Below are 72,089 nucleotides of genomic sequence, written 5' to 3' on the forward strand. Positions count from 1 at the left end.
CTTATGACATATATATTTATTTTTATGCCAAATTTTACGTAGTGAATCAATAGGGATGTTACTATTTGAATTCCAAATGTAATTTGATTATGAAATAGTCGTAAGGTTACCTCGGGTGAGGAATAACTTATCCTGCACCCTGGGTGATGAATAGCATCACTATATATATATATATATATATATATATATATATATATATATATATATATATGTGTGTGTGTGTGTGTGTGTGTGTGTGTGTGTGTGTGTGTGTGTCTGTGTGTGTGGGTGTGTGTCTGTGTGTGTGGGTGTGTGTGTGTGTCTGTGTGTGTGTGTGTGTGTGTGTGAACAGCGTCTTCGTCGTCGACGTCGGGGCGGGCGGCGGCGTTGGAGCGGGCGTGCGGCGGCGTCGGGGCGCGGGGAGAAGGGGGAGACGAGGGGTAATGACGCGGTGAGGCTCACAGTGCAGGCGAGCGGCGGCGAGGTCGGGGCAGGGCGATCGGCGTGCGCGACGGCGAGGTCGGGGTAGCGCGCGGCGAGGTCGGGGCAGGGGCGAAGGCGACGACGGAGACAGCGGACGGGGGCGGCAGCCTGGCGGCGTCGATGTCGTCAACATCGTCGGGGCGGCAACTGCGAGACGAGAAGTGAAAATTTTCACAAGTCCTGCTTATATACCCAGAGCATTGGTCCCAGTTCATAGCACAAACCGGGACCAACGCCCCCTTTAGTCCCGGTTGGTGCCACCAACCGGGACCAAAGGTCTCTTTTCAGCAGCCCAAAGGGCGGGAAGCAGAGGCCTTTGGTCCCGGTTGGTGGCACCAACCGGGACTAAAAGTGGTGCATTGGCCCGGTTGGTGCCACGAACCGGGACCAATGCACCCCTTTAGTCCCGGTTGGTGCTATCAACCGGGACCAAAGGCCTTGTGCTGCCCGCGTCGCGGCCAAAAGTTTAGTCCCACCTCGCTTGTTGAGAAAGCTCGAGAGTGGTTTATAAGCGCTGTTGCGCCCACCCTCTCGAGCTCCTCTCAACTGCAGGCTTTCGAGCCTAATCTGTGACTATGTGCCTGTGGGCCTACTGGGCCTGCTGCGGGCCTGAATCCTGGCCCACGGTTGGGTTTCTAGTCGTATTCTGGCCGAGGTGGCCCAGTAGCTGGCACTTTTTTTGTTTCCTTGTTGCTTTATTTATTTTATTTTGTTTCTACTTACAACAAAATACTTACAGTTGCTATTTTATTTTATTTTGTTTCTACTTATTTATTAAAGTTTATTTTGTTTCTACTTATTTATTTTATTTTGTTTCTACTTATTTATTTTATTTTCTTTTTTCTTATAATGTTTTGAACAGAAAATACTTTGATAATTGTAGTTGATTCCGTTTGCTATTAGAGTTTCATTAAAGTTTTCTAGTTCATTCTTTTTTCTATTAGAGTTTCATTAAAGTTTATTTTGTTTCTACTTATTTATTTTCTTTTCTTTTTTGCTTTTTTATTGATTTTATGTAAATTCCTTTTTGCTTTTAATGTTTTGAACAGAAAATACTTTGATAATTTTAGTTGCATAAATTTTATATAATTTTAGTTTCAATAATACTAGAGGTTTATAAAAGCTTTTTAGTTAATTCCTTTAGTACCGGTTCTAAGGATGTTACAAAGGCATTTCATTTAGTACCGGTTCTAAGGCTCCCCACGGGCACCTTTAGTACCGGTTCTGCAGCTGTTTTTTAGTCCCACCTTGTCAAGCGAGAGGCACTCGCAGCGGTTTATAAGCCCTGAGTGCAGAGACGATATGAAGGAGAGGCGCAATGCTCACCTGCACATTGCTTAGCTTCAGGCCTTGAGGAAGTGGTGTAGACTGCACGGAGCTATCAGGGTTTCAGACGAAAACTACACATAGCTCCGTGCAGTCTACACTATTTTCTCCAGGCCTGAAGCTAAGCAACGTGCAGGTGAGCATTGCGCCTCTCTTTTATTTTGAGCATTCTGTGTTCACAATGCACCATTCAAAGCCACATCATTAATTTTCAACACTTTCTGACTTCATTTGTTATTTTTCATGCATTTACTGATTTTTTGAGCTATAAGACCCTGAAATTCAAAAGCATTTCAAATGAATTCTGAAAAGGTTGAAAGTTGACATGGTATCTTCTATTATGCAGGCCCTTAATGTACTCGGAGGTGTGTCTGTCACCGTACATCCATTGTCGGTTAATCTGCGTGCATTATATATAATTATGTGTGTCAAAAACCATTACAGATTCACATGGATAGATAAGTGACCAAATTAATAGAAGTTCATCATCACATTAAAACCAAAGTACATACGTAGTTCAAATTGAACAACATATAGCTTCCCAGAGCATCTAGTTAAACCATACATTAAAACTACGTAAAACCTTTCAATGCCACAACAAATGTGATCATAATCACAACCAAGGTAACAATTGATCCAACGGCATAATGATACCAAGCCTCGGTATGAATGGCATATTTTCTAATCTTTCTAATCTTCAATCGCATTGCATCCATCTTGATCTTGTGATCATCGACGACATCCGCAACATGCAACTCCAATATCATATTCTCCTCCTCAATTTTTTTATTTTTTCCTTCAAGTAATTGTTTTCTTCTTCAACTAAATTTAACCTCTCGACAATAGGGTCGGTTGGAATTTCCGGTTCAACTACCTCCTAGATAAATAAAATCTATGTCAACTTGATGGGCATAATTGTTATAAATAATAAATGAACCAAATAGTTATAAAAGATAATATATACCACATCCGAATCATAGCCAGGACGAGGGCCGATGGGGGCGGATACCAAAACCATCGCACTATATAATAACAAGCAATAATAAAAGTAAGAAAATTAGACAAGTATCTATTTAAAGTAAGAATTTTTTCTTTGAGAAGAAGATAAGAACAAGAGGCTCATCACGGTGGTGCCGGCGACGAGATCGGCGCGGGCGATCGACGGCGGTGAAGACGGGGACACGACGTGACGGACCGGTAAACCTATGCAAATCTCGGGGAAAATGGAGTTTGGAGGTCGAGCTTCGAGAGGAGAAAGCTTAACTAGTGTGGCTCGGGCATTTCATCAAACACCTCATGTGCATAGGAGGTGAGCTAGAGCACCCAAATGCCCTCCCCTCGCCGGCCAAAAAAAAACAGAGCACTGTGGAGTGCTTTGCTCGCGGGCGAGGGGTATATATAGGCAACTCATTTGTCCCGGTTCGTGGCTGGAACCGGGACTAAAGCCCCCCCTTCTGTCCCTCGAACTGGGACAAATGTATGTGGGCCAGGAGCGAGGCCCATTGGTCCCGGTTCGTGCCAGGAACCGGGACAAAGGGGTCCAGACGAACCGGGACCAATGCCCACGAGGCCCCGGCCGGCCCCCTGGGCTCACGAACCGGGATGTATGACCCTATGGGTCTCGGTTCGTGACTGAACCGGGACTAATGGGCTGACCAGGCCCGAACCAAAGCCCTGTTTTCTACTAGTGGTGGCTCTCGCGAAAGCACACCCGTGCCTCTCGCGGAAGCAAAACCGTGACTCTCGTGAAAAAAAAACAGAATGCGCGTTTTTTTCGTTTTCGAGAGGCATGGCCGTGACTCTCGCGAAAGCAAAACCGTGACTCTCGCAAAAGGAAAAAACGCGTTTTTTCGTGCAATTTTTTTTCAAATATTTTTTGATTGAAAAGCTAAGGAAGACCGGTGGAAAACCAAAACGTCAAAAAAAAACCATTTAAAAAGCCGAAAACGCGTGCGAAAAAAAACAAAATCCGAGGGAGCGCCCAGAGCACGACACGTGACGAATGGCTGAGAACGCGCCAAATGACACTGATCGTTATGAGGCTTCCAAAAGAGCGCTCGTTAACTAGTTACTCTCGGCACACGCACGTACAGGAGGCGATGCACCGGATCGACCATCAGCGAGATCCATCAGCGAGATCGATTCCTGGAAGGGCGGTGGCTGGCTAGGTCAGGTTTGGGCTGGAGGCGTGTGGCCGAGCAAAGGCCCAAGAGCGGGGCTGGCGTGGTCAGGCGGGCCGAACGAAGGCCAGGTGCTCGCACAGGCAGCTGGTAGCAAGGTTGCGAGAGCACGTGTGGTGTTGAGCCGAAGGATGCAAGACATGAGATTTGTTGGTTAAAAAAAAGGCTACGTGACGGATTGATGCTATCCATCAAGGAAAGAGATGAAAAGCTAATTGATTTACGGCCTACAGGAGCACGAGGTGAAGTGTTGGAGTCTTTCCATTGATCTTCATGGTGAAGTGCACGGGAAGGCTTACGTGGTGCAGTTTGGCTTCATTTCTTTGTACATGGTTGTGTGCGAGGATGGTAGTGTGAGAGTCCGTGGTGTGCGTAGCAAGGATTACGACATGCGTATAAGGCTCGGAGGAGTCTGGAGCGCGTCGTGACAGGATTATGCATACACAAGGCGTCAAGCAATGCATGGAGATGTGCGGGCGGACACGATACGGGTGGAGCATGGTTGCAGTTGGATAATTTCGACTGGTTCGGACTGGATTGTCTGATAGACTGACATGGATGTTGGTCAAAGCAGAAGACGACGGTGATTTCGGCGACGACGACATAAGAACGTGATGCTGATGGTGGCCGACTTCTGGGGCGTGGAAACACGTGGTGGAGGCCAGAGGGCTTGTGCGGCTTCGACAAGACTATGGCGCAGGGTTGATTCAAGGCAGTGTACACATGAAAGAGCTTGAAGTCGACGGAGCGCTGGGTAGCACAATGCAGCTACATGGAGTCATGTTGAAGGTGGAGTTGGAGTTTGATGGACGACTTCGCTCTGTGCTGATGGAGGGGCTACGGCGTAAATGCATGGAGAGTCGAAGCCTATTTCAGCGGGATAGCGAGAGGCACGTGGGTCGGACTTGGTACGAGTGGTCTGATGGAGACGTGATACTCGGCATCGGTCGGTGATCGATGGTTCTCTGTAGTGGGGGTGGAGGCAGTGTGGGCAAGCTACCCAGGAGACTCGACCAGGACATCAAAGGCTCGACGTGGTGATAGCGGCGAGGTATGCGGTAAGCACATGACCCAACGACAGACCAGTGCACTAATGGTGAGATATGTGGTCAGACAAAGTGTGCGGGGGTGTTGAAGCAGTGTTGACGAGTATCGGATTCAAGTTGGTGACTAGGTTTATTGGTGCCGGATGATGGACGGGACTTGACCATGGTGAATCTGAGAAAGTGGCGGAGAGTCTGAAATTGTTAAAAGCTGAGAGAGTACATGGTCGTATATTCTATGGTGTTCAGTGCACATGGCAAAGTGCTGATGACAAGTTTAGAAGGAGGCGGAGTGCTATAGCTGTGGGACATGTCAGAGACTATTCGGGAAAAGGATGAGACAACTGCGAATTTGACTCAGGGTGACATAGGGCGACGGTGAAATTCCTTCAAGCTTCAGACAAGCAGTCAAGAAAGAGCGGTGACATTGAGTTTAGGTAACTCTTATATGTGGCGTCCAATATGTGAGCTGTTCACTTTCACACACATAATGGTCGGTGTGTGATGACATTGAACGGATTCTCCGGAAGTTGAGAGCACAAAGTAGAGTAATGAGGAACTTAATTTTGCTCGAGTGTTGACTGTGAAGACGAGAAGGGACTACAGTTGCAGGTGGAGTCATATGGAGTCTGGGAGTAGCAGTAGTGCTCATGGTGTATCTCAAGTCCAATATACATGGAGGTTCGACGCATGAATGAATCCAAGCTGGTGGAGAATATTCGACAAGGTGGAATTTGTTAGAGTTTTGTCGAATATTATTGTATAAGATAGGTTACAGTTGGACTCTGAGTCATACGGTGTGTAGATAGGATTACAGAGTCGTGTCCTAATAGGACACTTATATCCTAGGCCTGTTATATATGAGGGGGTAGACACACGATATAACCTATGCCAATATAATAGCAAAGACACGCGGGGGAGCAGGCGGAATTGTGCCGGCGCCCGAGGTGCGATATTGTAGCGGTGTCATGGGAAAGAGCGCCCGTAGTCAGAACCTGGGATGTACCCATGATGGTGAACCTCATTAACAAATTTTAATGGTGTGCTCGTGTGATTGTTTGGTCGCCATGGATCGATGGAGCGGCTCGGATTAATTCTAACAGGTTACACCTCCAACGGTGAAGATCAAGCACGTTGGTGAAGATCTCAATCGGTGGCCCCGAGGCCTGTGCAAGCACGTGCCGGCAGCAACGAACAAATCAAGCACGTTGGTGAAGATCAATGCAGGCTTATTAGGACCCTACTCTACTTAACTGGAGTAGTTAACTTCAGTGTTTATCAGGTGAGCCGTTACTCTCTCTCTCTCTCTCTGCTGCGGGTGGGCCACCCATGTGTGTGCACAACTGACTGGTCTGTAGGACCGGTGGTGATTTAGCTGCCCAATGTTCTGCACTTGCCTCGCGAAATGGAATTCAGATAGTTCAGCAACAGTTGGAACTCACAGCGAGATTGTACTGCAGTCCTTGCATTATGATATTATTATGGTTCTTGGGAAATAGTGTCTCCGAATAGGTTAGTTATACGACGACTACATGAACCAACATGCTCTCCTTTTCCTTTTGTCCTTTGTACTCTAGACAACTGCTGCAACTGACCACATACATGCATACACCATCAACATCATGGGCATGCGTACCAGGAATGGCCTAATGCGTGCTAGTAGTAAGAAATAGTGATCTTCAAATGCTCTCCGCTCAAATGTCCATCCATCTATCCATATCCAGAGTGCAGTATCTTTTGCGTAATCTTGAACTCCATCCATGGACACACACTCACCCACACAGGTAGGTAGGTAGCCGGTGATAGGATAGGGGAGCTTTGGAGTGGTGACTTTGCAGCGTCCACTCCATCACAGTGAAGACATCTCATGTGCCATCCCCCAAAAATGGTAGCGCCAGCCTTTGCTTTGATTGTCCACCCACGGCCATGGCTATCACTTTCTGCAACCAAGCTAACCTCAGACCCGATTTAATGCTAGGCTAGCTAGTGCACAAACAAGCATACACAAGGCCATGTCATGTCAAGACGGGATCGGCCAAGCATGCCATTCCATGATGGATTAAGAAATGCCTCAGTTTCGGGGGGCACCCATGGATGTATGGGGGCGCCATGAGGAGGGAGGACTCACTCACATCCCATCACTCATTTCTCATCGATTTCCTCCTTTCCTTGTACCAGTTGTTGTGAGTTTGTAAAAAAGACTACGTCTCTTGGAGTAACAATTCATTACTCCCAAATGATAAGGGAAGGAGTTTCCTTTTTCACATGCCCACAGTTGGCTCAGCTAGTATCTCTCTCTCTCTCTCTCTCTCTCTCTCTCTCTCTCTCTCTCTCTCTCTCTCTCTCTCTCTCTCTGTGTGTGTGTGTGTGCGCGCGCGCGCGCGCCTTGTCTTTTTCTCACCAAAACCACCAAGCCCTTGTCATCTTTTATCTTTCAAGTTCTGGCCGGCCGGGGTGCCATGTCATGCATGCATAAGATGCATTGCTAGCTCTCCCTTCACTCACATGGCCTGTGCTTGCCAACAGTAATATTTGCACTGATCCAGTAATGGGGCACCAGGGTACCCCCACCATCCCAATCTTCTCACTTTTGGCCTCCCTTCTTTGCAAGCCCACCCATCATAATCTTGAAACATGTATAGGTGGCGATTCCGACTTTCTATATGATGTAGCCTTCTGTTCCCTGGCTAGACATGGAGCACGAGTAGGTTTGCATTTTGTGCAGGGCTAGATATATCGATGGAGATGGGCATCGCATGTGGTCCATGGAGTCGCTCATTGGTTCTCTTTGCTGTAGAGATGCTCCTACTTAGTTACATGGATAATGGCAAGCATGGATGTGAGATCCTCACACAAGTTGCATAAGGCACGTGTATTCTCCATATATTACAGTCTCTAAAGACTACAAGAAAAACTCAGAAACTGAGGAACACGCACACACACAGTGAGAGAAACAAACTTTTTGGCTGATATATACATGGCGGATGGCGCTTATATATTTCTGCCATCATTTCACGGCTAGATAGATAGGTGTGAGTAAAGGAGAGCCATCTACCCATCACGGATTCTATGATGTGTTCAATCAATCCATCCACCCCTCTCATGCATGGTCTACACACACACACACACACACACACACACACACACACACACAGAACACATATACATTGTCCAATGTGCATTGAGCTTGAGCCACCTCCATTACCTTCATCCATCCATCCAACCGCATCTAATAAATTGAAAACTGAGAAAGACAGTCCAATAAACTGCAATTCACGTCGTTGTGTGTGTGTAGAGAGAGAGAGGAAAAGGAAAACAGAAGTTTCATGAGCTCATGATTGATGGACGGGACACGTGATGTTGCATGGATAAGGAGCCTGCGCGCACCTGCACTGCAGCCTCTCTTGTACTCATTGCGCCCCAAACTTGCAGCTAGCACTGAGTTTCAGAACAGGCACAGCTATCCACCCGAGAAACGAAGTGAAAACCTCAACCTCCTTGTCCGGACAGGTTAGGCTAAAACCCCGACTATGCATCGGGATTAGCTAATGAATCTGGTTCATCAATCCTTTGATGCAGTGAACCATTTAAAAAACTTGAAACCTTCCACGGCAATTAACCACCACACGTCAGACCCAGCATAAAGAGGACTAGAAGAAAAATGCGCGCTTCACCCCGCCATTTTTTGTTGGCCTCGCAATAATGTCGGGTCCTTAAGGGTAGGGTAGCATGCATCAAATCAGTTACTAATCTAGAAGTTTGCATGCATGTTCTCCAGCATGGTCACTAAGACATGCAAAAGGAGAACACCGACGCGCAGCCATATCTTGAAACAGAGATGCACATATACATACATCTTTTAAATACTTACAGAAGGATCTAAATCAAGTGTACCGCATGGTTTATATGAGTTGTAGTTGGCGTAGACTTAAATGAATATACACCCAAGTTTATTGCTTGCTGAGGATCGACTCAAAATTTCAACCAACCTCTCTGAGTCGCACACAACTCAAGCATATGTGAATATGTGTAAAATGGACAATTTCCTTGTGGCAACATCCACTAATTTCGTAGATCAACTATGGCCAAGGTCAAATATCGAAAACCATATGCACAATATATCACCCGGGCTGTCCGCCGCGCTGATTCTGCTGGCCAGGTTTTTTTATAGAAAAGGACGATTACCACCGGCCTCTTCAACTGAGCGATGCATGCAACCATTTTATTAATTATTCTCAGAGACCTTAAAATCATTACATGAGTAAGCCTGAAGCCACCATCTTGACGACACCCGTCGCTACTCCTACCCCTTGATGCAGGGGTGCCGAATGTCCGAGCTTACTACTAAACAGACATCGCACCAAAACCTAATAACTAATAACTAATGCTGGTTGCCCCATCCCAGCCAAGTACCGGGAATGGGTCACACACCGGTCCGACGCACTCACCGAGGCTACCGCAGCCGTGATCCACCTAACCATCTTCAGAGCAGGTACCGGCGCAAAGACCTTGCCAGGTCAGCTGTCGACGCCACCATGACGTCAGACAACGCCACCGCCATGCGCTCGTCTATCCAGCCGCATCTGTCGTTGATATCCAGCTGCACCATGCAGCCAATACACGTCGTCATCGACGCGGTAGAAACAACGTCGCACGTCATGGCAACCTCCACACCGTCGCCGCTGCTGGAGCTACGCGGAGTCCATCACCCACAACATCTCTCCGCTGAATAGCAGAACCCCCCAAGACGGCGCCTCCATGGAGGGTACGACGCGAAGGACACCGCCGCGGCCCAATCCAGACTGAATTTTGGACTTTCGTCCGGGAGGGATTCGGAGATGGATATGAGAAACCTTGACATCGCCTTCACGGAGGGTAACGGCGTCGAGAGACGCCGCCGATGCCGGACCGAACAAGCCGATCAAAGTTTCCTTCGGTCCCCATTCTATACCACCAAAACTCCCACTAGTAGAAAACAAGGAACTAGTCCCGGTTCCAGAGGGCCTTTAGACCCGGTTCTGGAACCGGGACAAAAGGGTCAGGACTAAAGCCCAAAACCTTTAGTCCCGGTTTGCTTACAAACCGGGACAGAAGGGGCTCCACGTGGCCGCTGCGGGACGCCCAGGTAGGAGGACCTTTAGTCTCGATTGGTAACACCAACCGGGACCAAAAGGCAGCCACACGTCAGCAGCTCGCAGGCGCTGGGATTTTTGTTTTTTGAAAGGGGGGGGGGTTAGGGATTTTGGAGGGTTAATTTAGGGGTTCCATATTGTGTTAGCTAGCTAACAGAGAGAAGTGACATCTCTTTCTCTGTGCTTGGTCGACGCTAGCTACTATACATATAGAGAGAACTCGACACGCTAGCTAGTAAGCAAATGAAGGAACCATTAATTACACAAGATCGTCATGAACATATACAGAGAGAAGTGACCTCTCTTTCTCCGAGATTGGTCGAAAAATAAGTTTTCTTATATCTATCCGACGCTACTAAATATATACAATATAACCTCTCTTACAATCCCTAACATATAAAATGCATTTCAACTTCCATATGGATTCCTCCGTCTTTATGTATGACGTGGTCAAGAAAGAATCCCCCCAATTCCTCTTGAATTGCTCGTATGCGATCATGTGGTAGGAGTTCATCCCGCATCTGCCACAACTAATTTAAAGAAGGGGGTCAATACATATATATGAATGAAACTCAACACAATTGATGGTAATAAAATAAAATTGTGAATATTGTTTACGTACTTCATATTCTTCGTCAGAGTAGCCCCGCTGAAAGATCGAGTTGTAGATAAACTCGCAAACGTAGTATCCACATAAATTATTCCCGCCTTCCTTCCGCAAGCACTTTACGGGAAATAGAGTTCAATCAAGCTAATATCAAGCATGATAAATGGTATTGATGAAACTAGAATCAATGAGAGATGTGCGGAACTAGCTAGTACTACTTACTTTGGGGTGTGTAAATCGCAGCTCCCTCTGCAGACCCAGAACCATTCCGGTGAACTTTTTCCAAACCCTCCCAGGCAAAGGAAATGATTACTTGATATCAGCAAATGAACGAAAGTTGCCGCTATGGTGCGATAATGATCGATTGAACTTACTTCTGGAGCATTGCAGTCATGTTCGCATAATCCTGGGGATCTTTACGTCTCGAGTCTAAGACATTTACTATTCCCCAGTCAAGCTTAATCTCTAGCAGAATAAAGTGGAAGCTGCGCACAAATAACTCATCAATTACATTACTATAAGCTCGAGTAAGCGAAACCGAATATGCACAAGACAATAACACTCACTTGAAGTTGTAAGGAAAGAGTATTTTAGCTTTGTTTTGATGTCAAAGTAACGATTGTAGCAAGTTGTCCTCAGTATCTTCGACTCTCTTTTTAACCGACCATTGATTTATGGTATTAGGGTTAATAAACCCAATGTCATGGATTTTTCCTTTTTTGCATTCGATAATCTTCAATCTGCATAATATAGTGAGGATAATTATATATACATGCAATGAAAGAGATGAGCTATAGAGACTTAATTACAGAAGTAATACTTACAGACAGTAGCAAGTCATGAGTTGTTTGTCGAGGGTGTCTTGATTGAATAACTGAAATAACTCCACAAATCCAACAAGCAACAACTCAACTCCAATGAGGCCGTGCTCATCTTTAATTCTCACCATCATACTATCCTTCCCAGACTTCCTGTAGGTATCCATGTACCATTCATGCAATCTTCGCATCATCGTTGTTAGAGGAGGCTGATCAGGTTTGACGAGAGGCTTCCCGTACTCGTATCTGAAGATCTCTGCTACCTCTAACGTTTCAAACTCTACATCATCGCTCAGGTAATCACCAGGATTGGTATCGGGCACTAGCCCCGGATGATTAGCGACGATATCGCTAGACACCTTGAGCGCGGGGCACGATTGCTTCGCCTATTCGCCGAGCTGGGGATTTTTTTCCCACTTCTTCGTTGTGCTAATCTTGCATCACTGGAAGTACTTCCCCCACCGCCGCACATCTTCATATTTCTTTTTAATACAGCGGACATAGTTGGAATCTGGCGGAGGCGGTGGTGGTCGCTTCAGGGCATCCAGAGTGCACTTCACTTTCACCGGATCTACGGTTTCCTTCGGAGGTGAAGGTTTCCATGCAAAATGGTCACTCACTTCAGCAGCACAGATGTCCGCATTTTCCTCGTCGGTCCTCTCATATGGTAACTTTTCTGGAGCCCGAGACATGTACCGCATTTGAATTTCTTCCCGCCTTTGCTTGTACTGCTAGCCGCCAGAGTGGCGGCATCTCTCTTTCACCGTTGCTGACGCGGCGGAGTCCGCTAACACGCCGGAGGAGGCGGAGTGCTCCGACGCGCTGTAGGAGGCGGAGTGCCCTCACGTGCCGGAGGAGGCGGAGGAGGAGTCTGAGTGCCCTGATCACAAACCGGAGGAGGAGGAGGAGGAGGAGGAGGAGTGCCCTGATTCGCCGGAGGAGGAGGCGTCCCGTTTGGAAGCTTGATGTACTCCTTCCTCCATAGACAGGTAAATCTTAAAGCATAAACCAGATGATTCTCCCCTTCACCTGTTGGGTAGTCAAGCTCCAGCTCCTCAAACCCCTCCATTATTTTATCCACCGTCAGAACAGGATAGCCATGTGGAATCGGACGGCAATGAAAATTTCCCTCAGGTTCAGGAGCTACAACAGAGCCGACCGACGCCTTCAAAGTCAGGTTCCGGCATTTCATCATTAGCTCGCAATGTTGAACCTCTGTGATACTATCCACAGGGTAGTGAGGAGCCATGAAATCAGGTTGAACGAGCTCCGTTCAAGCCACGCTGCTTCTCCGCTGAGATGGTGGGGTAGCTTCCTGGGCAGCGTCGAAGCAAGGATCTTCGTGCCGCTGAGATGGTTGGCCGGCAGCTCGTTGGATCTAAAGTTCCTCTAGCTTTGCTATTCTTGCATTGAGCTTCTGCATTTCGCTCGCTCCCACTTTCCTCTTTCTATTGCCGGGAAACCCATGCATCCACGAAACGGAGCCTGGTGTGCCTCGTGTTCGTCCAAGGTGCCCAGGATTCCCGAGGGCCTCTGCAGCTCGTTCTTCTCTCTGTCGGGAATGAACGTCCCTTCCTGCGCTGCCTTGATATATTTCTGAAGCTTCTTGATGGGTATTGCAAGTTGCTCGTCCGTCCAATGACACTCCCCTGTTTTTGGGTCCAAAGTTCCCCCAACCCCGAAGAACCAAGTCCTTGAACGATCTGGCCACTTCAATGTCGCTGGTTGGACCCCTTTAGCAAGCAGGTCTTGCTCAGCTTTGTCCCACAACGGCCGGGCTTTGTAGTAGCCACCTATCCCAGTGTGATGGTGATACTTCTTCTTTGCAGCATTTTTCTTGTTTGTCGGTGACCTTTTCATACCCTTCTCCGATTTCTTGTATGCCACAAATGCGGGCCAGTGATCTCTTATCTTCTTATATCGACCGATGAATTCTCGAGTCTTCCCTTTGTCGACAAACTTTGTGTTCAACTCTTTCTTCCAGTTCTTGAATAGATCTACCATCTTCTTAAGAGCAAACGCCTTGACCTTTGGCTCTATAACTGGGTTATTCCGATCCTCCTCTGGCGGGAGGCTGAAATTTGTCATCAGCAAGGTCCAAAGATCACCTTTCAGTCTATCCTTGACATAAGAAACTTCAGGGTTTTCGTTACTCTTATTCCATTGCTGGACGCTGATCGGGATGCTGTCCCTAACAACAGCTCCGCACTGATGTACAAACGCGTCCTTAGACCGCTTGGGAGCAACCGGTTGGCCATCGTTCTCGATTTCTGTGATCGTGAACCTTTCATCCTGGTGCAACCTTTTCTTCGGGCCTCGTCTCCTTACAGAAGTTTGGCTCGATCCGGAGGGCTATAAAGGAAGAAATAAGCGTTAATATATGTACATACCAAAACAATTAATGCATGAAGTCAGCACATGCTTAATTAATATATATACCTCGCCGGAGTTTGCAACAGCTCCCTCCTCCGTTTGGTCACCGGAACCGTCATCATGATCTCCTTCCTCTGCCATTGTTGGATTGCCGGAGCCATCATGATCTCCTTCCTCCTCCATTGTTGGATTACGGGAGCCGTCATCCTCTCCTTCCTGACCATCGGTGTCATTGAGAAATGACAAGGGATCAGCACCGGCGAGGATTATATCCCCCAACAACTGTTCTTGTTCTAAGTCTCTTTCCATAGTTTCTACAAATATTACAACATGGCAATATAGAAACATGAGAGATGGATATATTAGTGGCAAACATAGACCTAGCTAATTAATCACAACAAGGAATCATATACATATATGAGCGATGGATTAGTTGCGGACCGCCTCTCTCATGCATGTCCGACGTCCCCCCTCATGTCGAAGTTATCGGGGATATACTTTCAGGAGATGACACTTTGCAAAAAATATTTGCTATGCCTCGACAACGCTCTTTTAACTTGGTAAATTTGGGTGGCCTTGACAACGCTTCTAGGGTTTGGGGTGGCCTCAACAACGCTCTTTTAACTTGGTAAATTTGGGTGGCCTCGACAATGCTTCTAGGGTTTGGGGTTGACTCGACAAAGCTATTTTAACTTGGTAAATTTGGGTGGCATCGACAACTCTTCTAGGGTTTGGGGTGGCCTCGACAACGCTCTTTTAACTTGGTAAATTTTGGTGGTCTCGACAACTCTTCTAGGGTTTGCGGTGGCCTCGTCAACGCTCTTCTAACTCATTTAACTTGGTAAATTTGGGTGGCCTCAACAACTCTTATAGGGTTTGGGGTGGCCTCGACAACGCTGTTTTAACTCATTTAACTTGGTAAATTTGGGTGGCCTCGACAACTCTCCTAGGGTTGGGGTGGCCTCGACAACGCTTTTTCAGTCCCGGTTTGGATGGACTCAAGAGTTGGTCGGGCGAGAGGGGGTTGATCGACGTCCCTCGTCATGTCGAAGTTATCGGGGATCGTTTCGAGAGAAAATACAACACTTGATATGTTTCGAGGACTCCTCCCCCAACACGAGAACATTTTAACTTAGTAAATTTCTATGAACAAAAAAAATGATCGTCGAACAGACTTAATATGAGTTTTAACATAGAACATTCATCGAACAAACTTAATATGAGTTTTAACAGAGAACATTCATCGAACAAACTTAATATGAGTTTTTAGCAAGATCATCATGAACAAAAATATCACACTAATTTCTATGAAAAAAATTCCACAAACATCTCATATCGTCTCCACAAAACATCTCATACATCTCATCTCATCTCATTTCATCTCATATGAAAAAATAGAGCACATCTAAAAAACATCTATCTATAATCAAAAAAACATCTATCTATCATTAAAAAACAAAGCAATGGCCGGCGGCAGCAAAGGGGCTCAGGGGCACGTGGCAACGGGGAGCAGGGGACCATTGGAGAAGGGGGAAGCTTAGGGGGGGCGGTGGAGCTAGCTGGAGGCGGCCGACGCAGCAACGAGCAGGAGACCGGCGGGCTCGGGGCCACGTGCGCGACGACGGGGATGAGGGCGCGCGAGGAGGTCCAGCGCATCGGTGAGGGCGTCGGGGCAGTGCTCGGGGAGGCGACGGTGCAGTCCGGCAGCCTGACGGCGTCGAGGTGGTCCCGGCGCCGTCGAGGGAGAGGAGAGATCGAAGGAAGTGAATGAAAAACTACTAAGTGTTGTTTATATACCCAGAGCATTGGTCCCAGTTGGTGGCACCAACCGGGACCAATGCCCCCCTTTTGTCCTGGTTGGTGCCACTAACCGGGACCAAAGGTCAGTTTTCATCAGCCCAAAGGGCGGGAAGCAGAGACCTTTTGTCCCGGTTCGTGGCACCAACCGGGACTAAAGGGGGGCATTGGTCCCGGTTGGTGCCACCAAACGGGGCGAAAGGGTGGCATTGTTCCTAGTTCGTGCCACCAACCGGGACCAAAGGCCTGTGCCTGGCCCAGCCGCGGTGCGGTTGGATGTTTAGTCGCACCTCGCTAGCTGAGAGGCTTCAACACTAGTTTATAAGCGCGGGTGGGCCTACCACTTTGAGATCATCTCTAATGCAGGCCTACGGGCCTATAAACACTATCTCTGCCTATGGGCCTACTGGGTCTGCTGCGGGCCTGCATCCTAGCCCAACTAGCGTGTTGGATTTCTAGTCGTATGCACGCCGTGGTGGCCCAGTAGGCGGCATTTTTTAATTTTTTCCAATATTTTTTTGTTCTTTGCTTTTTTTTTTTAATTTTGTTTCTACTTACAGCTAAATGCTTAGAGCTTTTGAGTAGTTCTTTTTGATTTAGGTACAAAAATTATAAACTTTCTGTTAGTGCCATTAGTTTTCAAATTTGAATAGTTTAAATTTGTATTCTTTGAAATTTGTGCGAATCACTAGTTTGTGAATAACTTTACTTTAAAAATAGATTTTTGAGTGATTCTTTTTCCTGCTATTTAATATTAGTGTGTTTTATCATTATATTCAATTTGGTAATTTTTAGGTTATTTTAAATGGGTGTTTTAATAAAAACAGATTTTGGTACTTTAGTTTGCTATTAAAGTTTCCAACAAAAAATACTTTATGAAAATTCTATTTGCTATTAATGTTTTGAACAAAAAATACTTTGATAATTTTAGTTGCATAAATTTTATATAATTTTAGTTTCAAAAATACTAGAGGTTTATAAAAGATTTTTAGTTGATTCTTTTTGCTGTCGAAGAATATTATAGTTATGTTTTAGTTGATCATAACAGAATTTTTTAATTGATTCTTTTTAGTTCATTCTTTTTTGCTATTAGAGTTTTATAAAAGTTTTCTAGTTCATGTTTTTTTGCTATTAGTTCATTCTTTGAGCTAAATGACCCTGAAATTGAAAAGCACTACAAATGAACTCTGAAAAGGATGAAAGTTGGTAGAGTAAAGTCTGTTTTAAACCTTAAACTCGTAGACCTTGTCGGAATTGAACCTCCACCTCTGATGATACAGTCGAAGATGGTCCCCTGGCCAACGAGTACAGCTCATCAGAAACATTGTTATCACCCATGAGATGTGTTTGCAACCAAATGCCGGAAGTCCTGATGTGTTCACATGTAGTAATCCAGTCGTCACATTGCTCCGGGTGTTTGGAGCGCACAATATTGTTGTGTACATTGACATACGGGGTCACCAAGGTAGAATTCTGTAGAACTGTGTAGTATGCTTGAGACCAAGAATGCCCGTCCCTACATATTATTGAGTCTGCTCCTAGCGTGCCTTTTCTAGTCAGTCTTCCCTCATACCGCGATTGAGGGAGACCAATCTTGTTAAGGTCAGGAATGAAGTCAACACAAAACCCAATGACCTCCTCTGTTTGATGGCCCGTGGAGATGCTTCCTTCTGGCCTAGCACTATTACAAACATATTTCTTTAAAACTCCCATGAAACTCTCAAAGGGGAACATATTGTGTAGAAATACATGGCCCAGAATGGCAATCTCGTCGACTAGATGAACTAGGATGTGCGTCATGATATTGAAGAAGGATGGGGGGAAGACCAGCTCAAAATTGACAAGACACTGTGCCAAATCACTCCTTAGCCTTGGTAGGATTTCTGGATCGATTACCTTCTGAGAGATTGCATTGAGGAATGCACATAGATTCACAATGGCTAATCGAACGTTTTCCCGTAGAAGCCCCCTCAATGCAACCGGAAGCAGTTGCGTCATAATCATGTGGCAATCTTGAGACTTTAGGTTCTGGAACTTTTTCTCTGCCATATTTATTATTCCCTTTATGTTCGACGAGAAGCCAGACGGGACCTTCATACTGAGCAGGCATTCGAAGAAGATTTCCTTCTCTTCTTTGGTAAGAGCATAGCTTGCAGGACCGTCATACTGCTTTGGAGGCATTCCGTCTTTTTCGTGCACACGTTGCTGGTCCTCCCGTGCCTCCGGTGTGTCTTTTGTCTTCCCATACACGCCCAAGAAGCCTAGCCGGTTCACGCAAAGATTCTTGGTCACGTGCATCACGTCAATTGCATAGCGGACCTCTAGGTCTTTCCAATAGGGTAGGTCCCAAAATATGGATTTCTTCTTCCATATGGGTGCGCGTCCCTCAGCGTTATTCGGAACGGATAGTCCGCCGGGACCCTTTCCAAAGATTACATGTAAATCATTGACCATAGCAAGTATATGATCACCAGTACGGAAGGCGGGCTTCTTCCGGTGATCTGCCTCGCCTTTGAAATGCTTGCCTTTATTTTGACATTGATGGTTGGTCGGAAGAAATTGATGATGTCTCGGGTACACATTCTTCCTGCATTTGTCCAAATATATACTTTCGGTGTCATGTAAACAGTGCGTGCATGCGTGGTATCCCTTGTTTGTCTGTCCTGAAAGGTTACTGAGAGCAGGCCAATCATTGATGGTTACAAACAACAACGCATGTAGGTCAAATTTCTCCTGGTCGTGCTCATCCCACACAAGTACACCTTTTCCATTCCACAACCATTAAAGTTCTTCAACTAATGGCCTTAGGTACACATCAATGTCATTGCCGGGTTGCTTGGGGCGTTGGATGAGCACTGGCATCATAATGAACTTCCGCTTCATGCACAACCAAGGAGAAAGGTTATAGATACATAGAGTCACGGGCCAGGTGCTATGATTGCCGCTCTGCTCCCCAAAAGGATTAATGCCATCAGTGCTTAAACCAAACCACACGTTCCTTGCGTCACCTGCAAAGTCCCCCCACGTTCTCTCGATTTTTCTCCACTGCGACCCATCAGCGGGTGCTCTCAACTTCATGTCTTTCTTACGGTCCTCTTTGTGCCATCGCATCAACTTGGCATGCTCTTTGTTTCTAAACAGACGCTTCAACCGTGGTATTATAGGAGCATACCACATCACCTTGGCAGGAACCCTCTTCCTAGGGCGCTCGCCCTCAACATCACCATGGTCATCTCGTCTGATCTTATACCGCAATGCACCGCATACCGGGCATGCGTTCAAATCCTCGTACGCACCGCGGTAGAGGATGCGGTCATTAGGGCATGCATGTATCTTCTGCACCTCCAATCCTAGAGGGCATAGAACCTTCTTTGCTTCGTACATACTGTCGGGCAATTTGTTAGCCTTTGGAAGCTTCTTCTTTAATATTTTCAGTAGTTTCTCAAATCCGTTGTCAGATACACCATTGTCTGCCTTCCATTGCAGCAATTCCAGTGTGGCACCGAGCTTTGTGTTGCCATCTTCGCAATTTGGGTACAACCCTTTTTTGTGATTCTCTAACATGCGATCGAACTTCAACTTCTCCTTTTCACTTTGGCATTGTCTCTTTGCATCAACAATGACCCGATGAAGATCATCATCGGGCACATCGTCTGGTTCCTCTTGATCTTCAGCTTCCCTCGTTGTAGCATCACCGTATTCAGGGGGCGGATAGTTGTCATATCATCCTCTTCTTCTTCGTTGTCTTCCATCATAACCCCTCTTTCACCGTGCTTGGTCCAAATATTATAGTGTGGCATGAAACCCTTCTCAAGCAGGTGGATCTGAAGGGTTTTCGAGTCAGAGTAAGACTTCGTATTCCCACAAATAGGGCATGGACAACACATAAAACCATTCAGCTTGTTTGCCTCAGCCACTTCGAGAAAATTATGCACGCCCTTAAGGTACTCGGAGGTGCGTCTGTCACCGTACATCCATTGCCGGTTCATCTGCATGCATTATATATAATTAAGTGTGTCAAAAACCATTACAGAACATCATGAATAGGGAAATGACCAAATTAATAGAGGTTCATTATCACAGTAAGTTCATACATAGTTCTCATTGAACAACATATAGCTCTCTAGAGCATCTAATTAAAACATACATTGAAACTATATAAAACATTTAAATGCAACAACAAATGCGATCATAATCGCAACTAAGGTAACAATTGATCCAACGGCATAATGATACCAAGCCTCAGTATGAATATCATCTATCTATCTACCTATCTATCTATATCTATCTATCTATCTATCTATCTATACCTATACCTATACCTCCCTATACTAATCACAGACTCCCTAGAAATTACCACGTTAATTAGAAATTACCGGCCGTTAATTTGGTGGGGCCGAATTATTACGGTGTAGATCCACTCATATAATCCTTGCAATCTAAGGAAAAAAACGTAATGTATCTGTAAAAAAAACTGGGTACGTGAATAACCTATATATCGTACTTCCTAAAACTTGAGGCTTGCGATCTAAGAAAACAATAACATATAGCGTAGCTGTTAAAAAACAATCAATCGTACTTCTCCCTATATGCCTTCTTCTTTCTATCGTCATTGCATTAGTCTCCCTTGGCGGACGCCCAAACTCTTACCCTCGGGGGACGCCCAAACTCTTACGTGCGTTGTTGCATCTCTCCTGTAACACGACGATTGTTCTGAAAAAACAACGGCATAATCTAGCTTCTCGGTCGGCCCTTTGCCATCCAGCCACGGATTCTCCTCCAAGAAAAAGAGGATCCATCCAGGATACCTCACCGTCCTCTCCTCCGCTGCTTGCCCCATGTGCGGTGCCTCGGCTGCATCATTATGGCGAGCGAGGTGTTCTTCTCCTTGCCAGGTATCCGTGGTCTCCCTCAATTCATAAGAGCAGCCCCAGGCGAGCTTGACGGGAAACTGGTCGTCGCTGATGTCGAACTCTCCGTGGGATCACGGTCCAACTACCAGTCCTTCCAACCATCTCATTGTTGACTCTTCTCTCTGCAGCGTCCGTCACAGCCAAGTAAACCATCAGATAATTAATTCAATCACCTCGATCTGACGAAGGCGCCCTATTTTGTGTGATTTATTTGTCTGGAGTTCATGCATGATGATGATGATCTTGAGCTTTGACTGAAGTTGGTTGGCGTCTTGAAGCTGAGAAGATCGGGTTGTGCTGATTTTTTAAATTTCTGTTGTTTTTGCAGCCGAGTTCATGGTCACAGAGGTCATCATTGAGCAGGAGTATTGAATGCTTTTCCAATAGTACGAGCGCCCAGACTACAGGTTGCTTTAGGTTATGATTTCTTACTTTTTTCTTCAGTTTGTATAATTAGTTTATTATATGGTTAGTTGATACGTGAAGATGTTTTACTAAACAGATTGAAGTTGCCATTAGGAATCGTACCTGTCGGTTGGTTTGTACAGTGAATGCTAATTGAGTGATTAGATGCGTATGTCATTTCACCATTTAAAGATTGCTATATTGAGTGATTAAGATGCTGGAAGGTACGTACAGTTCAAGCTTCTCATAATGAGAAAGACGATACTACATTTTGTTTATACTCTAATTTGTAATTTTCTTTCAAATATCATTACAAAGATTTCCTCATTTTCTTCTAAATTGTGTGGGGCGCACATCATGGCTGCCATCATTGAGAATTAGCTCGGACTCCTCCTAATCAGTCTCACATCATTGTCGTGCTAAGAAATACAACAAGGAGGAGAGTCGGTTGGCAACATTTTATTTGAAGTGCAACCAATGACGAACATGTGAGTTGTGACAAGCTTTGTTATTGCTCACATTGGATTCATGTTGGAAATTCAGTTAATTAGTAATACCCCACTCCCACGTACTGATAGTCATGTATTTCTTGATGTCATAGGCTTGGAAACTGGTCATCTCATGACTATTCTACTGTTATGTTTTCTAATGCTTCATCCGTGTCATTGGAGGGATCATTCATTTTATAGGCATTGCCCTCCTTTTTAGGCCGTAGCTAATGGAACATAAATGTTGATGTGCTGTCCAACTAGACATCTCAAACATCATCTTGCAAGGCTGCAACGTCAAGATTATGTATGGTTTAGGCCATTGATTTTGCCATGTACAGTGGTCTGCAGCCAAGAAAACAGCGATGCCATTCTCAACTGATTGCTGTCACATTCCAACTGAGATGCATGAAGCCATGAAATCACATGATACAAATTATCATGGGATGGCGTTCAAGTGGCGTCCATGTTCTTGATTACGCTGATGGTGATTATCCTCATGGCGCTCTTCATACCCCATGGAGTCTGGAAAATGCCCAATGCCTGGAGTTCAAGATCAAGAAGGTTAGAAGGATGTTAGCATGTCTTCTTCAACAAAACAGGTAGCAGTGATTTCATAGAGACTGGCGGCTGTAATGAGGTTAGACATGCCGTGTTTGGCAAAAGTTTCCCTATATGGTTTAGAACTTTCTTAGTTTCAATCTTGGTACACTAATTAAGATTAGGACAACATAGTAAGATACACCCTCGCTTCCATCATTCCAGTAATATTTGTTTGATGTCAACCGAGGAAGAGACACTAGGGATTAGATGGTTGCTAGCTACCACCTACTGTAACATGAGACATGGACTTACCTGGAAACAAGGTATGCAAAATTCCGTTTTCCCATAATTAATCTACAAATGGATGAGTGGGCCTTTCATTCATGAGCATTTTTCAAGGTTCATGTACGAAGAAAGAAGGAACAATAATAAACATTATAGCCACATGCGTAGTTGGTGGAGCATTCTCCCCGGACATACCAGGCTAATTGACTTTCAAAAGTACTTATGGCAAATGGCTTGATGGAAGTAAACAACATGGCATCAAGGTGATTCGATTTTCCATTAATTTTGCAAAGTTCAGTTACGTCTATTTGAAATAAGTAACAAATGACATGTGAAAAAGAAGTGCAAATCTTATGTTTGCTAGCTACACACGTTTTTCATGCTTTGGTGTTTTTTTTTTCTTTTGCTTTATTGAGTGCTAGCCGTGTGTGCGTTGGGACCAGTTTGATTTCAATCTAAAAGGCAACATGTTCCAGCTTATATCATTATGAATTATGTGCTAACAAAGAAAAATCACCAAGTATATCTGTTTTTACCAGATTGAAGCCCTTCCGTAACCACCTTAGCCTAGACATATATCTTCCTGCAGATATGATGCACCCTAATCCAAGTTTCCTGTAGAGTGCTATCTTTTATTCTTTTTGCACCTTTTTTTTTGGAAGTTGTCTATATTCTCCATCACCTTATTTTTAATTCGATAGAAGAGAGGAAGAAAGGATGATGACCCAGGCGAGGTATAAAAGATTTGGAAAGCATAATAGTAGGTACTCTGGCGCAAGGTAAAATATGCTTTTGGTGTTATATGTATCAATTCCAAAGATAGCCATGTCTCAAATTTCTAATCAGATGAAATATCCATTCCAATGGTACATGTGGCAACCCCAAAAAAAATTCTAACAACTCATGTGGGATAGATGAAGCAATAACCTCCAATGAGTAATGCTTAAAATAAATAAATAGAAGACAACTCATAGATGAGACTACAAAAACAAGTTGCAATGCATACATATATCGTCCAATCCATTAACTATTGAAGCAAATATTCCATAAAAAATCTATCAGTATAACTCCACACATCGTAGACACATTTATATAGTTTCTCTCCATTTCATACTAGCCCGTGCGAATGCACGGGTGGACGACTAGTATTTTCTAATATTTCTAATCTTCAAGCGCATTGCATCTATCTTGATCTTGTGATCATCGACAACATCCGCAACATGCAACTCCAATGCCATCTTCTTCTCCTCAATTCTTTTCAATTTTTTCTTCAAGTAATTGTTTTCTTTTTCAACTAAATTTAACCTCTCGACAAGAGGGTCGGTTGGAATTTCCAGTTCACATACCTCCTAGATAAAAACATCTATGTCACGTTGGTCGGCATAATTGTCATAAACACTAAATGAAACAAATAGTTATAAAAGATAATATACCACATCGGAATCATAGACAGGACGAGGGCCGACGGGGGCGGATACCAAAACCATCGCACTGTATAATAAAAAACAATAATAAAAGTAAGAAAATTATACAAGTATCTAGCTAAATCATACAAGAATTTTTTTTCTTGTAGAAAGAAGATAAGAACAAGAGGCTCACCACGGTGGTGCCGGCGACGAGATCGGCGCGGGCGATCGACGATGGTGAGGATGGGGACGGGACAGGACGGACCGCCAAACCTAGACAAATCTTGAGGAAAATGGAGCTTGGACAAGGAGCTTCGAGAGGAGAAAGCTTAATTGTGGCTCGGGCATTTCATCGAACACCTCATGTGCATAGGAGGTGAGCTAGAGCACCACAAACCTCTCCCACGGCCGGCCAAAAAAACAGAGCAGTGGCTCTGTTCGTGGGCAGGGGCGGGGCACTACTAGGGAAAACCCTAGTAGTAGCGCTTGAAATACATATAGCAGTAGCCCTGGGTCCAGCGCTACTGCTGACGCGCTACAGCTAAGTTGTAGCAGTAGTGCTGGTCAGGGCAGCGCTACTGGTAAGTATGGTTAGCAGTAGTGCTTGACTGACCAGCGCTACTGATAACTCTTTGTAGCGCTTGAACAAATGAAGCGCTGCTGCTAGGACAGCGCTGCTAGTACATGCTTTCCAACGCTACTGCTAGTATTCTTGCTTTCACGGATTTATACCCCCTCTACATATTTGTGATGTATTTATACAGGCTCATGTGGGGAAGAAACATGGATTAGATTCATTTGGATGAATCAAAAGTTGAATTAGGACGATGATCCTACCAATTCAACTTTTGGTCACTTTTGATCCATCCACATGAATCTAATCCGCGTTCCTTCAACCAATGATATAATAACTAATCATGATCATAATAACAAATCATCATGATAATCATGATCAACATCATCGTCATATAATATAAAAATTCTTGCATCATATCATCACCAACAACACTAGCTAATAATTATCATAGTCATTACCACCAACACTATTTAATCATCATAGTCATAGTGTACTATCTAATCACCACCAACACTAGCTAATAATAATCATTATAGTCATTACCACCAACACCAGCTATTTAATCATCATAGTCATAGTGTAGCACATCATCATCTTCAAACTCATTCTAGCTAGCTAATCACTCCTGCTGCTCTCTCTCAGGTAAAATAGCATAAAACATGTGTAGCACTCCTTCATCATATTGGAGAATGCAGATGAACCTGTCTCCTAATTGTGGCCTGCGCTTCTGATTGATGCCCCCTAGTACTTCTCTGTTGTGACCCTTCACAATTTTGCTCCTGTCTTTGACTATTAAGAGTTGCTCGCTTTGAGAAATCATGAATGCACTCATGTGCAATGCAGGATATCTTGGCCATAAGCTAACCATTGTCATGCGACCTTTAGGCTCGATCCAACGAGGCACAACATTCATCGGGAGACCCTGTTGAAGAACATCGTAGTAACATACTTAGCAATGAAGTTTAGCTTAAAAAATAATGTATGCAAAAGATGCACTAAGGACAAATAGTAAAAATCTTACCATCTTTCCTAAATAGATGTGACCTTTGTTCAATACTCACACTATTGGTCGCACGTATTGAGTACTAATATTTCAAAGTCCAGGAAAATAACCTGTCTTGACAATATCAAGATTCTCAAGCCATGAAACATAATGACCTATCTCCTCGCAGTTTAGTTCAGCCCCGAGACAGTAGTAGGTGTTGTCTACCAAGCGCCGGACATGTTTGCTTGAATGGAAATAAGCTGTCAATATAAATTAGTTGTCAACTATTTTTAAACAAACAATATAAATTACTTAATAAATATTGTTGAGAAACTCACATAATGGTAGAACTGGAGGCGTCTGCACATCGACCCAGATGTCGATATTACCTTCAATTTCATTTTCCAGACGAATATCAAAGGTGATAAGCATATTAGGCTCAAATGCATAAGCCTTGCATAGTGCTCTCTAGTTTTTGCACTCAAAATAGGAGTAGGTGTCTGCATTGTATAATTTTGCGGCAAAAGTATAACCATGCTCGGTCCTCAAGTGAACTCTCTTTACCTCCATATTGTCCATAGTACTTAAACCAATCTTATCCAAGACATAAATTCTTGCATGGCAGGGGATACGCTAGTAGAATTGTAAAAAATTAAAATTATAAGTTGAAGCAAAAGAAGCAGAAGTAGCAGAAGTCATGCTTAATTACGAAAAAAAATTGTTGTTGTGACTTACTGTATCCACTTCGAAGGTCTCATCCAGCATGATGCTGAAGCGCCTACCACCAACTAGGCGAGGCATGTCGCAGTATTCGCACATAACGAATTCTCTTTCGTCGACAGACATTTCCTATGTTCATATTTGAAACATTGAAAATCAGTCAAAGGCAACTACTAGGAAACTCAACACACAAATCACTTTTACTCAATATGCAACGGGTTGACTTTAGGTCTGTCGAGTCTTCCTTCCTAAACTCTTATCTCACATATATGGTGGGCACTCCCTCTCTGATATTGCGACCGTCGGTGATGGTCGCTACTCCTCCTTCGCCTAGTGCATTACAAATATCTAGCACAAGGAAAAGAAGGAGAAGCGACCCCCATGACACCAGTCGACATTCTTCTTCTCTCATATATGGTGGACACTCCCTCACCGATTTGTTGACCGTCGATGATGGTCGCTACTCCTTCTTCCCCTAGTGCATAACAATGGTCTAGCACAAAGAGAAGAAGGAGAAGCGGTCCCCACGACAACAGTCCGCATTCTTCTTCTCTCATATATGGTGGAGACTCTCCCTCACTGATTTTTTGACTGTCATCAATGAAGCCCCGACAGACTTAAAGTCAACTCGAAATGTCGTTTAATTCTCTTTCTAGCAAATCCGGGGCACTCGATATTTCCTACATATTCTAGCACAAGTCATGCTTAAATTCACGGAAAAATCCGGCATGACCTTTGCTAAAATAGGACATACCGAGCACCTGAAATTTGCCGGAATGGAAATGAATCAACACTCCGGCAAAACATAGGCCAGTCGGATTTTCCCACATTCGCACATGAGCATAAACCGGTGCTCATTGCATTTCAATGGTTCAATATTAGCAAAAACATTTCAATATATTTCTACTCTAGTTCTACTCTATTCAACACCGATGAGTAGAGAAGGAGGAGGTGGACTTTTAGCTCACCGACTCGGGTGTCGAGGAAGTAGAGGTAGCTCGGATGACGATCACTCCAAGGAGACACGACCCTACAAAGCCTGCATATTCCACCGAGTGAAAATTTTAGATCATCAAATCTCATATAGCATTCTTTGATGACAAAGTGATAATGACATAAAAATAATTAAATTTTCCAATACATTCTATATTGAAAATAAAAATTACAAAAAATTTATATACCTATTTTTGCTTACAAAAAGTTTTTATTACTAAATTTGATACCTAAAAATTTCTCATGTAGCATTCCATTAGATTTCTATAATTGAAAATTTTCTATACCTAAAAAATTATATTACTAAAACTATTTTATATTCAAAAAACCTATTCACTAGTCTTCTATCATATTCTATTCAAAAGACCTACATTTACTTATTCTTTTCAATTTCAAATTTTATTCTATTCAAATTTACTTCTTCAAATTTTCTTAAAATTTCCTATTGTATTCAAAAGACCTACATTTACTTATTTTTTCAATTTCATATTTTATTCTATTCAAATTTACTTATTCAAATTTTCTAAAAATTTCCTATTGTATTCAAAAGACCTACATTTACTAAAAAATACCCTATGTCTAAAACAAAATATAAACAAAAACCTACATTTACTTAAAAAAATGTAAAAAATTCCTATTCTATTCATAAGACCTACATTTACTTATTCTTTTCAATTCCATATTTTATTCTATTCAAATTTACTTATTCAAATTTTCTGTTTTATTCTATTTTATTCAAATTTCATATTTTATTTACAGAAAGGAGGAGGAGGAGGTGGGAGGAGGAGGAGGGGGAGGAGGAGGGGGGAGGAGGGAGGAGGAGGAGAGAGCAGGAGGAGGGAGGGGGAGGAGGACAGGGATGGAGGAGGAGGAGGAGAGAGCAGGAGGAGGGGGCCCCCGGAGGGAGGAGGAGGAGGGGGAGGAGGAGGGGGAGGGGGAGGTGGAGGGAGGAGGAGGGGGAGGAGGAGGGAGGGACCTTGGGGGCGCTGGTGGGCGACAACGGCGACGGTGCACGGCGGAGTGAGTGGGAGTGAGGACGCGCGCGGGCCGGTTGGGTAAGGTGCCCTTAGTAGTAGCGCTAGTTCACAACCCCCGCTACTGCTATGATCAATAACAGTAGCGCTTTTACAGAACCAGTTCTACTAGTATACCTAGCCTACCGACAACGGTCTTGCAATTATAGTAGTAGCGGGTTTTATAACTACTGCGCTACTGCTATGTGCATAGTAGCAGCGCTCTTTCTTCCCAAGCGCTACTGCTATTTAGTAGCAGCGCTGCCTTCTAAACAGCGCTACTGGTAAGCTCTTGTGTATAAGGTTTTTCCTAGCAGTGGGGGTATATATAGGCCTCTCGTTAGTCCCGGTTTGTGGCTAAAACCGGGACTAAAGGACAACCTTTGGTCCCGGTTCCAGCCACCAACCGGGACTAAAGGTGCTGGGCCAGGAGCGAGGCCCATTGGTCCAGGTTCATGTCTGGAACCGGGACCAACGGGGTCAGACGAACCGGGACCAATGGCCTCGAGGCCCGGCCGGCGCCCTGACCTCACGAACCGGGACTGATGCACCCTTTGGTCCCGATTCGTGAGTGAACTAGCATTAATGCCCTTATCCTGGCCTCAACCAAAGCCATGTTTTCTACTTATATCCGTCGGCTCCGAATCCGGCAACGGACCACGAACCGGAACCTGCAGAGATGAGAGAGCCATGGGGTTCAACCCACCATGGACGAGGATCGAGAAGAACCCATCATAGATCTCCAGGCGCCGAATCCAGCGATCCGGCGTGGTCAGCGACAACCACCACCACCCCACGGCGGCTGACAGTGTTCAAGCCCAAGACCCAAATTGGATCCATCTGAACCCGGCAGCGCCCACGACCACCGATCTTGCCCACCACGCAGCCGTCACCATGCCGCGAGCAGGCCGCCGCCGCCGCCGCGCCGCGCACGATGTCACCATGAAACCCGCCCGCCGCACCACCCGACCCCACGCTAGTCCAGCGCCCCGCGCCAGCTGCAATGGACAAGGAGGAGAGACGCCCCGCCGCCGCCTAGCCGGCCATGCTTTGCCCGGCGGCGCTGCGGACATCGGCGAGGAGAGGTGGAGGCAGGAGGAGGGCCGAGAGGACGGCGACTAGGGTTCCCCCTGGGTCGCCCGCGGGGGCGACACAAGGGGGACGAGGGACACCTTCCTTATGTCTTGTCATGGTCACCTTAATTAGATCTGTAGCAACGAGACCAACAATGATAAAAGGCATTTCCAATTAATTTGACAGTGAAAAAAACAGCAGCGGCATCAGTCGCATTCTAATAAGGACGCTGATAACGCCCACATATGTGGTGGAAGCGATACCCGCCCACACGCCCTATAACACACAGACTACGCCATGTCACCGCATGCATGCATGTGGGAATGTTTTTTGGATTTTTAGTTTTTAAACTGTTTTATCTCTTTAATGAAAAATCTGATTGAAGATCCGTTTTCACCATTAAATTCATCGCGACGAGATCTTCGAAACTAGATCTCATATCAATATGTTTCAGACGATTTTTAAAAGTTGTCATGTCTATTGCACATGAATTGCCATGGTGTTTACACTGAATCTGCCATGATATGTTTCAGCTATTTTCTTCTACATTTAATAGTAAATTTTGACATATTATAAAATGGGGAATTAAGAAACTAGACTTGCCATGAACCATAAACTAAAATTTCCATGGTACATGCACTTAAAATTGCCATGGTTCGTACAAAAAATAATTTTCATAGTCAAAATACTGGAATTGCCATGGTCAAAATACTAAAATTGCCATGGTCTATAAACTAAAATTGCCACATGGCAACTTCAGTGTAACACTACGGCACCTACGGTGTAAACATCATGGCAACTTTTGGCAAAAAAAATCGTCAAAACGTATCAACATGGTATCTAATTTTGAAGATCTCGTCGAGACGGATTTAACGGTGAAAACAGATTTTCAATTGGATTTTTTAATTAGGAGATAAAATATTTTTAAGCCGAAAATCAAAAGGATTCCTGCTTATGTCATCTATTTTGGTGTGGCAAAATGAGTGGTACTGGAGGCGTTTGGGCCATGTTGGTTCGTGCCACACATGTGGGCGTTAACATTTGCGTCTAATAATTATCATCTAACCAGCAGCGGCATCATGCTAAAAAGATTTTCAATATCTACATTGTAAAATTCATTGCTATTTAAAGCTCCATACAACCAGAAAACATGGAAGGGGATAACAAACTAACTTTCATTGGGAAAGTACACCATGTCTTCCAAACTCTGTTGCTTTGTCTGTGTTTCCTTTAATCACGCTCAAAGCTGGTTGACAAAAAATAACCTAACGAAATAGTAAGCAATGAAACAAAAGGGACAGAACAGAGGACAGTAAAGAATAGTTTTGTTGATAGGTAACAAAGATCACAGTATAGTATTTGAAGCAAGTAAAGCATTATTACGACGTAAACATGCGCCGTCAGCAGCATCGGTCGATTAGAGCTCTAAACAAAAAAAAAGGGGGGGGGGGGGGGGGGGGGGCTAATCCGCAGCCTTAACTGAAGCTTAATTTTCCAGTCCGTTCACATCAGAATTTGGGATGTTTATAGAAATCTTGGAATAACAGTCCAAAAAGATTAGGTAGTACAAGAACACATCTGGAATAGAATAAATAATCATAACTAATACTAGTAGTAATTTACTTTAGATGCTTTGTGCTTCTGCAGTCATGATATCCATACAATAGTTTAGAGCGACCTGGAAGATAAATAAATGTTCAACTTTTTGTGAATGCTATTTCGTATACACGAAAGAAGTATGGTAGGACAAGTGCAGGACCGATTCCCACCTTCGTTGTTTTGGGCAGAAAGAAAGAACATCAGAGAATATATATATATATTTATCCAAATGACTGTAGATCAAGAAATAAAATAGCGCGCTATACAAAATAGCGCCGCCCCTTCAAATATGCTATTATCACGCTATAATGCGCTACAGCGTGCTATTAGCGAGACACTGTACAGTGATTTATTTGGCGAGATAATTTTCTACATGCTATAGCGACTCTGTAGCGCGCTATTTTTTCCAGTAGTTTAATGCATTTATCTTACGCTAGTGCAGGCTTCTTCAATTCTAGCACACTGTGGTAAACTCTTCTATTAGGTTTCATGCTATATTCGTATTTATGTTAGAACCATATCACTGTACCATCATAGGTTCATGTGCTTTTGATATGGTTACATGCATTTCAACAATGCATATTCATCTAATGGGCACATTACTAGTAGTCATTTATTATTACTAAGCCCGAAACTAGTAAATTGCATCAATTATGTTGTAGTTAGTTGCTAGGAGTTTTTCGTGTTAGGATCTTCTGGTGTATAGCTCACGCGTCCTTGTGATTAGTGACACTACTGCCCACCTCCCTGCGATCGGGCTACAACCTAGCTACCTTGACTTCCTACCATCTCCTAGGATTGTGAGACATATGAAAACTAGTATGTATTGGACGATAATTAGATGTTCTTTGGATATCCATTTCCATTGTTTAGATTTTTGTATGGAGAATTAATTTAGGAAAATCCTCTTGTCTAGTTGTACTAAACGAGACTAGACGTTTGACACTCGATTATTTTCCCAATTATCCAAATCTTGGATCCATTGGTCTAGATCTCCCCACCTTTTCTATTCAACACCTCTGCGTTGAAGGAAACTAAATAATCCCATTAGGAGGTCCCATTATTCCTACGTGGCTAGTCAAAAAAAAAAATTCAAGGCACTTAACAAGTACCAAGGCCGTGAAAAAAATTCCAACCTAGTCAAGGAGGATCAGGACTGATCAAAGAAAGTCTAAGAAGATATCCATGGTCAGCGAGTCAAAGGAGAAGGCAAAATATAAAGCCAAATTCAACAATGAAGGAAAGAATCTCAAGTCTACATGAGGCCCAACTAGCCAAAAGTCCCATTCATGCTTTGATGAAGGGGAGTGGAGCACCATGGACTATGGACACCCCCACCTTTGACTAGTCTTCATGGACTCATAGACATAGGTTAACATACTATAAATCATACCTACCATAGCCAATGATAGCCCTAGTCATCTGCCAAGGCATCCTCACCGATATAAGGCCCCCATGGGCATGTACATTATTCCACCCACACTTGAATAAACTCATGGATGTATTTATAGTTCCCAAGTCGCTCTAGGGTCAAGTCTGAGGAGTCGCGCATGACTTGGATCGAACTAGGCCAAGAGTTCAAGAGAGGGATTCAGGGAGTCGTGCACGAGTCAACGCCTTTAGACCATACAACCCTACCCGAGGCCTTCCTAATGTAAGACCAGGCCGTGGTCCAACAAGGTGGTTGAACCTTTTAAAAACCGGTGTTGTGTCACTCTTGTCAAGTGTACATCGACCTTCATTATAAGGTCATCGTACACACCCTTGATAACACTAACTTCCTTACAATCTTCCTACTAAGGATAGCCCTATTCGAAATACGTTTCCCCGAAAACAACAGTGCTGTCACACAATATAGTAAACAAAAGGGGGGAATACGAAAGGTTACAATCAAATTAAGATATATATCTAATATTCAAATCAAACAATCATAAGAGCATCTATAGCAGGGAGCCTCAAATCAGTCTTAAACACCCGGGCAGGCTGCTCGGTAACTGACTGGTCAAAAAAACCCGACCTACCCGGATGCCTCAAGTCGGCCTCAAACCTCCGGGAGAGGGACGCGATGGAGCATTCCGTGTGCTGCCTCCACAGGTTAGTGTCATCTCTGACTCCTCGTCGGACGACGGCGACGACCACAGCTCCTCCTCTGATGACTCAGACGATCCACCACCAGCCGCAGACGCCTACTGCTGCGCCAGCGACCGGAAGGGTAAAGGGCCAGCGAGGAAGTGATGAAGACGCTCCCGCTCCATTTATTATTATCGTTTTTTAGTGGTTTAAGTTTAGATCCCGTTCGGCGATGAACTGTGGTGATCTTTTGGATCATGTAAAGTGGGTTTATGTGCATTTCATTGTCCGTTTGATGCCGATTTCTTTCTCCATTGTTCGATCAACATAGAGTAGTTCATCACGTTGCTTGCGTAGTATGGATATAGGGTGCTGGATATGAGGTACATGTTGGGTAACGTAGTAATAATTCAAAATTTTCCTATGTGTCACCAAGATCAATCTAGGAGATGCTAGCAACGAGAGAGAGGGAGTGCATCTTCATACCCTTGAAGATCCTTAAGCGGAAGCGTTACAAGAACGCGGTTGATGGAGTCGTACTCGCGGCGATTCAAATCGCGGAAGATCCGATCTAGCGCCGAACGGACGGCGCCTCCGCGTTCAACACACGTACAGCCCGGGGACGTCTCCTCCTTCTTGATCCAGCAAGGGGAGAGGAGAAGTTGAGGGAGAACTCTAGCAGCACGACGGCGTGGTGGCAATGGAGCTCGTGGTTCTCCGGCAGGGCTTCGCCAAGCACTACGGAGGAGGAGGAGATGTACGAGGAGGAAGGGGCTGCGCCAAGGGAAGGGTGTGGCTGCCCTCCCACCCCCTCACTATATATAGGGGGAAGGGGAGAGGGGGCCGGCCCCTCTAGATGGATCTAGAGGAGGAGGCGGCGGCCAGGGGAAACCCTAGATGGGTTTGGGCGCCCCCACCCCCTAGGAAACTTGCCCCCAAGCCGGGAGGGGCGGCTGCCCTAGGGGTGGCGCCCCCACCTCTCCTGGTTACGTGAGAGGGGTTGGGAGGGGCGCACAGCCCCTTAGTGGGCTGGTTTGCCCCTTCCCCTTGGCCCATAAGGCCCCCCAACGCTTGCCGGGGCCTCTGAAACCCCTTTCGGACATGCTGGCCATAGCCTGGTACCCCCGGAACAATTCCGGACTCCAATACCCTTCGTCCAATATACCGATCTTCACCTCCGGACCATTCCGGAGCTCCTCGTCATGTCCGGGATCTCATCCGGGACTCCGAACAACCTTCGGTAACTACATACTATTTCCCATAACAACTCTAGCGTCACCGAACCTTAAGTGTGTAGACCCTACGGGTTCGGGAACCATGCAGACATGACCGAGACACCTCTCCGGCCAATAACCAATAGCGGGATCTGGATACCCATATTGGCTCCCACATGTTCCACGATGATCTCATCGGATGAACCACGATGTCGGGGATTCAATCAATCCCGTATACAATTCCCTTTGTCTATCGGTATGTTACTTGCCCGAGATTCGATCGTCGGTATCCCAATACCTCGTTCAATCTCGTTACCGGCAAGTCTCTTTACTCGTTCCGTAACGCATGATCCCGTGGCTAACTCCTTAGTCACATTGAGCTCATTATGATGATGCATTACCGAGTGGGCCCAGAGATACCTCTCCGTCATACGGAGTGACAAATCCCAGTCTCGATTCGTGCCAACCCAACAGACACTTTCGGAGATACCTGTAGTGCACCTTTATAGCCACCCAGTTACGTTGTGACGTTTGGTACACCCAAAGCATTCCTACAGTATCCGGGAGTTGCACAATCTCATGGTCTAAGGAAACGATACTTGACATTAGAAAAGCTCTTAGCAAACGAACTACACGATCTTGTGCTATGCTTAGGATTGGGTCTTTTCCATCACATCATTCTCCTAATGATGTGATCCCGTTATCAATGACATCCAATGTCCATGGTCAGGAAACCATAACCATCTATTGATCAACGAACTAGTCAACTAGAGCCTTACTAGGGACATGTTGTGGTCTATGTATTCACACATGTATTACGGTTTCCAGTTAATACAATTATAGCATGAACAATAGACAATTATGATGAACAAGGAAATACAATAATAACCATTTTATTATTGCCTCTAGGGCATATTTCCAACAGTCTCCCACTTGCACTAGAGTCAATAATCTAGTTCACATCACTATGTGATTGTAATGAATCCAACACCCATGGGGTTTGTTTGTATCTCGCTTGTGAGAGAGGTTATTAGTCAACGGGTCTGAACCTTTCAGATCCGTGTGTGCTTTACAAATCTCTGTGTCATCTTGTAGATGCAGCTACCACGCGCTACTTGGAGCTATTCCAAATAACTGCTCTACTGTACGAATCCGGTTTACTACTCAGAGTCATCCGGATTAGTGTCAAAGTTTGTATCGACGTAACCCTTTACGAAGAACTCTTTTACCACCTCCATAATCGAGAAAATTCCTTAGTCCACTAGTTACTAAGGATAAGTTCGACCGCTGTCATGTGATCCATTCCTGGATCACTATTGTACCCCTTGACTAACTCATGGCAAGGCACACTTCAGGAGCGGTACACAGCATAGCATACTGTAGAGCCTATGTCTAAAGCATAGGGGACGACCTTCGTCCTTTCTCTCTCTTCTGCCGTGGTCAGGTCTTGAGTCTTACTCAATACTCACACCTTGTAACACAGCCAAGAACTCCTTCTTTGCTGATCTATTTTGAACTCCTTCAAAATCTTGTCACGGTATGTATTCATTTGAAAGTACTATTAAGCGTTTTTGATCTATCCTTATAGATCTTGATGCTCAATGTTCAAGTAGCTTAATCCAGGTTTTCCATTGAAAACCACTTTTCAAATAACCCTGTATGCTTTCCAGAAATTCTATATCATTTCTGATCAACAATATGTTAACAACATATACTCATCAAAAATTCTATAGTGCTCCCACTCACTTCTTTGGAAATACAAGTTTCTCATAAACTTTGTATAAACCCAAAATCTCATCAAAGCGTACATTCCAACTCTGAGATGCTTACTCCAGTCCTTAGAAGGATTGCTGGAGCTTTGCATACTTGTTAGCATCTTTCAGGATTGACAAAACCTTCTGGTTGTATCACATACAACCTTTCCTCAAGAAAATCGTCGAGGAAACAATGTTTTTTGACATCTTATCTACAAGATTTCATAAATAATGCAGTAACTGCTAATATAATTCCAACAGACTCTTAGCATCGCTACGAGTGAGAAAATCTCATCGTAGTCAACTCCTTGAACTTGTCGGAAAACATCTTAACGACAAGTCGAGCTTTCTTAATGGTGACACTTACCATCATTGTCCGTCTTCCTTTTAAAATGCGTCTGCACCCAACAGCCTTACGACCATCAAGTAGTTCTTCCAAAGTCTATACTTTGTTTTTATACATGGGTCCTCTCTCGAATTTTATGGCCTCGAGCCATTCGTCGGAATCTGGGCCCACCATCGTTTCGCCATAGCTCGTAGGTTCATTGTTGTCTAGCAACATGACTTCCAAGACAGAATTACGTACCACTCTGAAGTAGAACGCATCCTTGTCGACCTACGAGGTTTGGTAGTGACTTGATCCGAAGTTTCATGATCACCATCATAAGCTTCCACTTCAATTGGTGTAGTTGCCACAGGAACAACTCCTTGTGCCCTGCTACACACTAGTTGAAGTGACGGTTCAATAACCTCATCAAGTCTCCACCATCCTCCCACTCAATTCTTTCGAGAGAATTTTTCCTCGAGAAAGGACCCGTTTCTAGAAACAATCACTTTTGCTTCCAGATCTGAAATAGGAGGTATACCCAACTGTTTTGGGTATTCTATGGAGATGCATTTATCCGCTTTGGGTTCGAGCTTATCAGCTAGAAACTTTTTCACATGAGCGTCGCAGCCCCAAACTTTTAAGAAATGACAGCTTAGGTTTCTCTAAACCATAGTTCATACGGTGTCGTCTCAACGGAATTGTGTGGTGCCCTATTTAAAGTGAATGCGGTTGTCTCTAATGCCTAACCCATAAACGATACTGGTAATTCGATAAGAGACATCATGGTATGCACCATATCCAATAGGGTGCAGTTATGATGTTCGGACACACCATCACACTATGGTGTTCCAGGCAGTATTAGTTGTGAAACAATTTCCACAATGTCTTAATTGTGTGCCGAACTCGTAACTCAGATATTCATCTCTATGATCACATTATAGACATTTTATCCTCTTGTCACGACGATCTTCAACTTCACTCTGAAATTACTTGAACCTTTCAATAATTCAGACTTGTGTTTCATCAAGTAAATATTCTCAGCATCTACTCAAATCATCTGTGAAGTAAGAACATAACGATATCCATTGCGTGCCTCAGCACTCATTGGACTGCACACATCAAAATGTATTACTTCCAACAAGTTGCTTTCTTGTTCCATCTTACTGAAAATGAGGCCTTTCAGTCATCTTGCCCATGTGGTATGATTTGCATGTCTCAAGTGATTCAAAATCAAGTGAGTCCAAACGATCCATCTGTATGGAGTTTCTTCATGCATATCTACCAATAGACATGGTCCGCATGTCTCAATCTTTTCAAAAATGAGTGAGTCCAAAGATCCATCAACATGGAGCTTCTTTATGCGTTTTATACCAATATGACTCAAATGGCAGTGCCACAAGTATGTGGTACTATCATTACTATCTTATATCTTTTGGCATGAACATGTGTATCACTACGATTGAGATTCAATAAACCATTCATTTTAGGTGCAAGACCATAAGGTATTATTCAAATAAACAGAGTAACCATTATTCTCCTTAATGAATAACCGTATTGCGATAAACATAATCCAATCATGTCTATGCTCAACGCAAACACCAAATAACAATTATTTAGGTTTAATACCAATCCCGATGGTAGAGGGAGCGTACGATGTTTGATTACATCAACCTTGGAAACACTTCCAACACATATCGTCATCTCACCTTTAGCTAGTCTCCGTTTATTCCGTAGCCTTTTATTTCGAGTTACCAACACTTAGCAACCGAACCGGTATCTAATACCCTGGTGCTACTAGGAGTACTAGTAAAGTACACATTAATATAATGTACACCCAATATACTTCTGTCGACCTTGCCTGCCTTCTCATCTACCAAGTATCTAGGGTAGTTCTGCTTCAGTGACCGTTCCCCTCATTACAGAAGCACTTAGTCTCGGGTTTGGGTTCAACCTTGGGTTTGTTCACTAGAGCACCAACTGATTTGCCGTTTCATGAAGTATCCCTTCTTTCCCTTGCCCTTCTTGAAACTAGTGGTTTTACTAACCATCAACAATTGATGCTCCTACTTGATTTCTACTTTCGCGGTGTCAAACATCGCGAGTTGCTCAAGGATCATCATGTCTATCCCTGATATGTTATAGTTCATCACGAAGCTCTAATAGCTTGGTGGCAGTGACTATGGAGAACCATCACTATCTCATCTGGAAGATTAACTCCCACTCGATTCAAGCGATAGTAGTACTCAGACAATCTGAGCACATGCTCAACAATTGAGCTTTTCTCCCTTAGTTTGCAGGCTTAAGAAACTTGTCCAAGGTCTTGTCGTGGAATTGTCACGGCAGATGTCCTCGAGCTAGGACTTAGTCGCGGAGCCATCGCAGCTAGGAAGCTTGAAGGGGTTAATGCGGGACAAGGAACACGAGGGTTTATACTGGTTCGGCCCCTTACGGTGAAGGTAAAAGCCTACGTCCAGTTGAGGTGGTATTGATTAGGGTTACGATCACGAGGGAGCTAAACTGCTATGCCCGGCTCTCGATGAGATTGTTCTTGTCCCTAAACCGCTGCCGGGTCCTCCCTTTATATAGGGAGGCTGACGCCCAGCAGCTCTCAGAGTCCCGGACGGCTCATAAGAGTGTCCGGCTCAGACTCTCAGCTATTCTTGCCTTGCACTACAAGTTCTACCATGATAATGATTGTAACTACGGGCCTTAAGCCATATCCGGGTCTTAAGCCCATCTCTGGCCCACCGTTTTCAAGCTTGGCGCCGGGCTTCTGGTAATGACTATTAGAGTAACCCGGCCCCTCCTGGCGGGTGACTCTAAGGTCTATATCCTCAACATTAGGCCCCAGATTGATTTGAGCCGGCTCATGTCAATCTTCCATTCCTTCGACAGAAAACCTCCGGCTTACAATTGTGTGAAGGCCATAACCCGGCGTGACGTCATCCTCTGGACTCCGGATAATCCGCCGTGACGTCATCTTCCATTAAGCCCGTTTTTTACTCCGCCAGATCCGCAACGGATCTTTTTCTTTACTGTCATCCCAAAAATCGAGGCGTTTCGTGGGGAGATAACCACGCCGTGGTCTCCTTGATTCTCGCGCCCACTTATGAACTTGCCTTATAAATAGGCCGGCCCGACGGGCTCTCAGCCACTTCTCTCTCCATCTTCTTCCTCGTGCCACTGTTCCCCTTCCCGAGCCCTGCTACTGCCGCCGCCGTCGCGCCCCCGGTCTTCGTCAACCTTGGCCGCTGCATCACCCTGACTCGGACCAGACAAACGGCGGCAACCTCCGCTCCTCTCCAGCTCCGGTGAGTCTCCGCTACTCCATAGGGCAGATCCGTACTAGGGCTCGAGTAGTTCGTCCGTGTTCTTCGTAGTTCATCATGGGCCTCAGTAGATTTGGACTGTGCTGCCCCTTTTTGATCTTAGCTCTGTATAGGCTTACTGCGGTAGACGTTGAGGACCCATTTTACATGCAAGTAGCTCTCTTTTTACGGCATAAGAACCTTGTTCGAGCCCAAGAACTTCTCCAGCGTCTGTTTCTAGGTCTAGAAACTTTTCTTTTGCCCGACTATTTTGATCCAAAATTTTTACTGCGATGTGTGAAACCTATTTTACCACACTTAGTAAAAATTGCAATCCTTGAACCTCGGCGGTTCACAGTTCCGGTTTAAAGAAACCTCGCGCCATAAAACTTTCCGGCTTAAAGAAAACCATGCGCCATAAAATTTCCGGCTTGGCTGTGATAAAGCCTGTAAACAATCAAATTACTCTCAATCCCTCGGCGGCTTAAATAGCCCGATGCACTTAAATGTATACCATTAGTCCCCTTCATAAGCCGCCACCTTGACCTTGAACCGTAGATTTTTTCCAGCTCATAATTAACCCGGACGTTTTTCCTTTTATCATAGACTGCCGACTTTCACCATGCCTCCCAAAGCTCCCATTACTTGCAACTGGATGAGGTCCAATGTCACCAATGAGACCCTAGTAGATTTTGTCAAGTCCGGATATCTGCCCAAGAAGGACGTCATGTCCTACCATGCCCCTGACCCGTCAGAAGAGAGACCACAGCCAAAGGACGGGGAGGTAGTGATTTTTGCGGATCATATGAGCCGGGGCTTCGCACCGCCCGATTCAAAGTTTTTCAGAGACGTTCTGAACTTCTTCGACCTGCGGCCTCAGGACATAGGACCCAACTCAGTGTCCAACATCTGCAACTTCCAAGTCTTCTGCGAGGTTTACCTTGGAGAAGAACCTAGTCTGCTGCTCTTCAGAGAGCTTTTTTATTTGAACCGTCAGAATGAGTGCGCCAATGGGCCAAGTCTGGAGTTAGGTGGCATCTCCATCCAGCGGCGTAGGGACTGCCTTTTCCCTTAAGCAGAGCCGCCCAGCCACCCCAAGGATTGGAACATGACTTGGTTCTATTGCCAAGACACATCACCGGCTGATGAAAGTCCGCTGCCCGGCTTTCGCCCATCGCGTCTGGAGTCAACACACCCACTGTCGGACAAACTGACTCCGGCGGAGCGCCAGCCTCTGCTCCCCACTATCAACAAGATCAAGGCTCTCCTGGGCAATGGTCTGAACGGAATCGATTTGGTCCGGGTCTGGATCTCGTGTTGGGTGATCCCATTGAGCCGCCGCCCCGGCTTAATGTATGGGTACACGGGCCGAAAGGACGACCCTCAGAGACACAGTCGTAATGATCTTCCTTAAGATGTTGCAGAGGAGATGACCAAGGCTCTTTTAAACGAGAGCCTAGCAGACTGCGGAAGGACCGGGTTAGCCCCCTTCTGCAAGACCAACCCAGCCCCGGTGGTAAGCCGCCAATCTGATCATCCTATCTTCTTCTGTATATAACTTTCATCTGAATCGTTTGAAGAAATCATCATTGTATTTTCAGGCGGACGACAAGTTCTGGCGGGTCAAATATGACCATGAGGCGGCCAAGAAGGCCAAAAAGGTGAAGAAAGCCGCCAAGAAAGCCGCCCCTCGCAAGAAAGGAAGCAGGCCTACTACTTCAGAGCTGATGCAATTAAGCGACAGCTCCGAGTCAGAGGTAACCCCTGAGCTTTTAAATCCTTGTTGTATTCACTGTTTGTTGCTGTCCGCCTTATCAATACTTGCTCATTGTCAGGATGACACCGGCGCAAGTAACCCGGTGGTTGAAGAGGTAATGTCACTTTCCTCCGACTCAGAGCCCTTGCCAAAGCTGAAAGTCCGAAGGGTAACCCGGAAAGTAAGCTTTTCACATCCTTTAGCTTATCAAGATCCTCAATTTATTTTGAAGCGACAGGTTCATGAGAGCCGGCGTCACACCCGGACCAACAAGGACACCGACCTCTCCTCCGGGTTACCTGACACATCAAGGAAGCGCCGAACTGAGGTTATTTCCCACTTGTACCCTTTTCATCCATTGGCGAGTGTTATCCGTCAGCCACCCAATTCTTCCGACTCAAATTATCAGGAGACCTCCCCCTCTTCGGGCGACTCTATGCAGTCGAGTCTTCCGGCTTTCAAGACCGCGCCCGGGTAATGACAACCATCTCATATTATACTTGTCTGTACTTACCCTTTTTGTGCTTAACGTTTCTGTCCTTTCAGTGCCCAGGCAAAGCTCACCAAGAGAGCGAAGAAGACCAAGTCAGCCGGAGTGCCGGATTTACCTGAACCGGAGGTGACGGCTCAAGAACCGCCAGCTGCCTCCGCCCCCGAAGCCACCATTCCAACCGACAAGGCACCTGAGGCCGCTGCCCCAACTACCAAGGCAACTACAGAAGCTTCTGTTAACCCGGAGGCCTCCAGCTCGGCTCCACCAGCAGACGACCCGGACGTGGTAATCACCCGGACGGAGTTCGTTGAGCCGGGGAGACCTACCGTGCTGGCCAAGTGCTCCGCTAAGGGGGAGTTGCTGCAGCCCCACCGGGTGAACCTGGACCTCTCCGACTACACCAACCTGAGCATTGGAGAGCTCGTCTCTGGCTACATCAGCCAAGTGCACAAGAGCCGGGACGCAGAGGTTGCCATGGTGAACCAGATCCAGCAGAAATCTGAGGTATCATTCTGCTGTCCTCTTACTCACTGCATAGTTACCTTTACCATGCTAGCCCCTAAGTCGACAACTTATGATTAAATATGTTGTAGACTTAGGTTCCGGCTTACTCAATTGAGCCGGCAGTTTGTAGATAGATACGTTCAATATGCATTAGCCCCCAAGTGCCAAGTGTCTTTGCTTGGAAAACGCTTGGGACTTATATAGTAACTGTTCATGCCATAACCCGGAAATTTATACAGGCCGCTGGCAAGAAGCTTGAGGCTGACCTTGCTGATGTCAAGAGCCGGCTGAAGATGCAAGAGATGGAGACCCGGAAGGCAAACGCCAAGTTCGTGTCCAGCATCGCCGCGCAAGAAAAGCTGAAGACGGAGTTCGACGCTGAGCGGAAGGCGTGGGCCGAAGAAAAGGCCGCATTGGTGAACCGGGCTGAACAGGCGGAGAAGGCTCTCTCCGAGAAGACCGCCGAGCTCTCCGGCCTAAAGCGCCAAGTGTCTCAGATGGTGGCTGCAATCTTCGGTAAGTCGTCGCTCCGGCTTTCATCAAGTTTAGAATGTTTATATCTCATAATTTCATCCTTGTCGGCGGCTTATCTGACTCTGTTAAACAAGTCCCAGAAGTGCCAACCTCAACCAGAGCGTGGTAACCAAGCTGAAGGCCGTGTATACCCTGGTGGAGCAGCTCTACACCGGGTCACAGCGTGCCTTAGCTGTGGTGGCCCTATCCAACGAGGTGCCGACTCACCTGGCAGAAGTCCTTCACCGGCTCGCTGTACTGCCACAACGGATCCAAGAGCTGCGACGGGCCTCTGCAAGAGCCGGAGCGATCGCCGCGCTGAGCCGGGCCAAGGCATTCCTGCCGGAGTTAGACCCGGCGGACATCGCCCTTGGCTATCCAAGCCTGAAGGAAGACGGCTCCGCTTTCGATCAGAAGGACTTCGCAGCTTGCGTGAAGGCCGTACGCCCGGTGGCCGCCCTTATCGGGAACGACACAGATCTGACCAAGTACCAGCCGGGTTACAATGCGGAGAATCAGAGGATTCCAACCCCTCGCTATGAAGCCCTCAACTTGATCCCGCCGGCTCGTCAGCACACTTTCGCCCCGGAGATTGACCCGGCCGGGTTAATTGACGAGGAAGCCCAATTCGAAGCTCTCAGTGGCATCGACTGGAAGTCATCAACTTTCCAGGTCTTGGGATCAGCCGGAGGAGAAGACAGGAACGAGCCGGAGACTTCAACTCAGCAAGCGTCGTAACTCGGCTGGCGGTTTACCTAACAATGCTCCACCCTTTTAGACTTGATGAGTTTTGTAATAGAGTAGGTGCAACAATTTATCTCTGCCGTGCCATCGTGCACGTATTGAATGCTGAAGTCTTTTTGAAGTTGTCTCTTTGATGTTTCTCCGGGTCATAATCAATCCTTTGTTTTCCTTAATCGCAAAATAGTTGATGTTAACTATCCTGCACAGAAGGGCAATTCCCAAGTCTCGAGGCGGCTTACCGCCCTGAGAATCATAAGTTTTAGATACATAACCCGGAATATGAATCAAAAAGGACTGGTCTTCAATCATATCCTTAATACAGCCGTAAGAACATACTTAGCGGCCTGCAAGCATACTTCCGGTTTAGATAACCCGGGTAATAAGGTTGGTACCTCAATTCCGGTTTACCTGTCGTAATAACACCCATTGTGTCCGACTAACACTTGAAATCAAAGTTAAGCCGGCCAAGTGAGACCCGGCCGTACACACTTTGAAATGATCAGAAGAACTCTATAATGAAACAAAAGAACTTAGGAGCTTCCGGTTCGAATACAACCAGAGACCCGGCCCAAAGGGGTTATGCTAAGATTCGAATACGATCATATAGCCCCCAGTGGGTGTGGCGATGCCAATCAAGAGGGTATCGACAGCTATGTTCTCTTTGGTTCGAATACGACCCATGTTTGAACAAGAAGCCCCCAAGTGATTTCAAGAATTGTTTAACGACGCTGATTCGAATACGATCCACGTCGGTTCCCAAAGGGGTGAAACCATGATTCAAATATGATCAAGGAAAACTCCCCAATGAGCTCGGCACTTTGCCAATCAAATGGGTATCGACAGCTATGCTCTCTTTGGTTCGAATACGACCCATGTTTGAACAGGAAGCCCCCAAGTGACCTTGTTGCTTATGGCTAGATTCGAATACGATCATAAGCCGGATCCTCCTTCAAGTCATCATGTAATCTTGCAATGAAAACAACACGTGCACATTTGGAGGAGAAAAAAGGACAGAGGTCCTGCTTTATTGCTTATCATAATATATACACAGCTGAGAGAAATATGTACATCACGAGAGCTGGTGACTCAAGTGTAGTAAGGCCGAAGCTGAGCTATGTTCCACGGCCGACGGGTCTCTTCCTCCAACTTACGTGAATCTTTATGCTCCCGAATGTCAATGAGGTAATATGACCCGTTGTGCAAGTTCTTGCTGACCACAAAGGGTCCTTCCCAACGCGGGGAGAGCTTGTGCGCATCTGTTTGATCCTGGATGAGCCGGAGCACGAGATCGCCTTCCTAGAAGACCCGGGATTTAACCCGGCGGCTATGATAACGGCGCAGGTCTTGTTGATAAATCGCTGAACGGGCTGCTGCCACATTACGCTGTTCGTCCAACAAGTCAAGAGCATCTTGGCGCGCCTGTTCATTATCCGCCTCAACATAAGCCGCCACTCGAGGTGAGTCATGACGGATGTCACTGGGGAGGACTGCTTCCGCCCCGTAAACCATGAAGAAAGGCGTGAAGCCTGTAGACCTGTTAGGAGTAGTGTTGATGCTCCATAACACGGAGGGCAACTCCTCCACCCAACAACCCGGCGTCCGTTGCAAAGGGACCAAAAGCCGGGGCTTGATGCCCTTCAGAATCTCCTGATTAGCTCTCTCAGCTTGACCATTGGATTGAGGATGAGCCACTGAGGAAACATCAAGTCGGATATGCTCTCGTTGACAAAACTCTTCCATGGCGCCTTTGGAGAGATTGGTGCCATTGTCAGTTATAATGCTGTGCGGAAAGCCAAAACGGAAAATCACCTTTTTCATAAATTGAACCGCCGTGGCTCCATCGCACTTGCTAACTGGCTCAGCTTCCACCCACTTTGTGAATTTGTCAACTGCCACCAAGAGGTGGGTCTTCTTATCCTTGGACCTTTTAAAAGGCCCAACCATATCAAGCCCCCAGACCGCAAAGGGCCATGTAATTGGGATCATCCTCAGCTCTTGAGCCGGTACGTGAGCCCGTCGCGAGAACCTTTGGCAACCATCACACTTACTGACTAAGTCCTCTGCATCAGGATGAGCCGTCAACCAATAGAAGCCATGATGAAAAGCCTTGGCCACAAGAGACTTTGAGCCGGCGTGATGGCCACAATCCCCTTCATGGATCTCACGCAAGATTTCTTGACCTTCCTCAGGGGAGACACAACGCTGAAACGCCCCTGTGACACTGCGATGATGCAACTCGCCATCGATAACGATCATTGACTTAGCCCGCCGGGTTATTTGCCTGGCCAAAGTTTCATCCTCAGGCAACTCGCCCCGGGTCATGTAAGCCAGATACGGCATTGTCCAGTCTGGCATGATATGGAGAGCCGCCACCAGTCGTGCCTCCGGGTCAGGGACAGCCAAATCTTCCTCTGTAGGCAACTTAACAGAAGGGCTATACAGGACGTCCAGGAAAGTGTTAGGCGGCACCGGCTTTCGCTGAGAGCCTAGCCGGCTTAAAGCATCAGCCGCCTCGTTCTTCCTGCGATCAATGTGCTCTACTTGGTAGCCCTGAAAGTGCCCAGCAATGGCATCAACTTCGCGGTGATAAGCCGCCATGAGAGGGTCCTTAGAGTCCCACTTACCTGATACTTGTTGAGCCACCAAGTCTGAGTCCCCGAAACACCTTACCCGGCTCAAGCTCATCTCCTTAGCCATCCGAAGACCGTGGAGCAAGGCCTCGTACTCAGCCGCATTGTTAGTGCAAGGAAACATCAACTGTAGCACATAATGGAACTTGTCACCTTTAGGGGAAGCCAATACAACTCCAGCCCCCGAGCCTTCCAACTGCCTAGACCCGTCGAAGTGAATAGTCCAATATGTGTTATCCGGCTTCTGCTCGGGCACCTGTGACTCTGTCCAATCATTGATGAAATCCACCAAGGCCTGAGATTTGACAGCAGTGCGTGGCACGTATTTGAGACCATGAGGTCCCAGTTCTATAGCCCACTTAGCAATTCTCCCTGTGGCCTCTCTGTTTTGAATGATATCACCAAGAGGAGCAGAACTGACCACAGTTATGGGATGACCCTGGAAATAATGCTTAAGCTTCCGGCTTGCCATGAACACACCATAAACAAGCTTCTGCCAATGCGGATACCGCTGTTTGGACTCGATGAGCACTTCGCTGACATAATAAACCGGCCGCTGAACCGGATGCTCCTTACCCTCTTCCTTGCGTTCCACCACTATAGCCACACTGACGGCTCGTGTGTTCGCCACCACATATAATAATAAGGGCTCCTTATCAACCGGAGCAGCAAGGACTGGAGGCTCTGCCAGCTGCTTCTTCAACTCCTCAAAGGCGGTATTAGCTGCATCATTCCAGACAAAGTTATCAATTTTCTTCATCAACTGATATAAGGGCATGGCCTTCTCACCCAAACGGCTTATAAACCGGCTTAAAGCAGCGATGCGACCCGCCAAGCGCTGAACGTCGTTTATACACGCCGGCTTAGCCAGGGAGGTGATGGCCTTGATCTTCTCCGGGTTAGCCTCAATGCCTCTGTCAGAAACCAAGAAACCCAAGAGTTTGCCTGCAGGAACACCAAAGACACACTTGGCCGGGTTAAGCATCATCTTGTAGACCCGAAGATTATCAAAGGTTTCCCTTAAATCATCTATCAGGGTTTCCTCTTTTATGGACTTAACCACAATATCGTCTACGTAAGCGTGAACATTGCGCCCAATCTGTTTATGAAGACAGTTCTGTACACAACGCTGGTAAGTCGCCTGTGCACACTTGAGCCCAAAAGGCATGGACACATAGCAGAAGGCTCCAAAGGGAGTGATGAATGCCGTCTTCTCCTGGTCCTTAACCGCCATTTTGATCTGATGATATCCGGAATAAGCATCCAAGAAACTTAACCGCGCACAACCTGCCGTAGCATCAATAATTTGATCAATACGGGGAAGGGCAAAAGGATCAGCCGGACACGCCTTGTTTAAGTCCGTGTAGTCCACACACATCCGCCAAGTGCCGTTCTTCTTGAGTATGAGCACCCGGTTAGCTAACCATTCTGGGTGGAAAACTTCAACAATAAACCCGGCCGCCAAGAGCCGGGCCACCTCTTCACCAATAGCTTTCCGCCTCTCTTCATTAAACCGCCGAGGAACTGCCTGACCGGCTTAAATTTCGGATCAACATTGAGAGTGTGCTCAGCGAGTTCTCTAGGTACACCTGGCATGTCAGAAGGTTTCCATGCGAAGATGTCCCTATTCTCACGGATGAACTCGATGAGCGCGCCTTCCTATTTTGGATCCAGATTGGCACTGATGCTAAATTGCTGAGATGAATCTCCTGGGACGAAATCAACAAGTTTAGTCTCATCAGCTGACTTAAATTTCATTGCCGGCTCATGCTCCGTAGTCGGCTTTTTCAGAGAGGTCATATCAGTTGGGTCAACATTGTCTTTGTAAAACTTCAACTCCTCTGTTGCACAAACAGATTCTGCATAAGCTGCATCGCCTTCCTCACACTCCAGGGCCACTTTCCGGCTGCCGTGAACCGTAATGGTCCCGTTGTGACCCGGCATCTTGAGCTGTAAGTACACATAACACGGTCGAGCAATGAACTTGGCGTAAGCCGGCCGCCCAAATATAGCATGGTACGGGCTTCTTATCTTAACCACCTCAAAGGTCAATTTCTCCACCCTGTAGTTGTTCTCATCTCCAAAGGCCACTTCCAATTCGATCTTGCCGACTGGGTAAGCTGACTTACCAGGTACCACACCATGGAAAATAGTGCTGGACTGGCTGAGGTTCTTATCAACCAACCCCATACGGCGAAAAGTCTCATAATAGAGGATGTTGATGCTGCTGCCTCCATCCATGAGCACCTTTGTGAACTTATATCCTCCCACTTGAGGAGCCACCACTAAGGCCAAGTGGCCCGGGTTATCCACCCGGGGAGGGTGATCCTCCCTACTCCACACTATAGGCTGCTCAGACCACCGCAAGTAGCGTGGAACCGCCGGCTCAACAGCATTCACAGCCCTCTTATGAAGCTTCTGATCTCGCTTACACAGGCTGGTGGTAAACACATGGTACTGTCCACCGCTAAGCTGCTTTGGATTGGTCTGATAACCCCCCTGTTGCTGTTGATGACCCTGGCCAGACTGCTGGTTAAAGCTCCCTTGACCGTTCTGAGGATTAGAATTTGAGCCGCCGCCCGGGCCATGAAAGCCGCCGGCGCCTGAGCCGCCGCCCGGGCCATTGTAGCTCTTGAAGGCCTTCATGATTGCACAATCTTTCCATAGGTGAGTCGATGGCTTCTCTCTAGAGCCATGCCTTGACCAAGGCTCATTCAACAGTTGCTCCAGCGTCGGGCCTGACCCGCCGCCTCGGGGAGGGGGCCTCCCCTTGCGCCGCTGGTTATTACCTTGTGAGCTGGCGTTGGCTACAAACTCTAGGCTGCCATCGGCCTTGCGCTTGCCTCCTCCTTGGTTCCCTGGGTTATGCGGAGGACCCTTGCCATTGCCATTCTTCTTTCCCTTCCCTGCCCTTTCATCATCTGAAGGGGGATCCTTGGTACCATCAGAATCGGCGTACTTCACAAGAGCCGCCATTAGTGTACCCATATCATTGCAGTCGCGCTTAAGCCGCCCGAGGTTCATCTTCAGGGGCACAAAACGACAATTCTGCTCCAGCATTAAAACTGCTGAGCCAGCATCCATCTTGTCTGACGAGTGTATGATCTCCTTAACCCGGCGAACCCAATGTGTCGTAGACTCACCCTCCTGCTGCTTACAGTTAGTCAAATCCACAATTGACATAGACTGCCTACAGGTATCTTTGAAGTTTTGGATGAACCGGGCTTTCAGCTCAGCCCAAGACCCGATGGAATTCGGTGGTAGCCCCTTTAACCAAGTGCGGGCAGTCCCATCCAACATCATGGTGAAGTACTTGGCCATTGCCGCCTCACTGACCTCCAGTAGTTCCATGGCCATCTCGTAACTCTCGATCCAGGCTGTGGGTTGTAAGTCAGCCGTGTAGTTGGGCACCTTCCTAGGGCCTTTGAAGTCCTTGGGTAGACGCTCATTGCGGATAGCTGGCACTAAACAAGGGACACCCCCAGTCCTGGTAGGGATACCCACGTCGACGGAAGTCGTCGGATAAGCCGGGGAGGTCTGGTAAGCCGTCAATTGAGGCACCTGCTCCGCCTCTTGCCGTGCTCTGTCCTGGTCTGCTGCATGGAAGGCTCCGTTATGAACCGGGCCATGGCCAGGGGGCGGGTCATGGCGTCGGACGTTACTTGAGCCGGTCGCTGAGACCATGTGCCTGCTGTAACTCGGGCTCCGGCCTGGGCGAGGGGTTGAGTGGATCCTGTCCCGGCTGTAGGAGTACGCCTCTTGCCGTGCCAGTGCTGTTTGAAGGAGTTCCCAGACCCGGCGGGTTTCAATAGCCGTCGGAGAGTCGCCGTCAACTGGGAGAGCCGCAAGCCGTGCTGCCGCAGCGACCATGTTCTCCAGCGGGTTATTATAATGACCCGGGGGTATTGGCACGTATTGAGGCGGGGCAGGGGGCACATGGGGAGGCCCCATCACTTGTGGCTGAATAGGGGTTCCAGACCCGGGCACTATGACCCCTGGCGGGTTACTAGACCCTGCACCTGGCGTGTTGAAGAGGTTGCGTGGATCGTAAACCGGAGGGAGTCGAGATTGGGCCTTTTGATGCCTCCTTCTCATGACCTCATTGGACGCGTTCTGATCCATCGTGAGTTGGAAGGACCGCGCCTGGATCAGCTGAGTTTGGGCATCGAGAGCCGCCCTCTCCGCAGCCATCCTGATCCCTTCCGCTGCAAGATCCTCCTTAGCCTTCACTAGATCCAATTTTAACTGTGCCACCTCCGCATCGTGCTGAGCCTGATCTGCCGGGTCAACCGTGGCGGTTAACAGGGCCGTCATCTTGTCCGTGAGATCCATTAGCACCTGAGCCGGCGAGGGCACCGGGTTTCCCGCTCCAGCAGCAGGGTTCTGAACAGGCTGTGCACCGGCCATAAAGACCCCCACCTGACTTGGCGGCTCAAACGGGTCCGGAATACTGTCACCATCGGAATAACCCATGAGCCTGCCATCTTGAAGTTGATACAATGAGTTTGACTCATCGGTGGACGACTCGCCGTCAAAGCCGGCGGCCGTCTCATCACCAGACCCAGATCGATCAGAGAGTCCTCCATGGACACACCCCACAAAAGCATGCCTTAAGGCAGGCCGGGCCCGGGCGGGTCGTGCACGCTGGGCCACCTCGATGAGATCGGCGCAGAGATTCGGCTCAGGGCCCGGCTCACCAATCTTGCCAATGAAAACATGAATTCCGCCGAAGGGGACCCGGTACCCGTACTCAATTGAGCCGGCGTCGGGGCCCCAGTTTGCATCGTCAATGTAGAGCTTGCCACGACGACTCTTGGTCATCCGGCCCACAGCGTATCCCTTGAGCCCTTCGAAGCTGCCCTTCAAGAACTCAAATCCACCGTGCGCTGGCCCCACGGTGGGCGCCAACTGTCGTGGAATTGTCACGGCAGATGTCCTTGAGCTAGGACTTAGTCGCGGAGCCATCGCAGCTAGGAAGCTTGAAGGGGTTAATGCGGGACAAGGAACACGAGGGTTTATACTGGTTCGGCCCCTTACGGTGAAGGTAAAAGCCTACGTCCAGTTGAGGTGTTATTGATTAGGGTTACGATCACCAGGGAGCTAAACTGCTATGCCCGGCTCTCGATGCGATTGTTCTTGTCCCTAAACCGCTGCCGGGTCCTCCCTTTATATAGGGAGGCTGACGCCCAGCAGCTCTTAGAGTCCCGGCCGGCTCATAAGAGTGTCCGGCTCGGACTCTCAGCTATTCTTGCCTTGCACTACAAGTTCTACCATGATAATGATTGTAACTACGGGCCTTAAGCCATATCCGGGTCTTAAGCCCATCTCTGGCCCACCGTCTTCAAGCTTGGCGCCGGGCTTCTGGTAATGACTATTAGAGTAACCCGGCCCCTCCTGGCGGGTGAATCTAAGGTCTATATCCTCAACAGGTCTCATACCTCTTGACGTGGGCACTAGTCTAAAATCCCAATTTCAGTCTTTGGAACATCTCATATGTTCTGCGACGTTTCAAAAACGTCTTTGGCACCTCAATTCTAAACCGTTAGCATTACACACTGAACTATCACGTAGTCATCAAAACGTGTATGTCAGATGTTCGCAACATCCACAGACGACGCTCGAGGTTCACACACCGAGCGGTGGATTAAGGACATAAGCCTTCTGCGCAACAATGAGGATAATCCTCAGTTTACGGACCCAGTCCGCATAATTTCTACAATCAACTTTCAACTAAATTTTCTCTAGGAACATATCTTAAATAGTAGAACCAGAGCGTAAGCTATGACATAATTTGCAAAGACCTTTTGACTATGTTCATGATAATTAAGTTCATTTGATTATTTAATGAACTCCCACTTAGATAGACATCCCTCTAGTCATCTAAGTGATACATGATCCGAATCGACTAGACCGTGTCCGATCATCACGTGAGACGGACTAGTCATCAACGGTGAACATCTCCATCTTGATTGTATCTACTATACGACTCATGTTCGACCTTTCGGTCTCTTGTGTTCCGAGGCCATGTCTGTACATGATAGGCTCGTCAAGTCAACCTAAGTGTTTCGCATGTGTAAATCTGGCTTACACCCGTTGTATGCAAACGTTAGAATCTATCACACCCGATCATCACGTGGTGCTTCGAAACAACGAACCTCCGCAACGGTGCACAGTTAGGGGGAACACATCTCTTGAAATTTTAGTGAGGGATCATCTTATTTATGCTACCGTCGTTCTAAGCAAATAAGATGTAAACATGACAAACATCACATGCAAATCATTAAGTGACATGATATGGCCAATATCATCTTGCGCCTTTGATCTCCATCTTTGAGGCGCGGCATGATCACCTTCGTCACCGGCATGACACCATGATCTCCATCATCATGATCTCCATCATCGTGTCTTCATGAAGTTGTCTCGCCAACTATTACTTCTACTACTATGGCTAACGGTTAGCAATAAAGTAAAGTAATTACATGGCGTTTTTCATTGACACGCAGGTCATACAATAAATTAAGACAACTTCTATGGCTCCTGCCGGTTGTCATACTCATCGACATGCAAGTCGTGATTCCTATTACAAGAACATGATCAATCTCATACATCACATATATTTAATTCATCACATCCTTTTGGCCATATCACATCACATAGCATACCCTGCAAAAACAGGTTAGACGCCCTCTAATTGTTGTTGCATGTTTTACGTGGCTGCTATGGGTTTCTAGCAAGAACGTTTCTTACCTACGCAAAAGCCACAACGGTGATATGCCAATTGATATTTACCCTTCATAAGGACCCTCTTCATCGAATCCGATCCGACTAAAGTGGGAGAGACAGACACCCGCTAGCCACCTTATGCATCAAGTGCATGTCAGTCGGTGGAACCTGTCTCACGTAAGTGTATGTGTAAGGTCGGTCTAGGCCGCTTCATCCCACAATGCCGCCGAATCAAGATAAGACTAGTAACGGCAAGCAAATTGAACAAATCATTGCCCACAACTACTTTTTGTTCTACTCGTGCATAGAATCTACACATAGACCTAGCTCATGATGCCACTGTTGGGTAACGTAGTAATAATTCAAAATTTTCCTACGTGTCACCAAGATCAATCTAGGAGATGCTAGCAACAAGAGAGAGGGAGTGCATCTTCATACCCTTGAAGATCGCTAAGCGGATGCGTTACAAGAACGCGGTTGATGGAGTCGTACTCGCGGAGATTCAAATCGCGGAAGATCTGATCTAGCGCCGAACGGACGGCGCCTCCGCGTTCAACACACGTACAGCCCGGGGACGTCTCCTCCTTCTTGATCCAGCAAGGGGAGAGGAGAAGTTGAGGGAGAACTCCAGCAGCACGACGGCGTGGTGGCAATGGAGCTCGTGGTTCTCCGGCAGGGCTTCGCCAAGCACTACGGAGGAGGAGGAGATGTATGAGGAGGAAGGGGTTGCGCCAAGGGAAGGGTGTGGCTGCCCTCCCACCCCCTCACTATATATAGGGGGAAGGGGAGAGGGGGCCGGCCCCTCTAGATGGATCTAGAGGAGGAGGCGGCGGCCAGGGGAAACCCTAGATGGGTTTGGGCGCCCCCACCCCATAGGAAACTTGCCCCCAAGCCGGGAGGAGCGGCTGCCCTAGGGGTGGCGCCCCCACCTCTCCTGGTTACGTGAGAGGGGTTGGGAGGGGCGCACAGCCCCTTAGTGGGCTGGTTTGCCCCTTCCCCTTGGCCCATAAGGCCCCCCAACGCTTGCCGGGGCCTCCGAAACCCCGTTCGGACATGCTGGCCATAGCCTGGTACCCCCGGAACAATTCCGAACTCCAATACCCTTCGTCCAATATACCGATCTTCACCTCCGGACCATTCCGGAGCTCCTCGTCATGTCCGGGATCTCATCCGGGACTCTGAACAACCTTCGGTAACCACATACTATTTCCCATAACAACTCTAGCGTCACCGAACCTTAAGTGTGTAGACCCTACGGGTTCGGGAACCATGCAGACATGACCGAGACACCTCTCCGGCCAATAACCAATAGCGGGATCTGGATACCCATATTGGCTCCCACATGTTCCACGATGATCTCATCGGATGAACCACGATGTCGGGGATTCAATCAATCGCGTATACAATTCCCTTTGTCTATCGGTATGTTACTTGCCCGAGATTCGATCGTCGGTATCCCAATACCTCGTTCAATCTTGTTACCGGCAAGTCTCTTTGCTCGTTCCGTAACGCATGATCCCGTGGCTAACTCCTTAGTCACATTGAGCTCATTATGATGATGCATTACCGAGTGGGCCCAGAGATACCTCTCCGTCATACGGAGTGACAAATCCCAGTCTCGATTCGTGCCAACCCAACAGACACTTTCGGAGATACCTGTAGTGCACTTTTATAGCCACCCAGTTACGTTGTGACGTTTGGTACACCCAAAGCATTCCTACAGTATCCGGGAGTTGCACAATCTCATGGTCTAAGGAAACGATACTTGACATTAGAAAAGCTCTTAGCAAACGAACTACACGATCTTGTGCTATGCTTAGGATTGGGTCTTGTCCATCACATCATTCTCCTAATGATGTGATCCCGTTATCAATGACATCCAATGTCCATGGTCAGGAAACCATAACCATCTATTGATCAACGAGCTAGTCAACTAGAGGCTTACTAGGGACATGTTGTGGTCTATGTATTCATTACGGTTTCCAGTTAATACAATTATAGTATGAACAATAGACAATTATCATGAACAAGGAAATACAATAATAACCATTTTATTATTGCCTCTAGGGCATATTTCCAACAGTACACGGCTATGCTGGCGAGAATTTGAGGACTGATCGATCACTGTCTGCACACGCATGTAGGCGCATCGGCAGACGTATAGGGAGCCGGATTTGGTAATCGTGTATGTAGATGCTATAAGCTCTTCCTTGAAGCTTCTCTTGCATCCAAAAGGACATATCAACATCATTCCTTAAAACATGTAATCATGTGTGGATGTTCCAATAAAACATACCCCAATATAGTAATTTCCACACAACGTGATATTCCATGAATGTAAGGGACCAATGGTGGATCTTTTTGGTAAATAAGAGTGTCGAATCCAATAAGGAACCGAATGGATTGGTGAGCTGGAATATAGCAAGGAATCACTAGAAGTGCTAAGAAAGTGTTGGAGAGTTGCAGAAATGTAAATATCAAGAAATATGAAAGTGTGTAGAAAGTGGGCCGATCCTGAATTATGCCCAGTACAAGCATGGTGTGTTTCATGTATGTCCTATATAGTTCTCGAGGAAGGCAGCAATATTGCATTGTTCTTAACTTCCATAATCACGTGCATCGATTATTGTTCCTTCACCATGGTTGTGTGGTTAGAACCTAAGATTATATGCGTTCGTGAGTGATAAAACGTGTCCTCTGCCTATTAAAGGTCTTCTGTTAGGAGCAAAACAACATTTCATACCACTGAAATTACTATATTTTTAGTGTCTACCGAAAAGAAAGAAAGCAACAATACAATATATCAAGTTAAGATACACAAATCAAGAAATGAATGACTACATCTGAGTAATATTGCGCCGCTATTGTTGTTCGAACTAACGCGCCACCACCACCGGTTACATAGAAAATATTAGTTGTCATGGCTATATCCTACAAAAATGCCACCCATAATCGAAAAACTAACATAGGCTAGTGCTACGTCTTATACTCTTCCAGCAAAATTGCCACTAAATAGAAGGAACATTGGTTCCTTAGAGCTTCACGCATATGGTTTCATTGTCTCCGCAACAAGAAAGTCCCGTGGCCAAATCACATCATATATATCGAAGATACAGGCACAATGCACATAGAAGCCATATGGAAGAGGATAAAGGGATCATATTGCTCGCATGAATATGTCCTACAGCTATAAAATAATTCCCGGTGCCTTCCAATCCTAGACAGCTCATTCATATACAACCCTATCTCTAGTCTAAACATATGTATTAGGTCTACCCATTGTTGTAGGAATTGGAACCACTGCTATAGCGAACGATAACAAGTCATGAGCTATCGAAAACAATGGCGAAAAATGAAAGAGAATCGCCGAAGACCGAAGAGATATACCTTCCGGCCATTTCGTCGAACACCTCGCTCGCGGGGGGAGCGGCACCGTTGAACGGCATCGCCGGAGCACCTCCTTGCGGGAGGATGGAGTGAGAGGTTGAAGAAGATGGCTTCCTTGAAGTCGGAACCTTCCTTCGCTTTGCGCCCGCGGCCTTGCCGGCCTTCTCCGCCGCCGGCCGGGATCGCACTGCAGCATTGGCGCCCGGAGCGCGGGCCATCGCGGCGGGGGCAGCCGGATTCCCGCCCTGCACAACCACGTTGCCCTGCCGCTTGCGGGTAGGCGCGGCGTGTGCTTGCACGACGCCGGCAGGGCCAACATGGCCGGCGACGAGATCCGCCCGAGGGGAAGGGGCGTGCGCGACCTCGACGGTGACGGGGGACAGCATGGGGTCGTCCATGGCGGCGAGGGACGGCCGGGGAGGAGCAGCCGGAGCTTTCGGAGGGGGGGGGGGGCAATGATGGCGGAGGGTGCGGGGAGCGGGAAAGGGCGCGCGGAAATGTCCCTTCCGCCAAATCTCGCGCCGGAGGGGGGTTGAGCTCGTCGGCCTCCCAGCCCGTGAAGATAGAGGTTGGGGGAGAAGATTTCCCGCGTCCCGCAAAAAATTTTGCGGGCCGGTGCCGGATGCGGGGTCTGGTCGTGCAGATTTTCTGGCCCCGGCCCGCAATTTGGCAGTTATTTTACGGGCCGGGGCGTTTTGCGGGGTCTGCTAGAGTTGCTCTATGGTTGGCACCCAGCCACCTTCTTATTTTCAATTTTTTTTTTGAAGGAACAAGATCATCAACTTTCTGTTTACCATTTGCAGCTGCGACCGTTCAGATACGAAGATTCCAACAGCGCGATAACTGCGACAAGGCTCAGTGTTAGTACACACGCAGACACGCTCAACCAGCCAGCCAGCCAGTCTGTAACAAGGAAGTCTATCAGGCCTAAAACTAAAACTATGGACGAAACGAACACCTCATAGTGTACTACCTCCGTCCAGATTTACTAGTCTCAATCTTTTTTGATCATATTTTAACCATAATTTTAACTAATAAAATATAGTACGTTATATGTAGCAAAAATAATATCACTCAAAACCACATTCAAATATGAATCCAACATTATAATTTTTGATGACATGCATTAAGATTTTTCTCGTTAAACATGTGGTCAAACTTTATCTAAAAGTACAATAGGGACTCTTAAATCAGGACGGAAGTAGTACAGTATAAATCAAGAGATTTGCTTCACGTCTCAAATATATAGCAATGTAAAATGCTTCCGGTTTCCATTGGTTTGCCGCAGGTTGCAGGCACGGTGGAAACGGCCAATTGTCACGGTCGAAGCGGAAAGGAAGGGATCACATGAGCAGTCGAAGCTAGCTAGATGTATATAACCGTGGCGGGATGGCGACGGGCTAATCATTTCGGAGGAATCCCGCGTACCGGCCGTCGCCGTCGATCGTCGTGCCGGGCTTGATGTCTACACCACCGACGGAGAGGCGTATGTGCCGTCGCCCAGAGAATTGTGGTTCATCTTGATCGGTGGCAGCGGCACCGGTGGGTCGCACGTCCCTATCATGAGCATACGCTTTCGTTTTACAGATACATCCAACGGCATACATGAGTGGCCAGACCGAACCAACGGAATGCTAAAAGAAAGAAGAGTCCATGACATGTGCTCCCTGGGCAAAGCTGCCCGTGCCGGCAGCAACGAAGAAAATCAAGCGAAGATCAATACTCTCTCTCTCGATCGATCCTGTGTGTGGGCCAACCAACTGGTGTGTAGGCCCGGTGGTAATTTGGCTCCGAACCAACGGAATGCTAAAAGAAATGGATGTATCTAGACATTTTTTATTCTAAATACATCCATTTTTGCGACAAGTAATTCGGGACGGAGTGCGTAGTATTTTTTTCTCTCTCCCATCGTGGTTTGATTTATCTCTACCTGACCTAAACTACCAAACCCTTGTCATCTTATCTCTCCACACTTCTGGCTGGCCATCATCAAGCATGCATAAGATGCATTGCTAACTCTGCCTTCACTCACATGGCATGCGCCAACAATAATATGTCCACTAGATAAAGTAGATGGGGAACCACCAGGTATCCCTCTAGCTCTGGCTTCCCCCTGAAGATCTTGAATACGGCAGCGCGCTGAATGAAGTATTGCCATGCTGCATATATACAGGTGGTGACTTTCTACATGTTGCATCCATATACAATGACACATGTACTGCAATGAGAGAAGCAACACTTTTCTCATGGTATATATTGCGGCAATATGTTTCTGCCAGCATTTGCATTTCAGGGATAGATAGCCATGATGGAGTAAGGAGAGCGATCTACCATCACGGATTCCATGATGTGTTCAATCAATCTATCCATCCATCCTCCTCATGCATTCCTCTTTGATTCGTAGGATTTTGAAAACGTAGGAACAGGAATAGTATAGGATTTGAGTGGCATGCCCACTTGAATCCTATAGGATTAGCAATGAGTGTTTGATCACACAGGAAAAACAAAGGAATTGTTAAAAAAAGGTTGTAGTGGATGTTAGATTTCCTATAAAATGTAGTACAAAAGATTCCATAGAAAAAATTCCTACGGGATTCAATCCTATAAATCAAATGACCAACATAGTAAAAAATCCTAAGGATTTCAATCATCCAAAAATCCTATAAAATTCCTTTGAATCAAAGGAACCCTACATATGCATTGTCCAGTGTGCACTGAGCTTCAGCCACCTCCATTACCTTCGTCCATCCAAGCGCATCTAAGAATCGAAAACTAAGAAAGACAATGCAATAAATTGCAATTCACAACCTTTTGTGTTAAGAGAGGGAGGGACGGGAAAGGAAACCAAAGATTCCATGAGTGTATGATTGATGGATGGGGCATGTGATGTTGCACGGATAAGGAGCCTGCGCGCACCTGCACTGCAGCCTCTGTTGTACTCGTTGCGCCCCAAACTTGTAGCTAGCACTGAGTCGGGATTAGCTAATGAATCTGGTTCATCAATCGTTTGATGCAGTGAAACATTCATTCTTCAGAGTTCACAGTACGAAACCTTCAACAGAAATTAACCGCCATATATCAGACCTAGCATAAAAAAGAAAGAAGTTTTTGCTACTGCCATAGCTGCCCACTACTAGAAAAAGGGCCTTTAGTCCCGGTTCATAAGGGTCTTTAGTCCCGGTTCTGGAACCGGGACTAAAGGGTCGTTACTAAAGCCTCCCCCTTTAAGAACCGGAACTAAAGGCCCTCCACGTGGCCGCTGCCTGGAGGTCCACCTTTAGTCCCGGTTGGTAACACCAACCGGTACTAAAGGAAATTTTATGATTTTTTTTATTTTTTTTATTTTGAAATTTCTGAATTATTTTAACCTCTAATCACCCCTCATCACTGCTCAATTTAACCTCTAATCTCTAATCACCCCTCATCATTCCAAATCATCTAACTTCCCGAACGGTCATCCATCCTCTCACTACTCCAGCCTGAGCACGCTTAACTTCCGGGTTCTATTCTCCCTCGTTTCCAAGTCTGCACTTGTTGTTTTTCTGACAATTGTAAGATGTCAATCCTATTAACCCTCAGGAATTTAGCTTGAGCATGAAGTCACACATTTCACTGTTTGAGTTTCAAACTATTGTTCTAAAAACAATAATTATTTAATAACACTAATATTTCTTGAATAAGTAGTTTGACCATAGTTTGACCACAGTTTGACCATATTTGACCAAAATTCAAAAAAGCTGAAATAATTATTTAGTAACACTAATATTCTTGAATAATTATTTAGTAACACTAATACTTTTTGAATAAGTAGTTTGACCAGATTTAACAAAAATTCTAAAAAAATTGAGCATAACTTTTTTTCCTTTTAGAATTTGAGGATTCTGAAAATTTGCAAACAGGCTGTAGGCTGTCAAAATCGGATGCGGATTTTCGTGCTGAACATTTTGATATATTATACGTTTTTTTCTGACATCGTATGCAAAAGTTATAGCCGTTTTACATTTTCCCTACACTTTTTGCAAAACATGTCCAAATTTAAGTTTTTAAATTTTCCTAACTAGTACATGTAGTAACATAACTACATCTGGAAGGATTTTAATTTTATCATTTTATCATTTTCTTTTGCTTTTTACAAAACTGCAAAGGTGATCCGGGGGGGGGGGGGGGGGGGGGGGTAGAGTTTGAAAATGGGACCTTTAGTACCGGTTCGTGCCATGAACCGGTACTAATGGGCATCGCACCTTTTAGTCCCGGTTCGTGGCACCAACCGGGACTAAAGGTCCCATTTGAACCGGGACTAATGCCTGTACGGTGCCCTAACCGCTCGAACCGGGACTAATGATCACATTAGTCCCGGTTCGTAATGCAACCGGGATTAATGCTCTTTCCTGGCCGAACCAAAGCCCTGTTTTCTACTAGTGGCCGCTGGTCCCCTACCACTACTGCCATCCCCACACACATCTTTTGCACTTTTGCACTTCCGAGATTCATATCTGTTACTTACTGTAATCTGGTTGATCTCCATGAAAATGTGTTATGTTGGAGACAGAGTGGGGAAAAAGGAGATCAGAAGAACAGGAGATGCATGCGGCAGATGCCACAGCCGGGGCATGAAAAGATTCAAAATAAGTTTTGGGTTGCAACAATGCTACTACTATTAACATTCATTCGAGCAAATAAATACTAAATCTGTTCCATTGCAATGTTGCAGATCTCAAGTCCAAAGTACAGTCGGACAGCAGTGGCAATTGAACAGTGGGGATTTTTACTTGTCCAGAACTAGGCACGCAGCCATGCATTGTCCCATGTGGCCGTGGGCTGTACGTTGCATGCATGCATGTGAGCGGGTTTTGGCTGGCCAGCCATTGTGACCTGCATCTGCATGGTGCTTGCTGCCATTGCCATTCACTCGCTAGCTGCTCCTGCGTGGCTGTCTGTTACGACACCGCACGGCGGTTACAAAGGCGCGCCACCTTTGGGCTTTGGCATGCATGGTTCTGCACCGGCGCCAGCAACACATTCCGGCGAGATTGGTTGTGTGGCTCCCTAGGGTCTTCGCTGTAATTTTTCTTCTTTGCAGGGTGCTGATTGTAATTGGTTGGGCTTCGTAATAGATCTGAGGGCTTTTTCGCAAAAAACATGGTGCATTGCGTTTACCATTCGTTAATGAAGGAAGCCATGTTTTTTGATGAAAAGATGCATCTTTTAAAGATATACTCCCTTCGTCCCAAAATTTTTGTCTTAGATTTGTCTAGATAAGGATGTACCTAATACTAAAATATGAGTTGATACATTCGTATTTAGACAAATCTAAGATAAGAATTTTGGAACGGAGGGAGTATAAGAGCGAGAGAAAGTGACGGACGAGGGAGAGAGAAGATTCTTTTTGAATGTTCATGTTTGTTCGTTTGTGTTTGTGTTTGTGTTTGTGTATTGTATACTATTCCTTCGTATTAAAATAAGTTTCTTCACTTTAGTACAAAATTATATTAAGCTTAAAACATTTATTTTGGGAAGGAGGAACAAACAAACTGTGCACATGTTGCCCGCCCTTGTGTATAGTACGACTGTACGAGTGTAATTTTCCCCTGCGTTGATTTACCGCCTCTTGTGGGCGCGCGCGCTCTCTCTCTCTCTCTCTTACTCCCTCCTTCCATCTTTTCATCTATATATAGGGCCTAATGCATTTTTCGATGCTAACTTTGACCAAGTGTTAGAGCAATAATATATGATATGCAAGTTACATAAAGCATACCGTCAAATTCGTACGTAAAAGGAGCTTCCATGATATAATTTTCATACTATACATGTCATGTACTATTAATCTTATCAATAGTCAAAAGCGGTCTTGAAAAATGCATTAAGCTCTATATAAATGGAAGGAGGGACTATTTACTAGGCTTTGCATGCAATGCAGGCTATAGCTGGCGCCCAAGGCTGCATAGCATCAGCATAAACCTGATCGAACTCGGTTGGGTTAACATGACTTGTGTATGTGTGTCTGCATGCTGCCTTGTTTGTCTCGCCTCGCGGCTACACCCCATCGGTGCGCTCAAAAGGAGTTTCGGACAAGATGCCAGGCTTGGAAAAAAAAGATTAGAAGAGGGACAAGATTTAGGACGCGTGTCAAAGTTTTGGCGCGTCTGCTTAGCACTGACAGACGCCTAAATCTTTCCACTTACAGATTTTGCTCCTCGTATCAGTGATTAAGGGTCTCTTTGAATCAAAGGATCTTCATAGGATTTTTTATGGATTAGAATCCTTAGGAAATTTTCCTGCGTTGTCTTTTGATTCGTAGGATGAATCTTGTAGGATTTTTTTCCTAAGGATTTATTTGTACTACATTTTACAGGAATTCTAACATCCACTGCTACCTCTTGGAAGAAATCCTTTGCTTTTTCCATGACACAATCAAACAAACTCAAATCCTATAGGGATCCAATGAACATACTATTTCAATCCTACGTTTTTCCTATTCCTGTGTTTTTGCAATCCTATGAATCAAAGAGCCCCTAAAACTTTCCCTATTGTGATACATGCGCCCTTTCGGAGCTGTAGGACTTTTATGTTTTTGTTTCTCTCTAGTTCTGTTTAGCTACTTTAGGTAAAAATGTAAAACCTGTTAGTGTTCAAGTGTTAACCGTCTAAGAAAAAAAAAATAGACTCCAAGAAGATTGACCTAAATTGATGAATGGATGGCTATATGACAGTATGTTGCTGCAATTCTTTCTCCGTCCAAGTGTAGCACTACCGCCGGTTACGTAGACAATTTAGCCATCACAGCTACTACCTTCGTCTAGGTTCATTGGCCCCTTCGTATTTTGTGCATAATTTTGAACATAGATTTGACTAATAAAGTATATGTTGTAATACCTAGTGACCTAAAAGGGAGTATCTCACAAAACTTATATTGTTGGATTCATATTAGAAAGAGCTTTTCAACGACACTATTTTTATGGTATATAACTTATGTTTTGGTAATTAAATCAAAGGTCAAAGTTTAACTCAGAATACAAGGGGGGCTAATAAACCCGGACGAATGTAGTATCTCCAACTACTTCAATAATTGGAATGTCAAAGTTCATAGGAGCTAGAGCTACATCTTAAACCCTTGCAGCAAAATAGCCACTAAGTAGAAGGAGAATGGGTTCCTTACAGCTTCAAGCATATGAACTCCTTGTCCGTGCAACTACTCAACTCCGGAGCCGATTCTAAACTTGTGGATCAAACATATGGGCACGATGCCCATCGACGTCTTGTGGAAGAGGCCGAAGGGATCAAATCACTCGCATAGACATGAAGTGAAGCCGTAAAATAATTTATGTTGCCTTCCATGCCTAGACAATCTATGCATATATGACCCGACTTCTTGTCTTTGAACATATGCATGATCTCTATCCATCAACTTTGTTGGAACTGGAACGAGGAGTATTGGAAGGGACCTATATTAATATATCTTGGGCATTGCCACTAGTAGAAAAAGGACCTAATGTGAGACACATTAGTCCCGGTTTGATTTTGGCCCGGTACTAATGGTACCAATAGTGCCGGTTCGAACGGCTATGCATTAATGCCGGTTCGTGTTGAACCTTTAGTACCGGTTCGTGCCACGAACCGGTACTAAAGGGGTGGTGGCAGGCTGGCGTCAGGCCGGGGCCCCACGATCACCTTTAGTACCGGTTCGTGGCACAAACCGGTACTAAAGGGCTAACCTTTAGTACCGGTTCGTGCCATGAACCGGGACTAAAGGGGTCTGACCTATAGTCCCGGTTGGAGACACAAACCGGGACTATAGGGCAATTTTCAAACTCGCATACGATTTTGACAGCCTACGGCCTGTTTGCAATTTTTTAGAATCCTCAAATTCCAAAAGGAAAAAAAGATATGCTCAAATTTCAGTTTTCTTGGTTAAATCTGGTCAAACTATGGTCAAACTACTTATTCAAGAAGTATTAATGTTAGTACATAATTATTCAAGAATATTAGTGTTACTAAATAATTATTTCAATTTTTTGAATTTTGGACAAATCTGGTCAAACTATGGTCAAACTGTGGTCAATCTTATTCAAAAAATATTAGTGTTACTAAATAATTACTGTTTTTTAAATAATAGTTTCAAACTCAAACGGTGAAACATGTGACCTAATGCTCAAGCTAAACTGCTGAGGATTAATAGGATTGTCAGCTTACATTTGTCAGGAAAACAACAAATGCAGACTTGGAAAGTAGAGGGAATAGAATTCCGAAGTTAAGCGTGCTCGGTCTGGGGGAGTGAGAGGATGGGTGACTGGCCGGGAAGTTAGACGATTTGGAATGAGTGATCCACACTTGAGTAGTTAAGAGGGGTGATTAGAGACTAAATAATAAAATAATTCATAAAATTGAAAATAAAAAAAATCAAATTTTTTTTCCAAAATTTTCAGAAAAAAATATATAAAAAAACCTTTAGTACCGGTTGGTGTTACCAACCGTTACTAAAGGTCCCCCATACCACAGCGCAAGCTCACGCCACGTGGTGGGCCTTTAGTGGCGGTTCGTGCCGAACCGGTACTAAAGGGGGAGGGGCCTTTAGTCTCCACTCTTTAGTGCCGGTTGCAGAACCGGCACTAAAGGCCCTAACGAACCGGTGATAAAGCTTCGTTTTCTACTAGTGTGCTGGAGTGAGTGTAGTCTTTACATGCATTTATTTGCTTATGTGAGTGCAGACTTCTTCAATTCTAGCACTTTATGGTAATATCTTCTATTAAATTTTGATTTGCTATATTCATATTTATGTTAGAGTTGTATCACCGTCCTGTCATAGGCTCATGTGCTTTTGATATGGTTGCATGCATCTCAACCATGCATATTTCATCTAATGGGCACATTGTTACTAGTCATTTTCATTACCTAAGCATACAACTAGTCAATTCTATCGAATTGTGTGGTGCATTGGTGGGAGGTTTGGGTGTTAGTATCTTGTGGTGTATAGCTCATACGAATCCACGATCTATGGCACTACTGCCATTTAGCAGCGATCGGGCCACAACCTTCCTACCTTGAATTCCTACCATCTCCTCGGATGGTGAGATCTATGAAAACTAGTATGTAATGAGCGATAGATAGATGTTGTCTGGATGCCCCTTGTTTAGTTTTTCATCTGGCGGAAAATATTAGGAAAATTCTCTGGACTAGTAGTACTGTGGTACAAAACGTCAGTGGTTATTTTTTATGCATGTCCATGATTATACGAGCCTTTTGCCTGTGTGTTAGGAGCAAAAAAAAACTCACTGTAGTTTATATAGCCTCATGGAGTTGTGGGCTGCACATTGTCTGATGCAGAGATCGGGGATTTCACCCTTTTTTGAAAGGAGCAGGAGAACTGATGTAATTCCATTGAAGTAGAAGAGGCCTATGGCCAAGTACAGAGATGGTCGCAGACCAAAGGAAAAGAATAATACAAGAACAAACAGGATCGGAGCTTTGCACACAACCCACACCACGGCCTAGAGCGAGCTAATATGATACAGCTAGGGTCAAAGGGTATTGGACAACCTGCAGGTTCCCAAGTTGCCGCTTCATCTTTAATCCGTTGAATCACATTTGCTCGAAGATTCTCCTATTATGCTCAAGCCGCGGCAAATTAATGCTGCCAGTGCCTTGAATCCTTTACTTGACTTATTCGCCGTTCGTTCATAGAGAAGAGCTAACCAGTCCACAAAGGAGCCTTCCTCATTCCAACTGCAAAGTGAAGATGACGGGATCGAAGCAGTGTTCGCGAACTTGTCCCAAATCTGCCTTGACCAGTTGCAGTCGGCAAGTAAGTGCCTTGCCGTCTCTAGGCAGCGTATGCAAAGAGGGCAAAAATAATTGTTCTCCCCGCCTCTAAGCATCAGTATATCTGTTGTTAGGATATTGCCTTGCAGCGTTGTCCAAAGGATGATCTTTTATTTGGCTGGTGCCCAACCCTTCCAAATGTAGCTATAAAATTTGGATCAAGCCATCCCTCAAACTGGAAGTCGTAAGCAGAGCTAGCAGAGAAATTGCCATCAATCCTCATGCAGCTGTACCTTTTTTTTTTATTCCATTATATACCATCTTTACGTTCGATTCTTACACGTTGCCATAACCTTTTTTTTTTAACACCCAATGTTAAATTCATGGATCCGCCATTGGACAGGTTAGGCTAAAAATCCGATAATGCATTGGGATTAGCTAATGAATCTGGTTCATCAATCGTTTGATGCAGTGAAACACTATTATTCAGAGTTCAGAGTATGCAGCGGAGTTAAATCCACGAAACCTTCAACAGAAACTAACCAGGTTTGGCTAGCTAATGATTCTGACATGCATCCATGTGAGCAGGTTTTGGCTAGCCAGCCATTGTGACCGGCATCTGCATGGGGCTTGCTGCCATTGCCATTTGCTCGCTAGCTGCTCTTGCGTGCCTGTTTGTCACGGCACGGAGGTTAGAGCATCCCCACTCCCCCCCCCCCCCCCCCCCCCGACCCCATCCTAAGCCCTTTTTTAGCGCCGGCCTGAAAAAATCGGCTCAGTCGCGCCTCCAGAAGCCCATTTTTCGCTGGTTCGGCCAAATATGGCGCCGGCAGACCCAGGCCGAACCCGGCACGCTGGGGGGTCACCCGGGGGCGCAGGGGAAACGATTTTTGCACGAAAGGCTGATGGACCCACCGAGTCAGCGACTGGGCGCCTTCGTCGTCCTCTTCGCCTCGGTTACCCGCAGGGGATCAATGAGAAGGCTGCCGCCAGTAAGCCTTCCATTGATTCCTCACGGGCAGGGCAAGGAAGGCGCGCCGACGCGCGTCCTGCCCCCTCCCGCCATGTGTACACACGGCTGCCGCCCGCTCACCGCCCACCCGCCGCTATAAAAGCCGCCCCTCCCTCGCTGGTGGCCTCACCCTGCCTCGCCTCGCCACAGTACCTTCTCCTCTCGCCGGCGACGCCCCTCTTGCCCTCTCCTCGCCGCCGCCCTTTCTGCTCTCTCTCCGCCGTCGACATGGCCGAGCGCTACCCCGGCGACGGAGCGGCGGCCAACGCCTTCGGCCGCCGCCACCTGCACGTGGACGAGGCCCGCCTTCTGTACCAGGCGCACTACCCGGCGCCGCCGGACATGCGGGTGCCGGGCGCGTGGAGGCTCAGCGCCGGCGGGGTCCCGGTGCCACCGCCGCCGTCCGGTGCTGAACGGCGCGACGAGATCACGAGGATCCGATCGTCGCTGCCGGAGAGCGCGCGGAATGAGCCGAGGTACGCCCCCGACAGCAACACGCTGTGGACAGCGTACTTCGACCGCCGCCACGCCGACCAGCTCTCCGCCACGAACGGCGTTGAACCCCGCGGACGCCACAACTCTGAGGGGTGGCGTCAATGGTGGGGCGTCCCTGGGCGCACGCTCGAAGCCGTCCTCAAGCACATCGAGGCCGGCAACTCGCCATGCTTGGAACACCCGGCGCCCCCCTTATTTTCTCACCGTCGCGGCAGCTCCTGGACGCCAAGACGAAAGGAGACGGCGTCCTCGTCCTCGTCGGGCTCCCGTTCCTCCAGGTCTCCGGTGCTCCTCCCCGTCAAGCCGGAGCCGCGGGAGATGCTGCTCGGGCAGCGCACCCGCGGCGGCGCCCTCGTCATCAATGAGGTTAGCCTTCTCGCCTCTCCTCCCTCCTCCCGCCTCGTCAAGCCGAAGACCAACCCGGGGCTCCTCTCCGTGAAGAAGGAGCACGAGGCGATGGCCGCCCACGCGGAGACCGGCCTCAAGTGCGCGCGGGACGACTACGTTCGGCAGGAGATGAAGCGCCAGCGCTGCGCCCTCGAGGAGATCGCCGCTCGGCGCCGCGGCCGCGACAAGGGCGGTGTCGTCATCCTCGACGACAGCGACGTTGACGCGCCCGGGCCGTCCACCCCCCCCCCCCCCCCACGCGCGCATCTTCGACGCGGGTCAGGGGTGCCGCAAAGACGACGAAGGCGGCGTGCAGTGCAACGACGACGACGGCGGCGACTAAAACGGCTTCTACAAGCTCCTGGGCATGTAGAAGGCTCGGGTTGCAGTGGGCGGCTTAGTTTTTTTTATGTTTTATAATGTCTTCTTTAAGTATCTACAAATATGAATCAAAACCGCCGAATATTAGCCAAATTCGCATCTTTTTCGTCTAATTTTAGCCGAATTTTAGTTCAAATAACTGCGTCTGGGGGCCGTCTTGGGGCCATGGTTGGGAACCCGACCGCCCGCACGCCGATTTTATCGCCGGTTGGCCCCCAGGCGGCGCTATTTCAAGCCCCGGCGCGGGGGAGGGGGGGGGGGCGTGAACGGCCGGAGATGCTCTTACAAAGGCGCGCCACCTTTGGGCTTGGTTGTGCACCGGCGCCAGCAACTCATTCCGGCGAGATTGGTTGTGTGGCTCCCTAGGGTCTTCGCTGTAATTTTTCTTCTTTATGGGGTGCTGATTGTAATTGGTTGGGCTTCTTAATAGATCTGAGGAATTGTTTGCAAAAAGAAAAAGAAAAACAATGCATGGTGCATTGCGTTTAGCATTCATTAATGAAGGCAAGGCATGTTTTTTGAGATGAAAAGATGCATCTTTTAAAGATATAGAAGAGTTAGAGAAAGTGACAGACGAGGGGGGAGAGAAGATTCTTTTTGAATGTTCATATTTGTTCGTTTGTGTTTGTGTATTATATACACACATGCACAAACTGTGCACCTGCTGCCCGCCCTTGTGTGTAGTACGACTGTACGAGTGTGATTTTCCCCTGCGTTGATTTACCGCCTTGTGTGGGTGTACTCCTCTCTCTCTCTCCTCTTTTATTTACGTACTAGGCTTTGCATGCAATGCAGGCTATAGCCGGCGACCAAGGCTGCAAAGCATCAGCATAAACCTCATCGAGCTCGGCTGGGTTAAGTGCATGTGTGTCTGCATGCTGCCTTGTTTGTCTCGCCTCGGGGCTCACACCTCATCGGAGCGCTCAAAGAAGTTTAGGACAAGATGCCAGGCTTGGAAGAAAAGATTAGAATAGGGACAAGATTTAGTACGCGTGTCAACGTTTCGGTGGGTCTGCTTAGCACTGACACCCGCCTAAATCTTTGCACTTACAGATTTTGCTCCTAGATGTTTTTTTCTCTAATTCTTTTAGCTACTTCATGTAAAAATGCAAAACCTATCAGTGTTTTTTTTTTTGCGAGGGTATCAGTGTTAACCGTCTCAGAAAAAAAAAAGTCTCCAAGAAGATTTACATAAATTGATGAATGGATAAGTATGTTGCTGCAATTCTTTGTTTGTCCAAGTGTAGAACCACCACGGGTTAGGCAGACGATCCTAGCCATGACAGCTACTACCTTCGTCCAGATTCACTGGTCCAGTTTGTATTTTGTGCCTAATTTTAAACATAGATTTGATTAATAAAGTATAAGTTGTGCTACCTAGTGATCTAATAGGTCTTACATTACTTTTACAAAGGGAGTACACTAGTAGAAAAAGGGCCATTTGTCCCGGTTCATAAGGCCCATTTGTCCCGGTTCGGGAACCGGGACCAAAGGGTCGATACTAAAGCTAAAGCCATATACCTTTAGTCCCGGTTCTTATACCAACCGGGACAGATGGGGCTCCACGTGGCCGCTGCGGCTTGCCCTGGCAGGGGGCCTTTTGTCCCGGTTGGTAGCACCAACCGGGACCAGTAAGCTACCACGCGTCAGTAGTTCAATGGCTAGGGTTTTTGTTTTTCTTTCTGAAGGGGGGGGGGGGGGGGTGGGGGTTTTGGGGGGTTTTGTAGGGTTAATTTTGGTGTTTCATATGTTGTGTTAGCTAGCTAATAGAGAGAACTGTCCTCTCTTATCTCCGTGCTTGGTCAACGCTACGTACTATACGTATAGAGAGGACTCGACACGCTATAGCTAGTAAGCAAATTAATGAAGGAAACCATTAAGTACAGAAGATCGTCATGAACGTATGCATACAGAGAGAAGTGATATCGACCTCTCCTTCTCCGAGAGATTGGTCGAACAACAAGTTTTCGTATATCTATCTGACGCTACTGGCTACATACATATACATACATATATATATATATATATATATATATATATATATATATATATATATATATATATATAATATAAGATCTCTTACAATCCGCTAATATCTGAACTCAACTTCCACATGGTATTCTCCGGCTTTATTGATGACATGATCAAGAAAGAATCCCGCCAATTACTCTTGAATTGCTTTCATGCGATCTTGTGGTAGGAGTTCATCCCGAATTTGCCACGTCTAAGTTGAAGAAGGGGGTCAATACATATATATGAATGGAACTCAACACAAATGATGGTAATAAAATGAAATTGTGAATATTAACCCCGCTTATTCTTGGCCGTCGCGTTGTAGATGAACTCGCAGACGTAGTATCCACAGTAATCATTCCCTTGTTCCTGCCACAAGCACTTTACGAGAAATAGAGGTCAATCAAACTGATAATGAAGCATTATAAATGGCATTGATGAAAGTAGCTAGAATCAACGGGAGATGCGCGGAACTAGCTAGCTAGTAGTACTCACTTTCGGGTATGTAAATCGGAGCTCCCCCGACAGTCCTGGAGCTAGTGCGGTGAATAGTTTCCAAACCCCGCGAGACAAAGAAAACAATTACTTGATATCAGGAAATGAACAAAAAGTTGCCGATATGGTGCGATAATGATCGATTGAACTTACTTCTTTAACATTTTAGTCATGTCCGCATAGGTCTCGGGATCTTTTCGTCTCGAGTCTAAGACGGTTACACTAGTAGAAAAAGGGTCATCTGTCCCGGTTGGTAAGTGCCTTTTGTCCCGGTTGTTGAACCGGGACTAAAGGGTCGTTAATAATGCCCTAGCCCTTTAGTCCCGGTTCTTACACGAACCGGGACAAATGGGCCTCCACGTGGCCGCTGCGGCCAGCCCAGGCAGGAGGGCCTTTGGTCCCGGTTGGTGACACCAACCGGGACCAAAAGGCATCCACGCGTCAGCATTTCAGTGGCTGGGGTTTTTGTTTTTTCTGAAAGGGCGGAGGGTTTAGGGGGTAATTTAGGGTGTGTAAGCTAGCTAACAGAGAGAACTGTCCTTTCTTATTTCTGTGCTTGATTTACCAACGCTACTGCTATGCCTAAACATGGCTTAGATTAAAGTGAAGGCAACATGTGGTGCATGTCGAAAGTAATATTAATCCTAACTTGATCAAGTTTGGATTAGTACTACTTTCCACATGCACCACATGCTTGTTGCCTTCACTTCATTCCAAACCATGTTCATTTCACCCACTGATATAAAATAACTCATCATGCCCGCATCATGCATCATCATAATAAAAAGTCCTACTAATCATCATCATACAACTTCTACTCGTTATTAATAACAAGTCATACGATCATCATCCTCATAGTCATCGAACCAACCCTACTTAATTGTTCTTAGCACATGATCTTCAGTATTAGGTAGGACCTAAATACCCTTTTTAAGGTAACACTAGTACAAAACAGGGCTTTCGTCACAGGGCAATTTTCACATTAGTCCCGGTTCAGTCACGAACCGGGACTAATGTGAGCATTGGTCCCGGTTCGTACGGCTAAGGCATTAGTCCCGGTTCACCTGGGCCCTCTAGTCCCGGTTGGTGCCACGAACCGGGACTAAAGGGTGCGATGCCCATTAGTACCGGTTGGTGCCACCAACCGGTACTAATGGGCTTTGAGGCATTAGTACCGGTTCATGGCACGAACCGGTACTAAAGGGCCCATTTTCAAACTCTACCCCCCCTACCGCCTTTTCAGTTTTAGAAAAAACAAAAGAAAATGATGGAAATGTCAAAAAAATAAAATAAAATAAGTTTCCCATGTGATATGTGGTCTAGTTGTTGGGAAAATTAACAAATATGAATTTCGACTTTATTTGCAAAATCTCTCTGGAATTTCTTA

General features: G+C 46.3%; 1 protein-coding gene and 1 pseudogene across 1 annotated transcript; one reads left to right on the forward strand and one right to left on the reverse strand.

The window, feature by feature from the left end:
* Positions 1-16,751: 16,751 nt before the first annotated feature.
* Positions 16,752-18,915, reverse strand: LOC141026523 (uncharacterized; annotated as a pseudogene).
* Positions 18,916-22,389: 3,474 nt separating this feature from the next.
* LOC141026720 (uncharacterized) lies at positions 22,390-54,940 on the forward strand. Its single transcript, XM_073503562.1, has 8 exons — positions 22,390-22,410; positions 41,015-41,170; positions 41,249-41,284; positions 41,408-41,497; positions 41,579-41,643; positions 41,716-42,166; positions 42,406-42,682; positions 54,921-54,940. The coding sequence occupies exons 1-8, from the start codon at positions 22,390-22,392 to the stop codon at positions 54,938-54,940; spliced, it is 1,116 nt and encodes a 371-aa protein (XP_073359663.1).
* Positions 54,941-72,089: the final 17,149 nt, after the last annotated feature.

Source organism: Aegilops tauschii, chromosome 7, assembly GCF_002575655.3.
Source record: "Aegilops tauschii subsp. strangulata cultivar AL8/78 chromosome 7, Aet v6.0, whole genome shotgun sequence".
NCBI classification, from domain to species: domain Eukaryota; kingdom Viridiplantae; phylum Streptophyta; class Magnoliopsida; order Poales; family Poaceae; genus Aegilops; species Aegilops tauschii.

Coding starts and splice junctions, on each gene's coding strand:
- LOC141026720 (XM_073503562.1), top strand. CDS start 22,390: ATGGACTTACCTGGAAACAAG. Junction 41,644..41,715: donor GCTTTCAAGACCGCGCCCGG/GTAATGACAACC, acceptor CTGTCCTTTCAG/TGCCCAGGCAAAGCTCACCA. Junction 42,167..42,405: donor AGATCCAGCAGAAATCTGAG/GTATCATTCTGC, acceptor AAATTTATACAG/GCCGCTGGCAAGAAGCTTGA.